Below are 72,089 nucleotides of genomic sequence, written 5' to 3'. Positions count from 1 at the left end.
ACAGTGTCCTCATTGTACAATTAAGATTGTTCCTGGTCTTTCCATTCATGTCTTGTATATTATTAATTATTCTATCAGTATAGGTCTGGCTTGGTATCACATGGGTTGCTTTTTTCGTTGTTGTCGAACTGCCGACTGTTTTAGTTTGTAGATACTGATAGTACCTGTTGTTCACTTTGTTGATTGCGCAATCCCATATTTTTTATTTTGTTCCCGCTCATTGTTGCGGTTGCTTTGTGGATATTGGTCCTATCTGTGCATGTATCATGCGTATTTTTTCGCATTCTTTTATTTGTTCTGCCCGCTCCTGCCAAAGGCCTTTTTTCAAAGGCTGGCAGTAAATCTGAAATTCATAACTAAATAAAAGGCTGTTTTATTAGAAAGTTTGTGTTTTTTGTAGTGCACCCAGCACTTGTCCGGCAGCAATGATGCCGTATTAAGGTAGAACTTAATCAATTTGGGGTAACATTTTGATGCTCCCGCCAAATCGTGTGTTTTCGGGACGTTAATAATGAAGTCATAAGCGCACGTGTTCAAACGAACTTCCACTGCGTCATTCGGCTCTGCAGCGTTTCTTGACGTCAGTCCTCGCAGATGGCGCTACCATACTCATCCGCGTACCGTTGACTGCCTTTGACCATATTTGCACTTAGGTTGTTTTTGCTGCTGTAGAAAGTAACCGTTTTGTGAAACGTGGAGTATGCTCGACAAACAGGGTCATGTAAGACAACTCCATAGCAGCCGACTGCTGTGCAGCTACAACAAGCTTAGTGGGCCCAGTACCAACAGCAGTGCTCATCGGTACTTCTATACTTATGTGTATTTTGTAACGTTCATTGTTCACCGCACCATTCGTACTGCTGTAAAATGAATATGCATTACATTTATGCGCAAATAGCCACATTTGGAAAGCTTACAAGCCGCGCTTAATTTGCGTTGGCTTTTGCCGGCCTCGGCCAATCGCACAGCTCGGCACATAAGACATCATAGTTTCTGTTGCGGGAAATGAGCTAGTGGGCTGCATGGCCATTCCTTTTTTCCGAATTATATAGCTTATTTGGGCTAAGTGCACATTCAAAGTGGTGTCACTATGATTCTAACGTGGCAATCTTTCAAATTTACCAAACTTGCGTTGTGTCTGCATGGCCCCTTTAGCTTAAAGTTTTACAAGCTGGCGTATACTTTTGGAGGAAAGTTTTATGAGTGTAATGTTATGCTCTGCCGTAATTTAAATGTGAAAAGCACCACTTTTTCAGCAAGGGGAGCATTCTTTTTACTGCTAAGCAGTCGGCGTCTCACGCCCCCGGTTTCATTAGAGTGAAGCCATTTTCTGGGTGCCGCTTGGTCTTGTCTTCCTTGCTATGCACACACACATAGGCGGTTGCCGGTTTACGTGTGCACATACTGGGAGCGGAGGAAGGAGGAGGGGGTAGTGCATACGAAACTATATGCTTACGCCTCTTACATGTGGGGTTTTACACATGGACGTCAAACAGCGAAATGCGACCTGTCTTGTGTCTTCACTGGTCGAGCAAATCGGGTTCTGTGCTACACACACAGTAAGGGAAACAGACAGCCCCATGCTTGTTCGCTACAATAAAGCTCGAGTCCGTCCAAGTATAATTCAGTGAAACTGCTAGTAAGTATGCTTCCTTGCAAGTTATGAACAAACGTGGTTTGTTCCGTGCACTTCGTCGACTGCGCCCGTCTTCGCAGCTCATCTATGTGGAGCCATTGTGTTTAGTTCTATGAAACGGCAGACGTTAAGGACACCGTATTGGTAGTCTAATTTTCAGTCTTTTTACGTTGTTTGTCATTGTCTTGCATCAAATGTATTGTTTCGTTCTAACGATGAGATCCCTACTGGCACTACCTGCAGATTAAGGGCTGCGAGCCAGGGGACATGCACAAGCGACACCTGCTGGTAGCGAGATGTCTAGCACGAGGGTGCGTGTATCTGCACCAATAAGAAGGAACATGGGCTTGTTTACCAATTTGGTTGCTTCAAACCTAGGCCAGTATCTCTACTGTTTTAAAGGGACCCTGCAGCAATTACCATCGACTACTCGGATTGTAGTTTGGGGTAAAGTCTATTGTCCGAGAAATCTCCTTCCCTAAGAATTAGGAAAAACCGTTTACTGTCTCTGAAACTACGCACGATCAGAAATCGCGCATAGTTGTTCCCTCTCAACACGACCGCGGACAACCGGACGAAAGCTGCGTTCTCTCTCCTGGAGAGGGGGGCGGCTTGCGGCGTTCTCTTCGGCTACCTTCGACATGTGATAGGCTGGGGAGTATTCTCCTTTTCTTTGCACCGCGGGGGGGGGGGGGGGGGGGAGGGGTCAATTTCTGGTTTGGTGCCACAAAAAAAGGCATGGCTGTCTACTTGCAAGCGCGCGCTCAGGCTGGTAGGGCGTTTTTGAAGGAATAAACGTTTGTTGTCGAGTTGTCTCGTTGAAAGGGGAGTATTGAGTTTCTCACTTAAACTCCGTGTGCACTCAAAACAAAAAACAAAAAAAACACCAAACTGCGCGTGCAGGTTCAGGCAAACAAGAGGTTGGTACACAGCGCCGACGATGGCGAATCGTCACAGGAAATGTGAGAAATGAGTTGCGAAGTGGACCTGCGACACCCAATTGGACAGCCATGGCGTCAATGACGTCGTTTAGGCCATGCCAGGAGTGCATAATGAGGACAATTGAAGACAGCGCGGTTGGTTTTTCTGCGTCTTTCACGGCGATTTGCGTGCTCATAGCTTCACATGGACGTGTAATATTTGGCTCAGGTATTCCTGGCGGTGTAATCTAACATCGCGCAGGTTTACTGGCACTGTTCAAAGAGTGTTGCAGGGTCCTTTTAATCGGAAATGGTCAGTTACTGAAATAGAGGAATTTTTGATTGTCTGCATTGATAGCTTGATTGTCTACATTGACACGGCAAATATGCGCCTCGGCTGAGAAGACTGCAGTTCGCGGTGCGCGCAAATTTTGCACTAGGGAGTATCGGCGTTTTTCTTTATGATTTGTTTTTAATTTTCTGAACTTTTATCGTTGTTTAACTTCACTTAGTTTGATGAGCTGGCTCATACTTTTGGGGGAAGTTTTGTGGACATGATGTGACGCTCTGTAGTAATTTAACTCTCGTTACCGCTGAGAAATTGACCGATTTTTAGGGGTCCTAGAAACTAGAAAACATTTTTCTTTCTGTAAAAATAATTTTAGGCACTATTTTTGGAACACAAAATGCAGAATATTTAATACCTTTTGCAGTAACACCATTTTTTAAAATGTTTTGACTCATCATAGTTGCAAAAAAAATATCAATCAAAAGTTTTGTCAAGTTGTCGAAGAAAATGATAAAAAATGAGTTGTGTACACCAAACCGCCGAGAGTAGAAAAAATGTCGAATATACATTTTGTAGGAAACTTTTAAAAAACACGTCCTAAAAAAATGTTGGCTTGCGTGGAAAAGTTTGCAGAGATACAAAAAATGTTAGCACGCGTGGTGCTTGTGTCTAGCGGTGAAGCCCGACCTGCGTTTCAAAATGTGCAATTTTGTGTGGTTCCTGTGAAGAAATCTGGCAATTTGACAATATCACAGGCCCCAATTTGTGCCCGCGTGACGTAAAAACATCTTGCCAATGAGTGACGTTGCATTTACAGCCAGCACGGTATTCGGGAGAAGCACGCGATGCGGGAAAATATGCATGGAGTTGAAAACAAAACTCCGTGGTTGATGCTTGTTGACGTTCACTGTCAGTTGTCTCTAAAAACATAAACTGGCTGTTTATTATCATCTTCTAACTCGCTATTGTAGCCTTACTTGCAGGAATGCGGTGCAATGCACTAAAATCGTGCCCTGCAAACTTTGGCCAAGTAGCTGTTGCACAATAAAAAACATCAGCACTACGAGCCTCCTGCATTGCAGCGCACCAAACATTTTTGAAATGAAACAGAACAAATCGTATTATAGACTCCGTCCGAATAGATATTTCAAATAAGGAGCAACACTGGACTTCTAGAGATAACCTCGTATAGAAAAGAAACTGTCAGGCGGACAACTGGCGGTGTGTAAAGCCGGTTTGAAGCGCTCTCCTCGTCGGAACTGATATCTGATGACTGGGTGTTATCTTCTGACTTCCATGGGAAGTTCTTATTTCAGAAAACGAGATAGCGTGGGGTGAAAGCAGTAGTGGCATGCTTTTTCTGAGGATCTGTAGCGGACGCTCAAGGCGCCATCGCAGGTAGGCGTGAAGTAGAGCAACGGCGTAGTAGCGCCAAATATTAATTTTGCGATGCAGATACCAAACGGAATCTGTTGTTAACTGTTTGAATGGTCCTGTGGTAAGTAGAACTACAATAAAACTTAGAACAACGTGTGCAAAGGCAATAAGACTGCCTAAAATCGTGAAGTAACTTTGCAAACGGGCATTGCTTGATATTTCCGCCCGATTTCAGGGATTATTACTGTCTTACTGCAAGCCTGACGTTTAAAAATTAGCTTCTGACTCACCCTTCATGCCCTGATAACAAAAACCAAACGCTGGTGCAGAGTAATTACGATTGGCATTCATTGTTCTTTAGTAGCAGTAACGCGCAATGACCACGCCCCTTTTCTGCACCCACGTGATGCAAACGCATGTCAAAAATCACGTTTATGTTGCAAAATGATAACAAAACTGATTTTGAGAGGGAATTTTCTGAGCTAAGTCCAAATAGCTTTGCTTGTTCCAGAAATGCCAGGAACGCTATGAAAAGGGGCTTGCAAGGTATCGTTTAAATTGAACGATTTTGAATGGGCACAGTAATGTGAAAAGCACTCTATTAGCATATAGAGAGCACGTCTTATTTCTCATCATGTGGAGACGTGTGTAGTTTTAAAAAACGGTGTAGGTTAAAGGGGCCATGAAGACAAAACACAAGTTTGGTTCATTCAAAAGATTGCCTCTTTAGAATCATACTGACACCACTTTTAAAGTAAACTTCACTCAAATAAGCTATATAATTAGGAAACAAGGGAATGGCCATGCGACCCACTAGCTCATTTCCCGCAACAGAACCTATGATGTAACATATGACAGCTCTGGGATTGGCGGAGGGCGGCAAAAGCAAACGCAAATTAGGCAGAGCTTACAAGATAGCCGAAAGAGCCATTTGCGCTTAAATTTAGGCAACATTATTTTCAAAGCCGTAAGAATGGTAGGACAAACAGTGGAAGTTACGAAAGCGCACGTAAACAGAAGTGCCGATGCGTACTGCTGTTGGTACTGCGTGCACTATGCTTGGTTTCTTAGCTGCACAGGACTTCGGGGCTTTGGGGTGGTCTGAGACTACACTTGCCGATTGACGCCAGGAACGGTGTCTTACGTGACCATATTTGTCAAGCGAGCACTATGTTTGACGAAACGATTATTTTCTTCGTGAACCAAAACAAGCCAGGTTTAAATACGGTAAAAAACAAGCCATACTTCACGGAGAACGAAATTCTTGCTCCGTGCCAAAGGCAGAAAACTGCTTGCTACGGTATGGTGGCGCCATCTAGGTTCACTAACGGCAAACAAGGCCTCCCAATCGGCTGCATAGCCATGGTCCCTAGAAAAATCTTTCTAGGGACCATAGCAGAGCAGCCGGTTGATGTGATGTCATTGCAGACCACAAAAACGCACGATGTAGCGGGAAAACAAAAAAATGATCTTGAATTAATTAATCTCTTTGTGAATAAAGCATCGTTTGCATCGGAACAAGCGCTGGGGGCACTACAAAACAACAAAACGTTCGAATAACACAAACTTGTATTTTGTCTTCAAGGCTCCTTTAAGGACACAGTATTAGCAGCATGTTTTTCAGTCTTTTTGTGCTGCTTGTCATTGTCTTGTATCAATCTTTTTTTTGTACTTGTTGTTCAATCGATGCAGATTCCTTCTGGCATTTACTCCAGGTGAAGTTCTGCGAGCCAGCCAAAATGCACAAGCGCCACAAGCATCTGGCTAGATATCTCGCGCAGAAGTGCGCTGATCTGCACTGATAAGAAGGTACATGGGCTTATTTGCAAATTTGGTTGGTGCGAACGTCAGCGCCAGTGTCTCAACCGTTTTAATCCTAAACAGTCATTGAGAGAAATGGCGGCATTTTTGATGGTTGATGTAATTTGCAATGTCGTTTTGTGCTTCACGAGGTGTGCATTGATAGTTTTTGTATGTTCCTGTGGCTTTCTGCAGCTATAATTAATTATTGGCAGCTTCAAGCGATTGCTGGTTTTTCACTGGGAATTTAGTATATTTACTATACACTTTTTGCAGCTTCAGACAACTTTCCAGCTTTAGAATCGCACGAATCATCCATAATGCTTGTAATTAGGGACAGTGCACTTCTGCCCTTCGGCAGCGCCGATTCTAAAGGTACTTGTACTTGTTTTTTCTAGCCTGGAGCTGCGTGTGCATGAAGGAAACTAAAACAAAATTTTTGTATTCTCTTCAGTTTGCCTGTGCATGGGCTCATGGCATATTTGGGCTGTCCTAACTGTTTACGTACAATGGACAGCCGGAATACAGTGCATGGCCGGATTCAAGACTCTTATTTACTGCAACAGAATTGTTATGAATGCATTGTGCGACAGGTCAGGACTGCAAGACGCGAGGAATACATAACACAGCATCAGGACTGCGACAAGACAGGCTTGATTCGCGCAGTAGAGCATCAGAACTGTGACATACTACAGGATTACGACAGGACTATGACATACTACAGGATTACTACAGGAGTATGACATACTACAGAATCACTACAGGACCACGACAGACGATAAAACAACAAAATTGCTGCAGGAATAAAACACACGACAAATGTAAGAATGACGACTGTACGACAAGACGACTGTACGAACGCAAAAATACGACAAACCACGTACTACAGAAATTTTGCTGCTGTCATTTTCGACTGGGCATATGTACAAACACGCCCAGTTGTTTATGGTAATAAAGTAGTACTCAGGATAAATGTAAATACATTGGATAGTAATTGTCCTGCTTAATTTGTTCTACCTGTCGGAACTAATCACCAACTACCCCAGCCAAAACTTCTACTTACATTTCAACCCCTGTAGTGGTTCAGTGGTTAAGCGTTGTGCTGCTGAGCCCAAAGACGCGAGTTCGACCGTGGGCGTGGTGGCCGCTTTTCTTGTGGAGGCGAAAAGCGAAAACGCCTATGTGTTCGAGAGTTCAGCGCAGGTTAAAGATCTTCAGGTGCTGGAAATTATTCCGTAACACCCCTGCACTACGGGCTGCATTGTAGCCCAGCTGAAGCTCCGGCGCGTTAACCCCAGATCAATAAATACTTGGTAACATATAATCTGGTGTGTCGAAACATTCCGCGAACATCATTTGCCCTGTCAACTTCGTTGTCGCCGTCCGTGTGTTGCTCGTTACGCTTCGTAACCACGGAAAAGATGCACCACTTGTCCCTTGCAGTACACAAACCCTTCTTTGATTTACACACTACGGCGGGGTGTCCCTCGGTAGAAGAAGCGGGAGAACTTCACAAGGTAGTGTAGTTGATCGCATCCGTACTGCTTTTTAGCCTCTACAGGCCCCAAGCGCTGGAGAGCGTGTTAGCGAAGCCTCACTGATTTGACGTCGCGAACGCTGCCTGGCGTTCACTGTTCGCAAAGATAGGGTTCATAGAACTTCTCAAAGCCAGCAGATAGATTCCCCTTCGCGTATATACAACTTCGCCGTGTTCTACCGATCGCGCCATCTACTGGAACCTTTTGTGGCTTCCGAATTCTGAACCCTTCCACGATTGGTCGCTGCGCGGGATTTTTGTATTTTGAGAACAAAAGCATTGTTTTCAGGGCGTATTTTGTGTATTTGTCATCACAAAATTGAAGCAGCCAAGCTTATTTAAAGAAGAAGACAATGTAAATGTTACATATGTGTTGATGTCTTGGCTATAATATGCCTAATGTGTTTTTTTGCCCTATTATATTTACAAATAAGAACATTGCCACCAGGTTTAGTAGTTCCGAAATGCTTTGCCTATATAAACATCTCCTACGGGAATTCTTCTGTGTTGCTGCCCGTGTGCTTGGCGCTGGCTTTACCCCTGGCTAGGCTACGTCCTCTCCACATCGCTGAGCCTATGTTTCTACGCTTCGTCCCATGACAGGCTCGAGCAATAACAGCTTCGCTGTTAGCAAAAGAGTTTCCGGTTGTGGTGAGCAAAACTTATTGTGTGTATGTCCCACACAGAACGAATTTATGAAGGACTGCTAACTGGATCACAAGTCGTGCAAATTATTTTCCCATCTTTAGTTAAATTCTGCTACTGGTCTGACCATTGTCCTTTCCTGTGCCCGAAGCAGGGGTAATGCACACCAGAACAGCTTTGCACAGTACGCCATACTTCACAGCGGCTCGCCCTAGCTCGCTCTGATCGTTAGACAAGTGCGTCTGAAGTGTGAGAAAAATTTTGGGCATAAATCAAATAATTGGTCTGGGCCACATAATAAATGTCCTCTGAATACAAAATACAAGTATAGTTCTTTGAAGAGATGTCTTCTTAAAAAGATTAAAAGCATGTCTATATAACAATAGTAACAACATTGTAGCACAATTTCGGCAGATAGTGAAGATATTAGGTATGCATATTGTCACGGAGACAAGGACGACGCAGTTGTCTTGCAGGAGAAACAAGTTTATTGGAGCGAACTTGTGCTCCCCTAACAACTCAAAAGAATACAGAGGCGGCGAAGCAGCGGTCAACAAAGTGACTTGCGTCAGCGAGCGTCGCAGAATCGAATGCCCCGGCGTCCGCACTGCAGGCTTTTTATCTTTCGGCGCGCGTGGTTCTCGAAACGTCGATTCACATCGAGAACATAGTAGATCCAAGAAGATTATTCTGGGCTGTTCACGTTAGATCGGAATGCTCTCCCTATCACGACAGATAACACATGCGGCACAGAAAGAAAGAATGGAACACGCGCTTCCCTTGGCGCAGAGATAACAAGACCGGCGCAGCCGGGCGGTAAAAGCAAAACACAAATAAACAAACCCAATGTATCGTTCGCGGCATTACCCCCCCTCTAAGAGTGCATCGACCCGATGCTAACATAAGCGACAGTCCGAAAAAATGAAAATAAAAGTTCATCATCGTCCGTAGAAAGGTTTTAGGCGAACCACGTGGACGACCTCAGGCCGCCTGCGCCGTCGTGATGTGCCGGAGTCACCATCAGGGACCACTTCGTAGGTAAGTTGGCCAACACGTCGTAGAATCTGGTAGGGTCCGAAATAGCGTCGCAGGAGCTTCTCACTGAGTCCGCGTCGTCGGATGGGAGTCCAAACCCACACACGATCCCCTGGTTGGTACTCGGCGTCTCGGCGTCGGAGGTTGTAGCGGCCCGCATCCACCAGCTGCTGGTCCGTTATACGAACTCGAGCGAGCTGGCGGGCCTCCTCCGCACGTTGAAGATATCCGTGGACGTCGGCGTTGAGGTCGTCGTCTTCTACGTGCGGAAGCATGGCGTCGAGCATCGTAGTTGGCCTTCTACCGTAGACAAGCTCGAACGGCGTCAGCTGCGTCGTCTCCTGGATAGCCGTGTTGTACGCAAACGTGACATACGGGAGCACTTCGTCCCAAGTCTTATGTTCAACGTCAACGTACATTGACAGCATATCTGCGATTGTCTTGTTCAGACGTTCTGTTAGTCCGTTCGTTTGGGGGTGGTACGCCGTCGTTCTTCGGTGATCCGTGTTGCTGTAGCGTAATACTCCTTGCATCAGCTCCGCAGTAAATGCCGTTCCGCGGTCGGTAATTAGGACTTCCGGGGCTCCATGTCGCAGCACAACTTGGCTTATAAAGAACTTTGCCACTTCTTGTGCAGTCCCCCTCGGAAGAGCGGCGGTCTCTGCGTAGCGCGTCATGTAGTCTGTCGCTACGACAATCCACTTGTTCTGTGATCGTGACGTAGGGAACGGGCCTAAAAGGTCCATTCCAATCTGTTGAAATGGTCTCGATGGGACGGCGATCGGTTGCAGAAGTCCGGTGGGTCTTGTCGGCGGTGTTTTTCGTCGCTGGCAGTCACGGCAGCTCCGGACGTAGTGGGTGACGTCAGAGGTAAGGCCGGGCCAGTAGTACCTCGCCTTGATTTTTCCAATAGTGCGGGCTGTGCCGAGATGTCCGGAAGACGGGTCGTCGTGGCACGCTTCCAAAATTTCGTCACGAAGGTCCGCGGGGATGACGAGAAGGTAATTCGCTCTTGTTCCGGGGCTGAAATTCTTCTTCACGAGGACGGAGTTTCTCAGGCTGAATGCTGGTAAGCTGCGTTTCAAGGTCCTAGGAACGGCAACGTTGCATCCCTCGAGGTACTTGATTATGACGCGTAAGTCGGGGTCGGCACGCTGCTGGGCGGCTAGGTCGCTCTCCGTCACGATCCCGAAGAACGCGCTGTCTTCATCAGAGTCTTCTGGTGGTGGGTCGACGGGGGCGCGGGACAGGCAGTCGGCGTCGGAGTGTTTCCTGCCGGATTTATAAACGACTGTAACGTCGAACTCCTGCAGGCGCAAGCTCCAGCGCCCAAGACGGCCAGAGGGGTCCTTCAAATTGGCGAGCCAACACAGCGCATGGTGGTCTGTTATAACCTTGAATGGCCTTCCATACACGTATGGGCGAAATTTTGAAATCGCCCATATAATAGCCAGGCACTCTTTCTCAGAAGCAGAATAGTTTTTCTCTTCCTTCGACAGACCACGGCTGGCATAGGCGATTACCCTTTCGCAGCCGTTTTGCTTTTGGACAAGGACGGCACCCAAGCCTATATCACTGGCGTCCGTGTGCATTTCCGTTTCGGCATTTTCGTCGAAATGAGCGAGCACGGGCGGGCTTTGCAGGCGTTTTTGCAGCTCGGAGAATGCTTTTTCTTGGTCGTTTTCCCAGCTGAAAGGGGTGCTCTCTTTCGTCAAGCGCGTGAGTGGCTCTGCAATGCGTGCGAAGTTTGCGACGAAGCGCCGGTAGTATGCGCACAGCCCCAGAAATCTTCGCACGCCCTTCTTGTCTTTCGGCCTAGGGAAGTTCGCGATAGCTGAAGTTTTTGCCGGGTCAGGTAGGACTCCCGCGGCGTTGACGACGTGGCCCAAGAACTTGAGTTCCTCGTATGCGAAACGGCACTTTTCAGGCTTCAGCGTCAACCCCGACGTACGAATGGCCTCGAGTACAGAGTCCAATCTTGCAAGGTGTTCGTCGAAAGTCCGGGCGAATACCACTACGTCGTCGAGGTATACGAGGCAGGTGTGCCACTTAAGGCCAGCTAGCACAGTGTCCATGACTCTTTGAAACGTCGCTGGTGCTGTGCACAGCCCAAACGGCATCACCTTGAACTCGTATAGGCCGTCTGGGGTTATAAATGCAGTCTTCTCTCGGTCTCTCTCGTCCACTTCAATTTGCCAGTAGCCGGTCTTCAGGTCCATCGATGAGAAGTACTTCGCGTGGCAGAGGTGGTCGAGGGCGTCGTCGATTCGGGGGAGGGGGTACACGTCCTTTTTCGTGATTTTGTTCAGTCGCCGGTAGTCAACACAAAACCTTAATGTGCCGTCTTTTTTCTTTACGAGTACGACGGGCGCAGCCCAGGGGCTTTTCGAGGGCTGTATAATGTCGTCGCTGAGCATGTCGTCGACCTGAGTCCGGATGGCTTCCCGCTCGTGTGAAGAGACGCGGTACGGTGACTGTCGGGTGGGTCGGGCTCCATCTTCGGTTATTATTCGGTGCTTCGCTAGAGGGGTCTGACGTAGTTTTGCGCTCGACGAAAAACATTCGCTATAGCGACGCAGCAAAGCCAATAACTTGTTCCGTTGTTCTTGCGGTAGCGCCGGATTCACGTCGAAAGGCTGCGGGAGCTTGAAGGTTTCTATGGGTGTGCGTTCAAAGTCGGCGACCGCGATCACGTCACTTGCTTCTTGCGCTTCTTCGAGGAATGCAATTGCCGCGCCCTTGTTTAAATGCTGGTACTCCTCGGTGAAATTCGTAACCAAAATGTGGGATTGGTGTTCCTTGAAGCGCGCAATGCCTCTTGCGACCGACACACCACGGTTGAGAAGCACCCTTTGATCGGTGTCTACGATAGCGTCGACGTCAGGAGCAGCATCTTCACAGTAGACTGCGACCATCAAGCTTGCGCGGGGTGGCAGGGTGACATGATCATCGGCAATCCTTACAGCAGCACGTCGTTCGGGGTTCGGTTCCGGCGTCATGGAGTGATTGGGGGAAAAAGTTATTGACTTGGTCTGCAGATCGATTATTGCACCGTTGTCCATCAAAAAGTCCATTCCAAGAATTACGTCGCGGGAGCAGTTAGGCAGAATGACGAACGCCGCAGGGTACGTTGTGCCGTCTATGGTGACGCGCGATGTGCACGTTCCACTTGGCGTCACGAGGTGGCCTCCTGCTGTGCGTATGTGCGGACCGTCCCATCTGGTCATAACTTTCTTAAGTTTAGACGCAAATGGTCCGCTCATTACCGAATAGTCAGCTCCCGTGTCTACGAGGGCGACTACATCAAAGCCGTCGATGGACACCTTGACGTCAGATGCAGTCTTCCTCGAGTTCCGGGTTCGTCGGGGCGTCGTATCTCTGCTTGTACGTGTTGACGGTCGGGCACTGTGCATCGTCGTTGTCGTCGTCTTCTCAACGGACGTCTGGGTCCAGTCGGGTGCGCGTCGCGGCGTATAGCTGTCGTCGTGTACGGGAGTCTCGTCAGGTCTGTGTCGGGTCGTCGGGATGAGGGCATGTTGTGAGTCACTGTCTTCCGCGAGTCGTTGCGTCGTTGGAGGGTTTTCATTTTTCCGCGATCGTGCAACTTTACCTCCAGAAGTTGCTGCTTTTAGTTTCCCCCGCGTGGGCTGGGGGACCTTCCACGTGAGAACTCAGCATTGCTACGGCGGTTCGGCGACTGGTATGGGTAGGGTGACGGCGAACGGTTGAAACGGGCTGGTCGACGGCTGGTGTTGGACAGGTACTCTTCGATCTCCGATGGGCGCTGGCCAGTTCGGGGGCGGGGTGCGTCGACGGAGAACCCTCGCAAACCGAGCCTCCTGTAGGGGCAGCGACGGTAGACGTGGTCGGCCTCTCCGCAGTGGTAGCACAGCGGACGATTGTCGGACGTTCGCCACACGTCGGTCTTCCTTGGGGCAGGGGGTTGCGCCGCAGGTGGTCGGGCCGGCGAGAGGGGACGACGGTACGGAGCCTCGTGACGATAGGGTGCAGGTGGGCGAGGGCGATGTACAGCAGCCGCGTAGGTCATGGCTTGCGGCTCGCGAGGTGCTACTGGCGTCGTTGAAGTTCCCAGCGCTTGCTGCACTTCTTCTCTAATGACGTCGGTAAGAGAAGCGACTTGTGGTTGCGGCGGCGTCGGGAGCAGTTTCCGCAGCTCCTCCCTCACTATTTCGCGGATAGTGTCGCGTAGTGAGTCGGAGTTGATAGCGCTGGCACCAAGCGTCTCCGAAACCAGCGCATTGATCGGGCGGTCGTACTGCCTCGTTCGGATTTCGAGCGTCTTCTCCATCGCGGCGGCCTCAGACGCGAATTCGGACACGGTCTTGGGGGGGTTGCGAACAAGGCACGCGAAGAGCTCTTGCTTCACACCTCGCATCAGAAACCGTAGTTTCTTTTCTTCCGTCATTCCAGGGTCCGCACGGCGGAAAAGTCGCTTCATTTCCTCGACGAAGATTACGACTCCTTCGTTCGGGTGTTGCGTTCGAGTTTCCAGTAAAATCGCAGCTCGTTCTTTTCTCACCACGGTCGTGAAGGTCTTAAGGAACTCGCTTTTGAATTGCGTCCAGTCGGTCAAGGCACTCTCGTGGTTTTCAAACCAAGTTCGGGCTGCATCCTCCAAGTAAAAGAAAACATGCCGGAAGGTTTCTTCATCGTCCCACCTGTTGAAGATCCGCACGCGCTCCAGCTTCTCCAACCATTCCTCTGGATCTTCAGCGGGGGCTCCCCGGAACGATGGCGGTTCCCGGGGCTGCTGCAGCATGATTGGCGACGTTGTTTCTTGTCCCATGGTGTTGGTTGCAGCGTTCCTTCTCTTTGGCCCTTCTGGCATCAAACCGAACTCGGGTGGTAAATGTTGCAGGCGGAGGCTGGCTCTTGTTGGACTGGCTTGGCGGCTTCCCGAGGCTGCAGTGGGCATGAAGGGTGCGTACCCAGCACCTCCACCAGATGTCACGGAGACAAGGACGACGCAGTTGTCTTGCAGGAGAAACAAGTTTATTGGAGCGAACTTGTGCTCCCCTAACAACTCAAAAGAATACAGAGGCGGCGAAGCAGCGGTCAACAAAGTGACTTGCGTCAGCGAGCGTCGCAGAATCGAATGCCCCGGCGTCCGCACTGCAGGCTTTTTATCTTTCGGCGCGCGTGGTTCTCGAAACGTCGATTCACATCGAGAACATAGTAGATCCAAGAAGATTATTCTGGGCTGTTCACGTTAGATCGGAATGCTCTCCCTATCACGACAGATAACACATGCGGCACAGAAAGAAAGAATGGAACACGCGCTTCCCTTGGCGCAGAGATAACAAGACCGGCGCAGCCGGGCGGTAAAAGCAAAACACAAATAAACAAACCCAATGTATGGTTCGCGGCATTATGAATCGGTAATCTAGACCCTTCCCGGCACGTAATCTATGACGTGCCAGATTCTTGTTATTGCAATTCGTGACCGCCAACAGAAGCCAGAGTCAAGAAACGTGACAGGGTGGTTGTAGTGGGGCCTCTAGTTCATTTGGGCCTTGTCTCTTGAACGCTCACGTGCAGTAAACACATTGGTAAGTATTGGCGCAGTATTGGCCATTGGCCACTCTTGGCCATAACACGTCACGGTAGCACGAAGCTCTGACGGTTTTTTAAGTATTTATGGCGGTGTTTTTGTTAAAAGACATCTTTCAGGGCTGGGATGTAACTGAGTGGCTTAGAAGCTCGGGCTAGTTCTTCCAAATAATTGTGTGTTCATGGGCCCTTCAAGTGACCCACTCCGCCGTGCATTTCGGTAAGGTTTCGTACTGCCAGGTTCCCTGTACAATGGTGCTCCACGTACAACGGTTCGCTCACCGACCTCCAAATTCCTCTCCTCTCCACAGCAACGCCAGGAGATGCACTGGTCGCTGTGAGAGAAATCTGGGACCACATCATTTCTTCCCAAATATTCTTCATGTCCTGTAACATGCTAACTAATCCCGGACAGTTTGGGTATGCTGCATAAAGAACATTCCAGTGGACGCAAACTTTAAACCCTCATGGTTTGTCTTGGTGACAGCGACCAGACAGTGCATTGCTAGTCGGATGCTTAGCTGTTCATATTTGCCTCCGTACAACGAATAATTCGTTGGGTCCACAAGCCAGGGCCTAAATGGATGTTATTGCTGCTTTCTCGCATCGTACAAAAACAAGAAGAAGACATTACGTAAATATAAGACGGGAAATTAGTACATAAGGAATATATACGGCATTCCTTTATTAAGAAAATTATGGATTCTTGGTTTTTCGATAGCAAATGGTATTATACACCTACTGCAGAAAACCGCCCCGGCTGTTGCCCGCGCGGCCTTCTGGCGGCATATGAAAAATCACGCGGCAACAGCAACGAAAGGTTCCACTACCTGGGTTCTACGTTCCGCTTGGAACGCACGTGGAGCACGGAAACGCGCTTCTATAAACGTTAACGTCAGCCGCCTCGATTCACGCGCGTCTCCACCGTACTGCATGGCTGGCATCGAGGAACCCAGCGTGCAGCAGTGGAACGCGGTAAATTCACATCGCCTTGAACAAACCTTTAGTGTGTTTACCTTGGGATGAGCGCGACAGAACAGGAACAGCATGAGAAGTGAGCGGGAAAGCAAAGGGATGCATTTCCTTGGCAAATGTCTACAAAAACTATCGTCTTTGGCGACACTTACAGCGAAAGGAGCAGATACGCGGCCATTTTTTCTTATGAATAAATATTTTTATGCGTCTAAAGCATATTCTTATTTTTGTGAAGCGTACGGTTCTCTGTCGAGCATTCATATTGTAGACTTGCTCACATTCGCACTACCTGCACTACTCGTACTATGGGTTTGAGGGTTTGTTTTCTGTAAGGTTGCAGCGATTCTGGAAATAGAGAGTAACTATCTCGGGCCGAAGATGGATACGTATTTAACGACAACACTTGCGGATGAAGGCTGTCTGTAATTATTTTATAGCTTAAATCTACTTCTTCTCGTACTTGACACGTGTGGACTACAGAAATGATCTTTCAACGTCTGTATTGCTCCTCGGTTCGCGGAATCTGTTGCGCGTCAAAGGATAGTACGTGCAATCCACATTGGCTTTTAAGTGCATCATGTGTTGTGCCCTTACCTCAGATGGCTGCGATCGTCCAAGTTAAAAGCACTGCAGGAAAGCCAAATTTACACAAACGGTTTCACAAAACAATGATGATGATGATATTAAAAGCCACATGAAGGGTCCCAAGAAAAAACAACGCTTCCTGTTATCGAAATCGAACCTCGGTTCCTCGCAGTCCGTAGTCGACGTATATCTGTTTGTGCCATTCTTACATGATTGAAGCAGTTTGGATTAGGGAGTTTACCTCAGCTTGCATGAGAGAAAGCTTCGCGTTTTAATCATCTTTCTTTTAAAAAGAAAACGGGTTTTAATTTTTTGTAGGCTAGGCTACACTGGCCGAAATTGAGCAGTTTCGCGTGGGCCTGGAAGGGCCATGCAGCGCAAGCGCGAGGAGCGTTGAATTGGATTGGGTTAGATTGGATTGAATTTGAATTGCGTTGGATTGGATAAAATTGGATTGTTTTGTATTTCGATTAGATTTGATTGGATTGGGTTAGATTAAATTAGATTGTATTGGATTGTACTGGAAATCGAATCGAATTGGAGTACAGGTGTGTAGAAATTTGGGTCTGCACATTCGCCGGTATGCGCATTCCAGAGGAGTGACGTCATAGCCGTGGCAGACGCACTGGCACCGGCGTGTGCCCAGCTGTGTACCTCCGTTGCGCAGTAGCCAATCTAAAGGTGCACTGTAGCCGCTTGATAGTCGTTTCGCGTGGCCCCTGGGGAGCTGTGCTGTGCATGCGCGGGGCGCAGTGACTGGACTGGATTGGATTGAATGGGATTGGAAATCGTTTGAGCAGCAGTAATCATGATAATCAGCTAATCCTAGACAACCAGGAAACCTACGAATAACAAGCTGAACGTCAGCTCACGCTACGTATATCCTGGCTTAGCCTAGATAAGCCACTGCTATTTCACTCACTGTATTTACGTTGTTTAAAACAAATGCCACTGCGATGGCTTCAACCTTGATACCGTTTTATGTATTTCACACATGGTATCTTATAGTAGTTACATGTATAAATGCGGTACCCAGAGCATTTGTTTGCATATTTTATACAGGATTCAATAACCTTTCTCCTTCTTTACCGTTTTATCAGAGCAAAGGTGTGGAAAAATGCACCAGGAGGGCCATTTTCCGAGGTTTGTTCAAGCACTAACATCTTTCAGAACACAAGCACATGTGCACGTCTTCCAAGAAAAGACCGTGGAGGCAAAAACGACGTCCCTGAAGCTTAACTCGCCCAACGAAATGGCCTTGATGTTCACAAAGCATGTTTCCTGTGATGCTGAAAGCCAGGAAACTCATTACCGACCAGACAAAGGTATGGCCCTGTGCCAACTGGAAAGAAAAAAAGGTCTGGGAGCAAATACTAGGGAACGTCCACGACGGCTCTGAATACGCCTTTATGGAGCTTCTAGAACCTACCCAAAGATAGTTTTGTTGCTGAATATATTCAGCTTGAGAAGCTGCGTCGATCAGGAGCGCCATTTCATGCACAGATAAAAAAGTTAACCGTTTTTAGTGTTTCTCTTAATCCAAAAACTTTTTAACCCGCACTCTTCACCTTTGTTACAATTTAGTATTTTACTGCAGGCAGTAATGAATGATATTTCTAAAGAATGTGGCTCTGCAACTGCGGGCCCCGTGTACAAAGATGCTCCGCATTTGCGTTTTTTGGCACTGTAGTAATGTTCGAGACTTTCCATTTCGTCGCTGGCACAGGAGAGTCTCTTCCTGCGAGGCACAAAGAATCAAATAAACACGCTACTAGGCTGCACATTGCACCTGAAGGTGTAGAATTTTTTAATTTAAGGAACCACAGTTAGTTACGAAAAACTGAGTGGTACTGTCGGTTCACAGCATTTTTAGAACAAAAACACTCTACGCGGAAAGAAAAAAATTGGCGGAGCTTGCACTACTGGCGCAGCAAGGAGAAACACCAGAGCTATCGGCCGATCTCCCTTCGTCCGAGACCCGGCTGGTGCACCTCACGTCGATTTTCTGAAATAGCCGCTAAAAGTACTCCATGACTGGCAACCCCGTGACGTTTTGTCCGCAGGCTTTCACATCTCTCCCAAAGTGGGCCGCATTAGCGCGCGCTAGAACCCGCAGCAACCATCTTAGCGAACTCGGCGTCTGTGCACTCCACTCCAGGCACGTACACTAGCTAGTGCAAGAGCACCCGAGAGATCACGCGGCGAACGCTGGGCAGAGTGGTCTCGAAGGTCGAGCTCGACGACACCAGGGCTCCTCACGAGGCGCACACTCACGTTCACTTTTCTTGGTATTTTTTGCGAGCTCCTCGCGTGGCACAAACCTATCAGCAAGCGTAAGCGACACAAGGCGCCCCTCGCGAGGCGCACGCTAATGTGTGCTCGGCTGGGCTGGGTTTTCTCGTAATTCTCGACGGCAGAACCAAATGCTGTCTCCTTTTTTAAAACACCACACGTACGATGACGGGGCTCGAACTGAGGCCGTTCAATAGGCACCAAAGACTACCTCAAATCCGTAAAGTTCGAACGGCGGGCCCTCTTCAGCTCTTGGTCGAAGGAATGTCGCATGACTTGAAAGCGACCCTATACGTACATGGATATTGAGGAGTAACGTGTGTAATATACGTCTATACGCCTCGAGCGCGGCCTGTAGGGGCGCCACTGAAATCCCCCTAGCGGTCCGTTTCGAAAGCAGGCGCGGGAGTCCCCGGCCCGCTCCCCTGTGTCGCCGTTGCTTTTGGGGCTCGTTCAAGACAGCGATTTACCGTTTGTCCGCGTTCGATATACCGAATAACGTGGAGCAGGCACTCTGTTTGCAAGCGTGGTATGTTCACAAGCGTATAAACGTTTATGACGCGATCTTAGTGAGATCTATATGAGCGCCGGGCGTGTGTCACAGGCCGGCGTCCCGAAGCCTGCATTTGCATGCAGCTGATTGCAATTCCGCTGCCCTGAAATTTAGTGACTGTGTCTCCGTAAGCAGTGTTTCCTCCGATGGTCGTGTTGCGGCCATACACACTATGATGTAAATCGACTTTGTACACTTACAAAATCTAGCGGAGCACTCATACCTGACAACACGCAAGTTACGCCTGCCAATATCACATATCAGATATTGATCAGTACCATCAACAAGCCAATGCGGCATAAATTTCACAAACATTGTAGCAAAGAAGTACGATGGATAATGCAAAATTACACTCTGGAGTCAGCACACGACGACAAATTTAATGCTGGGTCGTCTTGTCCCGAGGTGAGCGCTCGCAAAGATTCATCTGTTACATTTATCCTCCACGAGAAGCGCGAAGATGGGCTTATACAGTAATCCGCGTCCGTGACCAAACTCTTCTTCGAAACACCGTCATATGAGTCATGACACAGGGAGACTGCAGAATGTAGCATAAGCCGAAATCGGAGACCCGTATCAGATACGACACTCTTCCAAAGAGCCTGTGTGTACGAGATTTCGGCGCGCGTTAAGGCTCTATAGGTGGCCAAAATTAATCCGGAGCCTTCCACTACGGCGTGCCTCATCGTCTCCGTTGCGTCGGCGCGTTAAACCCTGCAATCAATCAATCAACTCTTCCAACGACACCTCGTATCGCTTGTGAACTGCCTACCCTGTATTCAAAAAATGAGTCCGCCGAGTGATCAGCCGTTTTTCAAGGCGAAAAACAAACGAAAAGTGAACACGCAGCTTGTGTGTGTGATTACTAAAACGTTCATTCGTTGATTTCGTTCCGCATTTGTAAACAACGATAGTTGAACGTCCTCCTCCGCCCCCCCCCCCCCCCCCCCCCGCATGTCTAGCGAAATATCAGTGCATTTCGCATCTAGTTGGTCTGGTGAATCCTACCTTGCTCAAACAAACGTCTTTAGCATTTCAGAAGCTGCACTCGTTTTTTTTTTCATTCCCGTACGACTATTCTATTTATTCCTTTCTTGCAGATCATTCATTTTCCCGTGGTTTCATTAACATATACCTTGGTTCTTACTATAAGGCATGAGTGGGCACATATCTGACTTCACATTTTCTTTTCTGTACTTAACATTTTCGCGTGGCTTATATTCCCATAAAAGGCACAAGTTTTTGTCAGCTATTGGGTTATCACGCCCCCGAAACATATTTTGCTACGACGTACATATTCGAAGCAAAGCCGCATTTGTTGTCTGCGCTGCAAAATGAACCAACCTCTTACAGTGCCAATATCAGGTCTAAACGAGGCGACAATAAATAGAATTCACTTGTGCTGACGTGTTCGATGCTGCTGCCATCGCAGACGCCCGCAAGAGCGGCCAAGAAGCGCGCAGAACCGCCTCCCCGGGTAGCTCTTGTTGGCGTTAGAGCGCTCTACCAAGACGCAGCTGTTTTTTTTAAGTGCCCTAAACGTGCAGTTAGCTTACAGACGTCACCATAACAAGTTGTTTAGAGCGCGGAAAGGCAAAGAGAAGCGAAAGAAAACCAAAACACTGCATGACCACCTATCAGCCACGCAGCGCTAATTCCGCAAACGCCGCGGAGAAGCGGCGGCAGGCGGCGCAGCGATCGCGAATCTCGAGGCGTATAGTGGTCAGCGCTCGCACAACCATTCAGTTACAATACTTTTACATGCATTAAATACCCTTCACTCGTACGACTTCATTCCTCTACATCCAGAACAAAATGCCTGCATTTCAACCAGATAATTTTGAACCTTAGTAATGTGCAGTTCACACACCAAGGAGAAAATGTTAGCTGGTTAGCTATCAAAACTGCCGATTGACTAGGTACCACTAGCAAGATTGAGTGAATTTCTCCCAGAACTCGTGCAGGACGTCAAAACAGATTTATAAAGTGATAGATTTGCGAAAGTCTCTGGACTGGCGTAATAGCTCTAGCCAAGGAGTGCTAATGTTCTCAGCTCTGCTCCCTTCCTGATAGCCTAACAACTTGTGAATACCATCTGGATGTCCACAAACTTGAGGCATCCAGAGGGAAGACTTTCTGGTGATCTCATGGATTCCCAGATTAGGGAACCACTCCAACTTCAGCAAGTTCTAATAAACGTTTCTTTCTCACTCACTCTATATCTTTCTGTCGCTCCTTCTCTCTCTCACCCCACTTTACGTTTTGTGATATAAAAGGCGTCAGCATCCGTTCGTCGCCCATAAAGACACAGCCCGCTAGAAAGCAGCTGCAGAGGGCAAAGTTAATGTTTCTGGTCCCTTGAGATACTCCTACTATCGTTCCGTAGGACCAGGGTCTTAGTACCATGGGCGTATACATTCAGCCTTTGAGGGCACAAAATAGCGTATAGCTACGTTGAACAAAGTGCGTTAGTCGTTTATTTTCTTTTTTCTTACCGTGCTTCTCTCTCAGACGCGTTTCCCGGGCGATCGCCGTTCCCTCTAAGTTCGTAAAATCCTCGTGCGTAAGTGCGTAAACTCCAACTTGTGGAGTTTTTTATTTTCCATTATTTTCTTCGTTTCGGAGTGTCTTGTTTATCTGTCGACCTCCCCTTTTTTTCTCTTCGTTTGCCTGTTTTCTTTGCTTGTTCTTTTTCAAATGTTTTGAAAACGTTTTCCCGCCCACTGTTGCTACAGGGTTGTTGTACGTGCAAGATGGTCAACACCGACTAGGCGAAACTAAGTGGAATAGTACGCAGCCACCTTTCCAAGTTTCTACACTTCGAGATCCCTCCCGCGGTTGATGTCTTCAGCTCCTCGAGTTTCATAGGCTTCTCCACGAACAAATTGTTCGACGCCCTTTAGCTCTTCTTAATATTACGGTGACATTTCTGGGTGTGAGCAAAGCTATTTATTGCTTTTATTACAGAGATGGCATAACGGGGACAGGTTTGTATTTAGCAAATGAAAATACATGACAATGCGAACGTCGACTGAAGCTCCCTAAAGTTATTTTGGAAATGCTTCGTGCCCCGTGAGTAAACAAAACGCGGCGTTCCGAGCAGCTGATTGTGACAATAACGCGTCTACCGTCTTGGAAATAATAATAAACCCGGGGCACAGGCGGTGACTATTCTAAACATACTGACCACTTAACACAACTTCGAAATACTGCTATAAATGTAAACCAAAGGATCACAAGACGAGAATATACTTTTTAGGGGTGCTAAAGGCCGCGTACGTGCATTGAATGCTAAAGTATTATGGCCTTGCCTGTCGATGCTTTCGAGTTATATCACGATTGCGTCGTGATGGTTCTACGAAGCTAACATACTACCGCGTAGCATGCCCCTGTTTTGTTTGCTTATGTGTTTTGCATACAGTGGCTGACCTTTCCCGGTGGTGTTATCGGTGTTCGAATCGGAATGCGTGTTGTGTTTTATTTCTTTCGTATGTCGCTCAGGCTATCTCATTTTCTTATTTTTTTATTTGTGAATACCCTCAGTTTGAATACATTGAAGAGGGCCGTGGGGTACGAAATGCAACAATAACAGAAACTAGCAGCGTAAGTACAAAATATGTAACAATATACATTGTACAGTGGCTCAATGTGCACGTACATGGGATAATAACAGCAAAAGGTGTTTATCCAACGCACGTGGCTTTGTTGAAAATAAGGTTGCACAACGGCATTATGAAGAGCAGCATTAAACATCTTGGAATGAACGATTGCTGCAATGTCGCGGGGAAGGTGGTTCCAGATAACGATATTGGCTCGCCCTGTCGTCGCTAGAACAGAATAGTGCAACTCTTCCTAATTTCGACTGCTCGCAGGGCGAACGCTTCGCCATTCGAATCGATGACACTCGCCTGCACGCGTCACTTTGTTGACTGCTCGTTCGACGCTTGTGTATTCTTTGTGGTCTTAGCGGATCACAAATAAAGATTGTTACTTGAAGAAACCCCTCATCCTAGCCTGAGTCACAATACAGCGTATTCCGAGCTTCTCAGCACATCGGTCTGGTGATCAATGACAACGAAAAAGTAAAACAAAGAAAGGAAAGGAGTCGAATAGGAGTGTGAAAGTGCAGAAGTGCTGGGAATTTCCAAAGCCAGAAACATATGCATCAGTCAAGCATCAAGTGCTTTATCGCCAAGACTGACTGCGCATTTGGAAACCCGTGGCTCGAAAAGGATGTGATACAACATGTAGTGGTATATCAAATTTGTTTTTTCTTGTTTTGTTTTTGTCGCTTGGTTTGCTTGCGTTTACTTAGCTCGATATTGTAACGTGGTGGCAGAAGTGATGATGCGAGCCATGGATAAGGGTGATGAACGATCTATTTACACACCGTCTATGTACAAGGTGGCCATGGGTGAGACCAAGCCAGGCAACATGCCCCACTCAGCTTTGTCGCCGTCGTAGATGCTCGTGCGATACGCTACATGCCACTAGGCAGTTTTAGAATGGGGGGCCCCAACGCTCTGGGACCCCCAAGCGTCTTGGGGCGTCGTACTGCGTATGCGCAGAAACCAAGCCGTCCTTAGGGTTTTGGGTTTGCGTGTAGCGCGCACGCTATTTTGCTGAAATAGCGGGCGCCCCAAAGCTGGAGTTCGCGTTCTTGCGTCGCTCTCGCAGCCAGCGAGACTACGCGTGACCATGGCTGAAGCAAAACCTGCGGCTCGTTCCTCGACTCACCCGGTTAACTACGACGATCGCTGAGCTGAATTTGTAGATTCCGCGCGTCGTTCGCTAGAAATGGATAAAGCCGTTAATCGTGAAGCGTTTTCTGCCTTCAGAAACAGTCCGCGCACACGCCGGCCGCGCCTGCCTGCTCCGCACACTCAGCGGCTCGAACCGGTGCAGACCACGGTAGCAACCGCTTGTCGCTGCTCCTCCGAATCAATCTGATCGCTAAAAAGAAGCTCACATGCGAGAAAGTAGGGGTTAGTGTGATGAAAAATTGTGCTAGGAATTGTTGTCAGGGGTTATTTCAAAAGCGGCGATCAGATATCTGCCGCGATGCTAAGCCTACGCTGACCGGCCGCGGACGTTCGGCGATCCGACCAATCACCGCGGCGCGCGGTGCACCCAGCGGCCCAGAGATGGCGCTACCTGCGCGGAAGCATCGAAACTGGATACGCAGATGTCGTGGTCACCGATCGCTCGAACGGCAGTTATAGCTGAAATAAAGTTCCACATGCGAGAAAGGGGATGATAGTGTGGTGAAAAGTTGTATTACGGATTGTCATTCGCAGTTGCACAGATAGCGGTGATCAAATATCCGCCACGGTGCTAAGCCTAAAGTTCCCATCACCCGAGCCGACCTGAGCCACGCAAGCCGGTTGCGGGCTGCTGGGAGCTCCCCTATTCTAAAACTCGCCGCGCGCGAGCGCCTTGCGTTTGGGTTCCCCTAACTTCTTGGGGTCCCCAAACGCCGGCTTCCCCTATTCTAAAACTGCCTACTGTCGTCTTCCTCGTGTTTGGTGGCGTAACATCGCCTTTTCCTCGAAGACGACCGTCCCGGTCGACGCCACGGTAGGATTATGAGTTCGGTGAAGATGAATGATGTGATGAGAATATACAGGGAAGAAACTCTTGCCACCTCGCATGTAAGTGATGGGTTTGGTGAAATCCGGCCAGCAGCAGGGACATCCCCAAAAGAGTGACAAACCGGTGAGAGCTTGCTACAACGTCGGACGACAGGGCTGGGGACACGTCGTCATCGTCGCCTGGTCAAACGTCGTCGGGTCTTGGCGGCTCTGGATCGACTCGTCACGGGCTGGGGACACGGGGCGGGGGGGACGATATCGAGTTCTTGTAGCCGCGGGGCTGGGGTTTCCCGACGCGGTTCACGCACCCTCGAAGATTACGCCGATAGGGATGAGGTGCGAAGCTGGGGCCACGACGCGGATGTACCAAGCACGCTCCACCAAATGTAACGTCGTTGCAGAGGTGACGAGGCGAGCCATGGCTAAGGGTGATGAACGATCTATTTACACACCGTCTACGTACAAGGTGGCCATGGGTGAGACCAAGCAAGGCAACATGCCCCACCCAGCTTCGTCGTCGTCGCAGATGCTCGTGCGGGACGCTACAGGCCGCTGTCGTCTTCCTCGTCTTTGGTGGCGTACAATATTATAATAAGTGCGTTCTTTAAACCAGTAGTATTTGAAATTTAGCGCTTTGTCCTTGTGCATTCTTACTGTCCTCCGTCTTTTGTTGGGCTGTACATACCCGCAAGATGGAGAAGAAGGAGTATTTAGTGATTGTAAGGTTTAACGCGTCGACGCTACAGAGGCGATGAGCCTCGTCGTAGTGGAGGGCTGCGGATTAATTTTGACCACCTGGGGATATTTATAAAGGGCTGAAATAGCGAGTACACGGCAGTTTTCGCTTTGCGCCTCCAACAGAAAAGCGGCGGCTGCGGCCGGGAATCGAACCCTTGTTCTCGTTCTCAGCAGTACAACGCTTGAGCCACTCAGCCACCACGACGGGTGACAAGGAGGAGTAAACGTTTTCAAAAATGCGGATTTGGTGCAAGATGTCAGGGGAACCAGTCCTGTAGGGACGTTCTCAATCCGGGATTGCTTGGTCGTGGTTGGCCCCCCGGAATCAAGCCACAACTTCTTGTTGCACCGCAAGGTCCACGCTGGTCAAAAACGTGTCAGGGGATGGACACTGGGCAGGCATGATGTAGTGTTGGGTAGGGTAGAGTTCGTTAAGGAAATGAAAGCACCAGGTCGGAATCTGTTCTACATGCAGGCCTAGTTATAAATATTTGCGTTTCACGCTTTTCTGTGCGTGTGATATAACGCATTGTAATCACTTGCGCACGCGCTGCATCATTGTTTAGCCCCGAGTAACGAAGCAATCAGAGGAATCGGAGCAGGGGGCCAGGGTGTAGACCCCGCTTTCATGTAGTGAAATTTAGCGGACGGCCGGAGCCCGGGTTAACATTGTTTGACTTGATCGCATCAGAGCGTTCAGCATCCCTTTGAACGAATAAAGATCGGCATCATTCGTTAGGGAATTTAAATTAAAACACTACTATGTTCTGTAAAGGGCCACCGCTCCTCTAATGGTGGGTATGCAGTCGAAGCGTTTGTGGCATTGCACCGAATTGTGCCAATTCACCATACTACATTACACGTAGAAACTTCGCCTTTCCATTTCTGACCCTTGATCGCTGCCTGGAGTCAAGTCAAGGGTAGTCCTCTCTGTTGTTTTTTGTTTTCAATAGACATGTGCTCATTAAGTCATATTTTTCTTTAGAGAGAGTTATTTCAAACAGAACGCCTTCTCACTGGTAGCCCATCGAAGAGAATGAGATTGAATAAAAACGAACGCAAAAAAAGAGGGGGATACCCGACAGAATGGTGATTAACAACTGAAATTTTATGGAAGGAAACACAGATATACACATACAAAAATACGAAAACTATAAAACTTTTTCAGGCGGTGCAGTGATATGATTAGCGAAGGTCGCTGCGCAGAAACACTTTTTCGGTTCATGGCAGGGCCACAGATGGCACACTGCCGCAGCTATCACCAGCTTCGTCTAACGCTAATGCTTCGACTATTTCTCGTCCGATCCTGCTTCTATTCCCACTGACAACAGCGATTTCATACAAGTAGGCTTCGCAGTGGCAGTCTCTAACACGGCTAGCAAGGTGGCCCGGATGGGGTTGCTTGGAGCGAAGCAGCATGCTCTTGGGCCCTGTCGTTCAGGCAACTGTTGGTTTGTCCGATGTAGATGGACCGGCCCCTCAGGGGACTTTTGTACACCACATTTTTGCAGCAATCTGCCTATCTTGTGCAGTGTTTTTTGTCGCCAACTGGCCTCTCCGCGCACCTGTTGACCTGACGGAACATGCCGTATAGGTTTTGTTGGGAGCGGAAAATACGACCTCGATGCCATGTTTCTTTCCCACTTTTCTACGGCATGGGATAACCGATGTACGTACGGCAAAAGTGCATAGGTCTTCTGTCCTCTTAAGTGAGTTGACAAAGGCGTGTCTTCTATTTACCCTTTATCCTCTGCAATAGCGTTTCGCAGATAGGCCTCAGCAAGCTTTTCGTGAAGCCGGCATTCTGTAGGCGACTTGCCTGTTTATTGAAGCCGGTGGCTATAGGTTGCGGACAGGATTTCTTGAGTGCCTACAGCAAGGCTGTAGTGGCCACTGCTCTCTTCATATCATACTCTTAGAGTGTGCAGACACGAGGGGAACAAAGGCCTTGGACGAACGTGGCTCTTACCTGATTCAGCGTCTAAAGGTCCAACAAGACGAAAGATACAACGAGCCGAATTGTCCAACAGTGGATATTCCATATCGGTGGCCCTTTTATATCGTTGGACATTCAGGCTCGATTGAACCTTCTGACTCGGTGGATCTTTCGTCGTCATTGGGCATTCATGCTCGATTAGACCTTCCGAATCGGTTAATCTTCCGCCTCGTTGGGCATTCAAGCTCCATTGGACCTTTCGTCTCATCGGATCTTTCGTCTCGTTGGATATTCAGGCTCAATTGGACCTTCCGTTTCGGTGGATCTTTCGTCTCGTTGGACATTTAGGCTGTTACTAGTAAATGAATATCTGGAGCACTCTAAAGTTACCTTGAATGTCCTCTACCGCAACACAGTTGCGGGACCTTCTGCATTTTAACATGCAATAACGTTTACGCGATAATTTGAAGGTAAATGTACTCCTGGCAGGTCGTAATATCTGAGTCTGCCTTCAACGCAATTGACGAAAGCAAGTTTGGTCGCGAGTACATAGCTGAGAGCGCCTAAATAAGACAAGTTGTTTCAATCGGACCTGTTATATCATTCGGGCCAAGTGTAAGGTTTTTTTCACAGAGAAAAAAGTATTTGAGGAGAGGAATCAGCTGGGATGGGCGAAGACAGAGAGAGAAAGTGGTTATTGAACTGAAAATATTTACAAGGCGAAGGTTTGCCTCTCGACAGTGGGCACAGGATTCGCCGGGTGAAAAAAGAGCATTGGAGAAAAAAAGGGGGGGCAGTGAAAGGGCAATGGAAAATAAATATAACAGGCTATTAAAAGGCTATGTACAGACTATATACATACACACGCACGTTAAATACAGACTATTTACATACACACGCACTCACAAATACACACACGAACACAAAAGGGATAACGGGGTGACAGGTGGGTGGGGTCTTGCTTCGACAGTTCATGGGTCGGTGTTGAGGCCAGACTCGTGGGCTGGGGCAGCATGGCCGGCCGGCGCGTAATTGCCACGGTCTTGCGAGGAGGAAATGCAGATGCGGAGCAGCACAACAGATGGCGCTTCAATCTCGCTGCCACAGCTTACATATTTTAGGGACGCGCCGCACAAAAATCGTAGTATCATATTATCATCGAATATAATGGGCAAATTGCCAGATTTCTTTCTGTACAATCAATAAATTGAAGTGCTGGACATTTTAGCAGCAGTTATAATAAATACTGCCCTGGTTACAAGCCATACCGCGCTTGATACAAAGGAGTAGAGGGAATCCCAGAGCAGACTACGTCTGCCGAGCCGCCTTCCCACCACCACTAATTCGCTATCGCCGCTTGCGCCTCTCGCGGCGGCTTCTCATTGATTTGATTGAACAACTTTTAATGAGCTTCAAATAAACAATTGTGTGCGCAGGTACCAGATGGGGTGATTCCCTATTCGCGGGACCCATATGTGTTCATTAATTCTTCTCCTGGAGCCAGCAGCTGTTGCTGAATGGCGAGGTCAGAGCTGGACTGTAAGGTCTCCCATCGCTCGAGCGGGTTGATATTGGGGGAGAGGGGAGGGGGGTAGGGGCGTGTCTTGAGTTTTTTGCACTCCCCAATAATTTGCGCGAGAGTGCCGTCTCCCGGGCAGAACGGACATGTGTTCTCGTATTCTGCAAGGTATATTTTGTGCAGTGGCGCCGGGTGTGCGAGCAGCCCTGCCTGTAAGCGGCACAATATCGTCTGCTGCCGTCTGCTTAGTAGCTTGTGCGGCTTCGGAAGTCTCGTTCTACTTTCTTTGTATAGGTGGACGATCTCCTTAAGGCTCATGACAGGGTGCGGTTGCTCTTCCTCGGCCCGGATGGCTAGTTCTCGGGCATAGTGGTCGGCGGTGACGTTGCCTTCCACGAGCGAGTGAGCCGGGACCTACACGAGCTCGGTGACTCGTCCCGGTGTTGTGGGATGTTTCTCGAGTATAGTTGCTGCCGCGGAGGAGACGATCCCCTTCCGATAGCTTGCGTAAGCTTTTTTTGAGTCGGTAACCACTGTAATGACCTCCGGCATGGCTGGGGCCATCGCTATGGCTGCTTCTTCTGCCACGGTCGGGTCTGTGGTCTTCACCGACGCGCAGGTCTTCAGCTCGTCGATGTCCGTTACGGCCGCCATGGCCTTTGTTCCGTGTTTTGTGAGTGAGGCATCGACGTACCGGACCTAGGGGTCCTCCTCCAGCTGCCGGGCAAGGGCTTCGGCCCGCGCCGTCCGCCTGCCTTCGTGCCGTTCCGCTGTCATGTTGCGCGGTAACGGTTTGGTTGTGATGGAATCATGCCATCCCTTAGATAGTGGTGCCTCTTCCGTCTGTGGTTCAACCTGCCATCCCATCTTGTGTAGGAGGGCTCTTCCGTGTTCTGTCCTGCTCAGACGAACTCTCTGGTTGGACAAGTGTGCTTCGATGAGTTCGTCCGCGGCGTTGTGGGTGCCCATGTCCATCAATCTTTTCGTTGACGAGTACATTGGCAGACCCTTGGCTATCTTGGTGGCTTTGCGCATCGCTGTGTCCAGCGCTTCCCTGTCCGCCTTCGTTAGCCGGAGGTGCGGAGCGGAGTAGGTTACGCGGGACACGACGAGCGCCTGCACTAGCAGCAGGGCGTCTTCTTCTTTCAGTCCGCGTTTGCGGTTCGCAACTCTACATATCATGCTTGCGATCTGTTCCGTCGAGTGCTTGATCTTGGGGATGGTGGCCGAGGCTTTTAGATGCAGAGCATTTCAGTAACTCAGGATGTCACCCGCGTTGGTGTCCGTGGTCCGCATCGCTCCCCCTACACTATGTAAAAAAATAATACTTACCGGCGCCAGGTTTCGAACCAACGACTCTGCGGCCGGAACGCAAGGTACATGGTACTCTACCCACTGCACCACAAATCCCACACAGAATGGAAGGTTACGAACACGCCTTATATCCTTGACTCATTCAACCGTCGGCCACAGGTGCGCCCTCTCCCCCGCGTCCTCCTCGCCTTCTCTCCGCTCGCAACGCCCTCTCTCGCCGCGTTGGGTTCGCGCTGATCAACAGTCGGTTCGCGCGCAAGAACAGGTGGGGGCGCTCGCGTCGCGCTCTCTCGCCGCGGTCGGTTCGCGCTTAAACCACATATGTCGTTCGCGCGCGCTCCGGTCGCTAACATCTCTGGCGTGATCGTGACGTCAACATCACGCGTTCGTGTGGTGGCGCGATTTTGGCGCTATAACACTCTCTGGCGAGGGGCATTGGATAGGATACGATTGAATTGGCTTGAATTGGCTTGGCTTGGCTTGGCTTGGCTTGGATTGGATTGGTTTGGATTTGGATTGGATTGGTTTAAAGTGGATTGTGTTGGATTGTGTTGCGTCATAGCCGCGCCACGTTGCGTCATAGCCACTCCACGTTGCGTCATAGCCGCGGCAGGGGGTTCACGGCACGTTTCACGTTTCACCAGCGACTTCATCGACAATGTCTACGCTGGAAGACAACAATTACAACAACAACCAATACGTAATCCATACGACTTGCAGGCGCGCCCCCCGCGGAAATGCTCTGCATTTGATCGTGCCCCTCGCGAGGGGGATGTTTTTTAAATGCGAATGCATTTATTAGTCGGGGGTTGTCTTGCGTCCATCGAGCGGCGTGCGCCTGCATTCCTCCAGCGCGAGCGCACGTGAGCGCGCGCCTCGTAGTTCTGCCGTCGTCGTCGTCGTCGTCGTCGTAAATGCGAATGCATTTCTTAGTCGGGGGTTGTCGTGCTCCGTCGGCGTGCGCCCGCAGGTGTCATCTCTCCGTGCTCAATGCCGAACGCATGCGCTTGAAGCGAGCTGTACTAGTTTGCTCGAAGCGGCAAGGACGGCGAGTACTGCGGTGTTAGTCTCGTGTCTAACGTGTATGGGAACTTGATATCGCACGCCGTTGCAACGACTCCCGTTCGAGACATGTCTCCGTACAAGGACTTGTACACCCTTGCCTACACCGGAGACGGAGTCTTTGTGGTGACCGTGTACCTCGCGCCCAACTTCGCTCGAGACGCCGTTGCCGCGCAGCTGGACGCGGCTATGGAAAGTGTGCGCTTGCGCTCCAAACCATCTGACCCCATAGTCTTGGTTGGCGACTTCAACGTTGACGTGCGCAAAAAGAGTGGCGAGCGGCTGGTCGAGTACATGCAGACCAGGCACTCTATGCATTGTCTCTCTGCCGGCTTCGACACGTGCCACACCACCATTCACGGGAGTTGCATTGATCTGGTCTTTACGCGAAACTGTGACGCGCGTATGCTTCTCAAAGACCCTTTGACCGTGCACTTTAGCGATCACAAGGCAGTGATTGTGGCCGTCAGGTACAACGATAACACAAACAGGTGCTGATGAATAAATGATTACGTTCACACTCTCGTCATTAATTACGCCATTACTCGCAACACACTCATCGGTGCACCCAATGCATTCGCATTTCTGCACGATTCCCTTCGGGGAGGTGCGGGGGAATTTTTTTGTAAGCGCCACCCCTGCTTCTCTTTGTGGCCGCCGGCCTAGTTCTGAAGAGCCCGGCTCCCGTCTTCAGATGCGCCGAAGGGGCGCGGCCAGTTAGGACAGTAAATATCATTCCTCGCTCCCATTGTATTTCGTCTCCCCTGAGCAACAGGCCCAGGCTCCGGATCTGTTCTGTCGGTATGATTTGCGTGTCGTCGATGGTTACGGTTACGCTCGGGGGTGCTTGCTTCTTTGGCCTGCCCGGTTGGACGATGAGCAGTTCCGACTTCTGCGGGGCGCAGCTCAGGCCGCAGTGCTTGGCGTATCCGTGGACAGTCTCCGCCGCTCTCTGCACCACTCCTTCCATGCAATCGTCAGAGGCCGCGCGGTTGGTCCACACCGTGATGTCATCGGCGTATAATGCGTGGCTCACCCTGTCTATTCGTTCGAGTAACGAGGGTAGGGGAAGGAGTGCCAGTTTAAACAGCAGAGGCGACAGGACAGACCCCTGAGGGGTGTCCCTGTCCCCGAGCTCCACGGCTTCTGACTTCTTCTCGCCCATCCTGATCATTGCCGTTCTTTTGGTCCGGAAGTCTTTGATGTAGCCGAACGTACGCCGGCCGCATCCCGTCGTTCCTAGATTTTCCAGCACGGCCGCGTGCGACACGTTATCGAACGCCCCTTTCAGATCTAGGGCCAGTATCGCTCGTGGTGCTGTCTTCGTTGCCTCCTTGACCACCAGTTCACTGAGCTGGGTCATCACGTCTTGCGTGCTTAGGTGTTGCTGAAGCCGTACATCGTGGCCGGCATCTGTCCCGTCTTATCTAGATGAGCTTGCAGCCTCTTGAAGACCATGCGCTGGACCACCTTCCCCATTCAGGAGGTCAGCGATATCGGGGCATGTTTTCGATCTTGAGCGGTTTGCCGGGCTTCGGTATGAACCTGACCCGGCCGTTTTTGTTCGGGCGGTAGCCGCGACTTCTCCCAGGCCTCGTTAATGTGACCCAGCAGTTCTCTCGCCGCCACAATGCTCATGTTTCCGAGCACTCTGTAGGTAATCGTATCCGTACCGGGAGCACTCCTCTTGTTACTTTCGTCTATTGTGGACCAAAGCTCAGCCGTGGTGAAAGGTTCGTAGAAGTCCGGGTTCTCCGGCACCGGATACTCGTCACGGATCGGATACTGGCCTTTCTCTATTTTTAAGTACGTCCGTTTGAGGTCGTTGAGCAGGCGCTGTCCGTCCCTGTCGTAGTCGTTCAATGTCTTGATTAAATTGCGATTGCCGGCTATCTTGCTGCTCAGCGGGTCGATGAGATGTCTCAGGAGACACCACGTCTTCCGCGCCGACAGCTATCCCGGGAGGCCATCACACACGCTAAGCCAGTTTTCGCGGCATATCTTGCTCGCGTACTCTGCCATTTCCTTATTCAGCCTCGCTATTCTTTTGACTAACTTGTTATTGTGACGCTGCCGTTTCCACCTTCGCGTGAGCGAGTGGCGCGCAGCCCAGATGTGCGCGAGGCGGGCGTCCACGAAGGTATTTGCGCAGTCGTCACAATTTCCTTAGGGAACTTGTCCAGCGTTGTCTTTTGCTCGTGGGCCCACTCAGCGTACGTTTGGTTGCTTCTTTCGTCCCGGATTTCTTCGGTGTCCGAGTCTTCTTCTTCATTTGCTTTCTCTTCGGTGTGCTTTCACGTCTGGTCCCAGTCTGTTACCCTGGCCTTGCCCAGCGTTGCCCGGTAACTCGGGCCTTGAATTTTAATGTCGATGAGGGAGTGGTCGGACCCGGAGTATTGGTCCTCGCACTGCCATGCCACCGGTGCCGTTCCCCAGAGCCAGGATAGGTCCGGCGTGGTGTCTCGGCAGGCGCTGTTGCCTCTGTGGGTGACCGTCCCCGGCTCGTTCAGGAGAACCGTGTCTTGGTCTTCCATTACTTGCACTAATTTTGTCCCTCTCTTGGTCTGATGCTTGTAGCCCCATTTCGGGTGAGGAGCGTTAAAGTCGCCGAGTATCAGGAACGTCTTGTTCCCAGCAATCTTTTTCGCTTCCCGCACCATCTTGTCGAAATCGTACTGTTTTTGTGAGGGTCTGCAGTACGCGCTCATAATAAACATGTTTCCGGCATTGCCAATCGTTCTAGAATATACCTCTACCAGCGTGTGCTCGCAGCCGCTCTGGGCAGTTGCATGCTGCGTAGTGGCCACGTTGTTTCGTACAAGCACCGCCATGCCGCGCTCCGTCGCTTCCGTGTAGGTCCCGTACCCCGGCCGGCGTGGTTTGGCGTGCGTTTCTTGCAACGTAATCACGTCTGGTTTCTGGTCTAGGCTTTCATTGGGAAGTAATAGTTCGCTGTCTTTGTTGCGACTTCCTCTGCAGTTCCATTAGTACATTATCGTCGTGTCCCCCCCCCCCCCGACCCGAACCTTCTTTCCTTTATTTGTTCTCTTCATCTTCTTCGGTGCTTCGGTGCGACCGATGCTTTGAGTCTTTCGCTTCGTTTCTTGCGTAGAGCGGCGAGCCTTCCCTGCGCTGTGTTGTTGGCGGCCATGGCGTTCGCGTGAGCCGTCAATCGTTCGTGCTTTACGGATAGTGCTTCAAACTTTACTTCGAGGTTGCTACCCTGACGCTAACTTGGTTGACTGCTGCGAGGATCGCTCCGAGTTTCTCCTCGATCATCTTGCACCAACTTGGGTTCTGTACCTCCCGATCTGGGGCTGCGGCTTTGCCGGCCTCGATGGCTGGGGTCGTATCGTCGTCCATCGCCTCTTGGCTACCCGATGCTTCCTCTGCGGTCTTCGACGCCCCTTCCCGCACTATGCGGGCCTGCAGCGTCTCCCTCCTCGGCATCTCTCTCTGCTTCTCCGTGGGGTCTGCGGCTGCTGCGCTCGCTGTTTGCTGAGCAACCACTCTGGTCGCTGTATGTTCGCTAGCCAGTTTCGCGATCTTGTCCATCAGCGACTTAATCTGCGCGTTCCGTTCTATGATTTTTCTGAGTTCGGCACTCTCGTCTTTCGGCTTTGCAGCCGATGCTACTTGGTTGGAAGTTTGGGGTTGGTGAGGGGGGATTTGGGGAGTCACCGCGCTAGGTACGAGCGGCGGAAATTCTTCCTCTCGAGCTACGGGAGATCCATCTGTCCAGCCCACCTTCTTCTCGGCGAGCAGGATCCCATGGCGCGTGCTCGGCCCGGTCCTCGATCTGGAACTCGCCCAGTAGCTGTCCCGGAAACTCGAACTGGTGCGGCGGTTGCCGGCGGCGCCTCCCGCTCCACCGAGCCTGGTTGATGGTGTGCGGCCGCGGGAGCAGGAGCGCGGCTGACGGCGGCGGTGGCGGTGGCTTTGGTGTCTGCTCCCGCCCCGACGGGCCGGCGTGCGCGATCGGCTCCGTGAAGCGGAGCTTCGTTGGGGTCGCCTGGCATCACCTCTCTTCATTTGGTCTCTTTCGTTGGACTCTTCCTCCGCGCGCTGGCGTTCCCAACGGCGGCGTCTGTCCACGTAGGGCGTCTTGTACTTTACATCGGCGGTCGCCCGTCATGCGCTTACCGCTGCATACTGCGCACTTGGGATCGTACCCGAGTTCTGCTTCCGGGTTGCTCCGTCCGCAGCCCCGAGAGATACGATCTTGCCCGTTCGGGCACACATCCATTCGGTGGCCCACTCTTCCACATTGATGGCAAACATCGATTTGTTTCCGATGTAACGTGCATTCCATCAAGACGTCGCTGTACTTCACGTAATTCGGGACCTTGCGTCCCTGAAACGCGATCACGACGGTCTTCGTCTTGCCGATGCGATTGGCTTGAAGTGCAGTCAGATTGTATTTGTGCACTATGAGGTCTTGGATCTCTTCGGCCGTATAACACCCTTGACGGTGCCTCGGGGAGCCGACTCGTAGGCGCTGACCACGTGCGCCGTGCCTCGAACATCGATGTACTCCACGGTCACGTACTTGTCTGCCGTGTCCCGCGATGGCGTAGTTATGGTGATTATATTTTGTTGGTTGTTCAAGCAAATCACGCCTTCTCTTGCTTCCATTGCGCCGATCTGAGCCGCCGCCGTTACTGCTCTGCTGGCTTCTGCCCGCGACACTTGGCTCACACTAAGCCCTCCGCGCGGCCGCATAATGACCTTTGTGTCGTCGCGCGGCAGCTCAGGCAGCCGCGCGGCCTTTAGCAAGTTGCCTTTGTCTATCTTCTGCGTCCTTTGCTGACGTAGAACGCCGCCCGTGGCGCCGTCGAGGTCGGCGGCCTGTCCATTGACGTTAGTATTGACATCCGACTTGGCCTTGGCGACATCTCGGATCCCTTTCTTTCTGCGCGGTAGGCTAAGGTCCATCGCGCTGCTCTACTTGATTTTTTTCCCCAGCGGTTTTCCATCCGTGGGCTTTGGTCACTTGCTCTGGAGAAATCTCAACGCCATCAACTTCTAGACTCAGTGCCGTAGCCATTTTGTGTCAAAAAAGGATGCCTGGTCTCCAAAATCAGAAAAGTTGGCCTCGGTTCGACGGGGCCCGAGAGTTAGGCCTACAGATTCCCTCGGCAGAGCCGAATTCGACGTTAGGCCTAATTACGGGCGCTCCTCGCGGGGCACAAAATCGTCTCTAAATTTTAGAAATGTCCCCCTACCTCGAATTCGGGTGTCCAGAGAATCTCCGTAGGTATGCATATGCGGTCAATGCAATTTCGCAATAGTTTTGGCTAATTAACCGGCACAATTAGCACAAAACTGCAAGGAGAGACAAGCGCGGCCGGCCAAACGCGTCTTCGTCCTCTTCCACCGCCCTCCGGCTTCTCAGGTTTGCGCGCTTTTTCATGTTGCACAAGCAGGGCGGCGAAGTTAGGACACTACCTATTAACTAATAGCATAAAGGATGAGAACCATCAATAACTGGAACTAACCATACTTAGAGTCTCAACCATATGTTTTTTATTGTAAGTTTCGCGTCCTAAAAAAATCGAAGCACTTTCGTCTTGCGACAACGATGTTTGAAACGCGAACATTCCTTGCACCGCAAACCGACTCCAACGAAAGTCCAGTTGCGCGAGGGATTCGTCTCCGTCGTCTGTCCAGGACGGCAGCCGGCTATGCCCTGACTGACCTTGAATCGGCCAGCCTTTTCTCTTTGGCACCTCGCGACAGAAATGCGCGTCGGTGCCGTTCCCGGCGCCGTGACTTTATCGCGCCGCCTGAGCAAGCCCTCTTTCTCCTGCTCATTAAATCTGCACCGTGGATTTTTTTCAGTTTTTGGGGGTGCACTAATATCAGCGGAAAATAATGCTCCCGAGCTTCATGCGCATGGCAGGCACGTGAGCGCTAAGCAAACAAGGAAACAGTTGCGCGCTCTTTCAAGCAAAAAAGGAGGGTGCTACGACAGTCGCCTGACACTCACGGCGTACGCGCGTGAGTGTCCGTCAACTGCTCGCAGCCCGAAAGAAGCGGTCGATGCGGAAGAGGGTTGTATATTCACAGTTCGGTCTCATCAAGGCGTCAGTTTGACGTGTCATTTGTCATCCAGGGTTTCATATATTAATGAGTTATTGAGATAAAAAATTCAACTTATCATTTCTTCTGATATTTCGTTTAAATATCGCGCCCACTTATAAAAACGACGTTATTGTGCTTCACGCTGTCAGAAGAGCAAGCGCAAACAAAAACTTCAAGCCTTGGAATGATCATAGTATTCACATTTCAAATATGGAACCATTTCAAAAACCGCCTTTGATTCCCTTTCCCCATCTGTCCGCCACACTAGAAAAATTTCCCCGCATTTCCCCGAGGGGAAGAATGTGAAAGTGCGAATGCACGAGTTGAATTTGCGCGGTTCGGTAATGTTCGCGAAAGAGAGATCACACACACACACACAACTACAAAGAAAGAAAGATGCATTTATTCACAGACACCTATTTGTGTTGTCGTTGTACTTGATTGCTAGAGCGGATCTCAGCTTTGAAATTTCGTGTCAGTACTCCTTTAAGCGGGTGCATTAGCCCTTCTCACGCCCGATTCCTGGCCAATCCCCCACGTGGGTATGTGCCATGTCAGCGGCCAGGGAGCGCGCGCCCATCTCCCCCCGTTGCCAAGGAAGACGAGGAGATTCCTGGCCAATCCCCCACGTGGGTATGTGATGCGGACATCGCCGGTGGACGCAGGTTCAGGGTCGCTTAAGAAGTGCATTACACTTAAAATATGCGATGCCCTCAGCAGCGTAGACTCAGCACTAGGACATAAAGGGTGTTACATCGATAAATGAAACGCTTTAAAAAATTTTCCTAAGTGTATCGTTGCTCCGTTCGCGCTCAAAATTCAGACGGAGGTCGCATTTTGTGGTCTATTTTGTGTGGCACTGTGAACGAAGACAGTAGATACCTGTTTATTCTGCAAATACATAATATCGATTCTCGACTATGGCAAAATGGCGGCCAATATGGACGGGCAAGCTGATCTTGGATGGGTGGTGCCACCTGGGATATGCAAAATAAAAACGAGCGATGACGATTCACGGTAGGAAGGAGCCGAATGAGGTAGGAGACGATCAGAAAACCTCTTTTGTCGATAGCTTAGGATGTTTTCAAAAAATTACATAGCAACTAGTACAAATCATAATGCTGTATTGCTGCGGTTCATGGTTGTCGATACCAGCCATGTCGTTTCAGATCAGCTGTCGTCTGCTGTGCCAGGTTACCCCACTGTCCCAAATAAGGCTTATGATTCTTTGTTCACGTTTGTTGCTTTGTTCTCGTTTTACTTCTATTATTATTCTTTGCGGTCGTGTCTCTTTGTGATATGGCGTCATACGAAAAGGCATATCCGAAAAGGCATACGAAAAGGCATATCCTGTTCACCTGCAGTGAATGATATCATGGCGTCATGTCAGAAGCACAAAATGTTTGCCGTGCGGCTGGCTTGAGAGACAGGTAAGGTGTGCCGTACATAACTTGCCTTATCAGAAACGCTTAAGTTGGATGACGTCTGGTTCCTTCACTCTTGCCCATTTGTACTTCATGCGGTGAATGAATTTGGTTAGCTTAATCATGGTGAGTTGAAGTTGTACCACTGTGTAGCCTTTTTTCGTGTTTCTGTTGCATAAACTGAGTTGAAGTTCTAGCGTGTGTTTCTTCGCCTCTTTACCTTTGCCTCTGTTTAGTGTTCGCTAGTACGATGATTTCCTTAGTTAGTAACCAACACGCCCATCTTACCGCCTAGTTGTTTGGGGCATATTTTTTGCAGCGAGGATTACTAACGCGCACTTCATATTCCATTTCCTAAATACAGTGCTCAACCCTATTAGAGAAACAGGACAAAAATATCTTCGCATTGCCATCACATACAATTTATTTAGTGTTGTGAGCGGTCTCAGTGCACAAGTCCTTAAGTATTTTTATTGATTACTTCGTTTTTTATACCTCAGTAACGGTGCTTGTCCTTTTTTATTTTGGTGTATTGTTTTTGTCAGTGGTGTCCGCATTTCCAACGTTTATTCCTGTCCGGTGAAAAATGTCTGGGTGGGTGCGTACCAACTAAGCAAAGGTGAAGAAAAAGTTTCGATTTCTGAATAATTTTAATATCCTTTTCTTTCCTCCTGCTCTTCCTTCTCCCACTCCTCCTCCTCCTCCTCCTCCTCCTCCTCCTCCTCCTCCGTCTCCTCCTTCTTTTTCTTCTTCTTTTTGCTCTTCTTCTTCTCCTCTTCCTCCTCCTTCTTCTTCTGCTTCTTCTTCTTCTTCTTCTTCTTCTTCTTCTTCTTCTTCTTCTTCTTCTTCTTCTTCCTCTTCTTCTTTCTTTATTTATTTTTTTTTCGCTTTAATTTAATATTGACTAATTTCCAAACTCAATTCCTCAAACACAAGAAGAAAAAACTCCCAAATTTTTCTAATTTTCCTCGAATCATCCACCTAGACAGTTATCTCTTTCGGTTTCACGACTGATGTTTGGCCAATCACTTGATTGGGTATGCGCCAATAATTTTAAGGAACACCACCAACACCACCACCACCTCTGCGCAGATTACCACCCAACCGACCAATATTTCTGGGTTACGTAAAAAGTTATGTTAGTAATGTGACTGAAGAGTATGTTCCGATGACCGATCGCTTTCATTCATGAGGATTGCAGAAATATCGAGGTAGTCAGGATTGAGGTAGTCAGTGCGCTTCTTCTCGCTGAGCGCCCAAAATAAAGTCCTTTCCAATCCAATCCATCTCGCTGATCCAATCCAGTCCATCTCCTTTCCAATCCAATCCATTTGCTCCTCCAGCGGGAACGTATTGCACGATTTAGGACGGGCCAATCCCCGTTGCGGATACCTGCTAAACAAGTCAAGGGCATGATCATCATCATCATCATATCTGAGTATCGTGGCCAGCCAGCAATGGGCTATCAGCGGTTCCAGGAAATGTCAGGTAAGAATCCCCTGAAATTCTCTTCAGGAAAAGAAACTGGGAGATCACTTGTGAGCGGTTTGAACGGATTTATTGCTATAATCAGGCGCCGCATCCTGGCGTCGACAGCAAGGGACCGACGCATCATTCGTGAGGCATTCTAAATAGGTCAAGCCTAACAGCTTCATTGGCATAACGGGTGCCTCGAATGCGTATGTTATTCATGCCTACGGGGGAGACTGATGCGAATGAGGCAAACGTAACGGGGTTTTACGCGGTGCTTTTCGCGACATTTCGTTTTGAGCCAGCGCAGGCTGGCCGCTTCCAGTAAGAAGGTCGCCGTTCGTAAACATGCAAAGATGTGCTTAATCACAATACCTACAAAAATATTGCGCAGAACTGATCATAGCGAACATTTTTGAACGAAAAAAGTACACCAGATTCTCTGAATTCGCGTCACGTACGTTGATGTTAACCGCGATGCTGCCTGGCGTTTAGACTCAGCTTTATAGATCTCACAATCAGCATATCGATTCCCCTTGGCGCGCAAACTCCTGCTAGCGCTCCCCATGGGCGGCTCTTTCTGCCATACGGCGCACGACTTCACCCAATTTCTGAACATTCGAGAGACGACTGCCAGGTGCACTCGAAATAATGCAAACTCCCCTGAAGCGCCTGTAGATGCAGTGTTTTTCAATTAGCCGACTCCTATCCTGCTCTCCAACCACATGCGCTCACCGCGGGCTCTTACCCGCGCCCTGGCGACGCCACGCTCTAGGATACAGTGGTTGATCAGCCATCTCGTTCCGGCAGGGTATCAAGGTGGTTGCGAAGGTCTTAAACCCAATCGATTAGGTGACGCGCCGTGTAAAAGGGAGGTCCTGGCCTCCACTGAGTTGGGTCCGTAATGTCACGTGCTTGCCTCAGTCAGCCGACGTGACAGTTGGTAAGATTGCGAGGTGGCAAAACATTTTTATGCATTTCTTGTTTTCTCAGCATTTTAAAGCGAAAAATGCACGAGAAACATACAAGGGTTGCGGAGTAAAGGGCAGGATAATCAGGTAAAAACTTGCTATCAGTGGCATTTTCGTCTTTCAAGAAAAGCCGGAATAAAAGGTTTAGTATCAACTTCTCTCAATCATGCATACTCGGATTGAGACATGCCAGCACTAGGCGAACGAGGCCGACGGTGCCGATTATTATGGTAAATGTGTTGAAGGCGTTTTTTATCACCCTCCTCGGAAATATGGAATCTTACATGTCCAAAACATAGCGATGTCATATTTTTAAAGCAAAGGTGTATACCTCTGCCTCCGATGGTTTCATCACCATTTGCAAAACGATTTCCGTGTCCAAAAACGCCCAGGCGGCAAGGAATGCGACTCCGAGCGCATGCGTCAGGATAATCAGGCATAGAGCATGGAACTCAGAGTTCGTTTAATGAGACCACAAAACAAACATCGAAATCACATTAAGTATGAAAAGGCGCCCGTGAGCAATGAAACCCCCACCATGTGTTCTGGTAAAGATTCGTTTCTAGTGTCAGTAATCTTGCTCAACACGCCGAGCCCGTGCGTCAGGCTATGCCGGACCCAGTATTTGCCAGCAGAGAAGCCGAGCGTAGTGTCAGTAGATAAACTCTTAGAGTACCGCAACTGAGGCACGCAAGAAGGCAACGCCGGCTATTTCGTGGTTTATCAGTGTTGCAAGATTTCCGCATCTACGCCCCCGCCGTTAACTGTGACCGAGTCCTTTGTTCAAAACACTACCGAAGCTGCAGCAAACCGGCATCTTTGGACATTCTTCTGCACCTGAGGTGCTGGTACATGCGTCATCTTTGATTCACATTGGGATCGACGTCAGTAGCGTGCAGCAGAGCAGCAGGGAGAACGAGCTAAGCCTGCAAGAGTTGACCGACTAAAATCATAAACAACAAAATGGCAGCGCCCATGAACCGTCGCAGGGTTAACAAATGTTCGCATTACGTGAGATCGCATTACGTGAGTTCGCACTCACGTAATGCGAACTCACCAATGGTCACGGTGCCTTCGGGGAGGAGGAGGAAAGATAACTTTATTTTACACAGGTTAGGAAAATATGTGGCTTGTTCGTGAGCAGAAGAGCGGGAGCCCTATACAAGGGCCCCACTAGCTCTGGCTGCACTCGTGGTTCGTGGTACCAGCTCTAGCTGACCTTCCGGGTCAGCGCTGAGCAGCGCAGCTGTCCACTGCTCAAGAGCTATGTTGGATATTCATGACATGTTCGGAATGTCGGGGCAGGCCAAGGAGATTGTATAAAAGCTTCTGGAGTGGGGATGGCGCCCGAAAACGGACGCCGACGGCCGCCATCTTGCCTTCAACAAAAACAACCTCTTTCGTAGCAACCGCACTGCATCCGTCGCGTTCTGCCGGCTCTTAGCTGCACGTCTGGCGGTTGCACGCTTGCAAACGTGCGTTTATGACTTAGTTTATCGTGAAAATAGTCTCGACGCTGCAAAGGTGTAGAAATCAGCTATGGTGTGCTCGTGCATCACATTTGGCGGTGCTAGTCGCGGGAAGAAGACGCCAAGGATCATCTTTTGTTCTGTTCGTTTTGGATCTCGAGGGTATTTTTCCCACTATTTGCGCAGGCTGGTACCAATAGTGCACTTCGAGGGAAACTTGCCGTAGCAGCAGTTAACCACCTACTTGTTCACGCACTTGTTTTCGCAGATTTGCAAATGTTTTAAGTTTTAGTGGCCATGGTCACATTAGTCGTTTCACTATGCGAAATAACGTTTGTATAACATGTGTACCGCAATTTGTCCTTCCTCACAAATTTAAATGCAGAGTGTTTGCTCAGATAGTAACCAGCATAAATCAAGGCAGTTACGTCTAATATACCATTTGCGCGCAGGTGGCCCTACGTGAGCATGTTCGCTCTTTTGATTAGCGTTTAATGACAAAGGCGAGGCTAGTAGAGCCAATTCGCTTAGCTTTGTACATGCCTTTGATGCAATGGCTTCTTATGTTCTACATTCTGGTGGTTTTATTATCAACGGCACGCTACTCGCTTGCAAACATACGGGGTTAGCAAGGTTATAAACACGATTAGAATCCTCAGGGCATTTTTTAAGTGCAATGCACTTCTTAAGCGACCCTGAACCAGCGTCCACCGGCGATGTCCGCATCACATACCCACGTGGGGGATTGGCCAGGAATCTCCTCGTCTTCCTTGGCAACGGGGGGAGATGGGCGCGCACTGCCTGGCCGCTGACATGGCACATACCCACGTGGCGGATTGGCCAGGAATCGGGCGTGAGAAGGGCTAATGCACCCGCTTAAATGCATCTTTCTTTCTTTGTAGTTGTGTGTGTGTGTGTGATCTCTCTTTCGCGAACATTACCGAACCGCGCAAATTCAACTCGTGCATTCGCACTTTCACATTCTTCCCCTCGGGGAAATGCGGGGAATTTTCTTTAAATAGCAGGCTAGTGGCGTGAATATATGCACGATACATGCTGTGAATGGAATATAGAAACCTTCTGCGCGCAGTTTTGTTACAATAGCAGGCGACCCTTGTGCAAATGTGCACGATTAGTGACGTGGTGAATGCAATAGAGTAACCTCCTGCGCGCAATTTTCAATAGCAGGCTACTCGCGGGCGAACGTGTGCGGATCACGTTGTTGAGAATGCAATTCAATAACATAGTGAAAAAGTGAAAAGAAATGGGGCGAGTAGGATGCCGGCACGAAATTAACATGACAAATCCCGGAAGCACTTCGCTTTTGTGTTTACGGGTGACTTAAGAACATTTGACCTCGCACTGGTTTCCTGAAAACGAAGCGCTTCGTTCTGCGTGCCAACTTGCTGTTAGGCAGGATAAGTGAAAGTTGAGGGACGGCGACCGACTGTGTTTAATTCACTTTTAAGCGAAATTCCTTACATTTCTCTCATGCTTTCTTTGAAGAGCATGAAGTATTTGATTGCGTATCCTGAATAATGAGCTCCAGACGTGCACATCTTGAGAAATCAAGGAAAAGCTAGAAATACAGAGATGAACTGAAACAGGTCATCGTAAAATTTGGGCGGCATTGTAACTCGGCATGCTACATAGTTTGGACTTATGCATATGCACTCAGTGGGGAGGTTGTATAAACCTGTAGATATTGCATGAGAAAAACATACAAACCCTGCAATATCCTCAGTACTTGCAGCACTGCCTAAAGATAAGTCTACTTTTCAGCGCAAAATGCGGGGATTCGTAGCCGCATTTATGCGGCATTTCTTGCCACGGAATGCAACATGACGTAGTCTTACTGCTAGAGACGCGGCCTATAGCCTCATAGACACTGGATAAACGTTTATTGATATAAATGCAGGAGTGTTGTGTTCAGCCCAGCAATAGGCATTTTCCCTCGGTGGGGGCTCTCTTCACTACCCAGAAATTTGCAAATACCAAATTCGAACTCGCTGCTCGAATCATATCTTAAGTCAATAGCTTACGCGTAAGGCGACAATCAGGCTGCCCTCAAGTATTGTCATCGACAAAGCCACCATGGCTATCGTTTTCGTCCTCGCGAACCCGAAAAACACGAAAGTACTGCATCGTGCCAGCCAGCTCAACGGCACTTCTGCCCAGGGCAATATGGCCGACGACCGGTTTCCCCGGCTTCACCTCCTTGCATGAATAAGGGAGTCCTGCGCTCCAAAGTTTTATACAACCCCCTTAGGGAAGGCCCACGTATTGTGTTACAGCTTAGCGTACTCATTTGTGCAGAAAAAGAAATTTTTGGAATGGTGAATTGTAGGGTGCATGGCCTGGGGCCTTCCCGGGTGCGGGAAGGTGTTGGTTTATAGGTGACGGCTGAATTTCGCCTCTTCTCTCGTTGAAGATTTGTGCGGAGGGAGAAGGCTTGTCGTGTTAGTCGGTGATGGTGTACGAATCACTGAACCAACATAAAAAAATCTGTGCAAAGGGTAGAACGATATGAAGTTGATGGACGCAATCCGTAATTCGAAAATGAATGTATACGCATAGCATCCCCCCCAAATTGTATTTATTAGCATTCTCCCAATTATTTATCTCGGTACGCCTCGAACTCGCGATCGCTGCGCCGCCTGCCACCGCTTCTCCGCGGCTTTTACGGGATGACCGCTGCTCAACTGATAGCGGCTTATGCAGTGTTTTGGTTCTATTTAGCTTCTCTTTGCCCTTCCGGGTCCTAAAGAACTTGTTATGGTTATGTCTCTGAGCAAATAGTACGTTTAGTGCACTTCCAAAAAACAGCTGCGTCCTGATAATGCTCGAACACCAACAAGAGCTATCCGGTAAGGTGGTACTGCGCGCTTCTTCGCCGCTCTTACGGGCACCTATGACGGCAGCAGCATATCACCACTGTCCCCTCCGAATATGACAGGCACAAGTGCATTCTGTTGTCGCCTCCTTTAGACCTTATGCTGACACAGTAAGAGGTTGGTTTTGGTTTGCAGCGCGGACAACGAATGCGGTTTTGCTTGGAATATATACGTCGCAGAAAAATATAATTCGCGGATGTGATTACCAAATACCTTACAATAACTTGTGCCTTTTATAGGAATGGAGGCCACGCGAAAATGATAAGCATATTCGTAGGCTGCGGTTTGTTAAATATATGTGGCCACTCCCGCCTGATAACAAGAACGAAGGAGAGTTAATGAATCCACCGAAAAATAAGTGGTCTGCTAAATCCGGAAGCAATATAATTGCTCGAACAGGAATGAAGAAAAGCCCAGTGCAGATTCGGAGATGCTAGATACGTTCGTCTTAACTTAAGCAAGGTAGTACTCACTAGAGCAGCTAGATGCGAAATGCGCAGATGTTTTCCAAGGTAGGGGGGTGCTTAACTATAACTGTTTAGAAATGCGGAGTGAAATGAAAAAAAACACCGTTTTGGTAATCACACACACAAGCTGCGCGTTCACAATTATTTTGTTTTTCTACTTTAACAAACTGCTGATCACTCCGCGAACACACTTTTAAAATATACATTTAGTATGCTCACAAGGGATAAAAGGTGACGTTGGAAGTGTTTGGTAACTGATAAGGCCCTCTCATTTCACTCTTGTGCTGGATTCTGCAGACTCCCTATGTCATATGACGATGTTTCGATGAAGCGTTTAGTCCCGGAGGTGGATATAAGCGGATTATATATGTAGCAAAAGACTGTTCGCCAGGGCTTACCTCACGACAAGACGACCCAGCCGTAAATTCTTTGTGCTGACTCCCGCGTGTTATTTTGCACTATTCCTCGTACTTATTGCGTAGAATGTCCGTAAAATGTATGTAACATTGGTTGGTTCACGGTAGCAAGCAATATGAGATATGAAGCGTAACTGGCGTGCTGTCAGGTATGAGGGCTCCACTAGATATTGTAAGCACACGAAACCTACTTACATCGTAGTGTATAGCAGCAGCATGGTCATCTGAAGGAACGCTGCTTACAGAGATGCTGTTAGTAAATTTTAGGGCAAAAGGAATTACAATCAGCTCGACGCATACGCCGGTTTCGCTAAACCGGCTAGTGACACGCGCCTAGCGCGAATATGAACCGAACGTACCGCCCAAACGTCGCGTCAGAAACGCTTGCACTCGTCAATACACCACTTTGGTGAAGAGAGTGACTGCTCCACATGTTTTTTGAACGCATATAAACAGTGAATATCGAACGTTGACGTTCCGCAAAAGCAACGACGACAGTGAGGAGCGGTACCGAAACTCCCGCAACTGCTTTGAAGACCGGCCGCGAGGGTATCTCAGTGACGCCTCTAAAGGCAGCTCGAGCCGTACAGCTGAATTTTTCACAATCGAAGAGTACCAGCCTACATCAATATCAACTGAGCATACCTCTGACTATTTTTCTGTTGCAGGACTCAAGCTTTCGTGTCTTCGCGGCGCCCCACTGTTTCTAATGATATTCGCGGCACTCACGTGTTTCACCTACAAACACTTGTCACCTAAGCAGCACTGGCAACCCCAGGAAAACATAACCCTGAACTGGAGCGAGCCTCTTCAACTTCCTCGGCTTGATGGTATGTACCTTGCCAAGAAGTCTGCGGGACAAGTGCATAGGATATTGGGTTGTTGGGGTACGTTTATCTCGACAGATTTTAGATATGTGGTTATGTGTCAGCAAAATATTATAAAAGATCAGCCTCGGCGAGAAATGAGATTGTTCTTGTAAGGTAGTTCTGGCACACTATTGCTGTTAATCAAAGAGCGCTAAAATACTGACCGACAAAGTCGAGCAACAAGCATGATTGTTCTACAATAAAGAATTTTTTCATTGTGCGTATAATTACATGATGTTGCTATCCAACATCATGTGACTGTAATCTGATGAAGGCAAGTCTTATTGCCGCTACGTCAGGACACCGTCTTTGTTATTGTTCTTGCTGCGTATCCAATTGTTTACTTATACAAACATGCATATATATATATATATATATATATATATATATATATATATATATATATATATATATATATATATATATATATATATATATATATATATATATATATATATATATATATATATATATAGGGTTTGGAAATGAGGGGCCCGTTAGGAAATACAGAAAGAAATGCCGGCAGTCTACAACGCCAAAGTAGGCATAGGGGAATGGTTAGAACATTTTGTACCGTTACTGACGTTCCATTATTATTTTTTTTTATTATTAATAATATTAATTACATGAGAAAGAAAGAAAGAAAAACACGCGCCCAGAGTGGGGACCGAACCCACGCCTTTCGATTAGATCTCGAATGCCTTACCAATTCGGCTATCTGGGCGACTGTGTTCTCCTTCGCTTTCTGGGGTATTTATATTTACTACAACTGTATCTGACGCTTGAGGGTGGTAGCCAGCGCCACTCACACTACACGGGGGGAAGGGGACCTTCTTTTCAACCCCCGGGGCGTGACGCGAACGTCTACAGCCTGTCATAAGCGGGCAACTGGCGGGAAACCCTCTTATGCTACCTTGGCATCAAGGCTGCCAGAACCGAGGCCCTCGCTAAGCTTTCGCACGATAGTAGGGTTTGGAAATGAGGGGCTCGTTAGGAAATACAGAAAGAAATGCCGGCAGTCTACAACGCCAAAGTAGGCATAGGGGAATGGTTAGAACATTTTGTACCGTTACTGACGTTCCATTATTATTTTTTTTTATTATTAATAATATTAATTACATGAGAAAGAAAGAAAGAAAAACACGCGCCCAGAGTGGGGACCGAACCCACGCCTTTCGATTAGATCTCGAATGCCTTACCAATTCGGCTATCTGGGCGACTGTGTTCTCCTTCGCTTTCTGGGGTATTTATATTTACTACAACTGTATCTGACGCTTGAGGGTGGTAGCCAGCGCCACTCAGACTACACGGGGAGAAGGGGACCTTCTTTTCAACCCCCGGGGCGTGACGCGAACGTCTACAGCCTGTCATAAGCGGGCAACTGGCGGGAAACCCTCTTATGCTACCTTGGCATCAAGGCTGCCAGAACCGAGGCCCTCGCTAAGCTTTCGCACGATAATAGGGTTTGGAAATGAGGGGCTCGTTAGGAAATACAGAAAGAAATGCCGGCAGTCTACAACGCCAAAGTAGGCATAGGGGAATGGTTAGAACATTTTGTACCGTTACTGACGTTCCATTATTATTTTTTTTTATTATTAATAATATTAATTACATGAGAAAGAAAGAAAGAAAAACACGAGCCCAGAGTGGGGACCGAACCCACGCCTTTCGATTAGTTCTCGAATGCCTTACCAATTCGGCTATCTGGGCGACTGTGTTCTCCTCCGCTTTCTGGGGTATTTATATTTACTACAACTGTACCTGACGCTTGAGGGTGGTAGCCAGCGCCACTCAGACTACACGGGGAGAAGGGGACCTTCTTTTCAACCCCCGGGGCGTGACGCGAACGTCTACAGCCTGTCATAACCGGGCAACTGGCGGGAAACCCTCTTATGCTACCTTGGCATCAAGGCTGCCAGAACCGAGGCCCTCGCTAAGCTTTCGCACGATAATAGGGTTTGGAAATGAGGGGCTCGTTAGGAAATACAGAAAGAAATGCCGGCAGTCTACAACGCCAAAGTAGGCATAGGGGAATGGTTAGAACATTTTGTACCGTTACTGACGTTCCATTATTATTTTTTTTATTATTAATAATATTAATTACATGAGAAAGAAAGAAAGAAAAACACGCGCCCAGAGTGGGGACCGAACCCACGCCTTTCGATTAGATCTCGAATGCCTTACCAATTCGGCTATCTGGGCGACTGTGTTCTCCTTCGCTTTCTGGGGTATTTATATTTACTACAACTGTACCTGACGCTTGAGGGTGGTAGCCAGCGCCACTCAGACTACAGGGGGGGAAGGGGACCTTCTTTTCAACTCCCGGGGCGTGACGCGAACGTCTGCAGCCTGTCATAAGCGGGCAACTGGCGGGAAACCCTCTTATGCTACCTTGGCATCAAGGCTGCCAGAACCGAGGCCCTCGCTAAGCTTTCGCACGATAATAGGGTTTGGAAATGAGGGGCTCGTTAGGAAATACAGAAAGAAATGCCGGCAGTCTACAACGCCAAAGTAGGCATAGGGGAATGGTTAGAACATTTTGTACCGTTACTGACGTTCCATTATTATTTTTTTTATTATTAATAATATTAATTACATGAGAAAGAAAGAAAGAAAAACACGCGCCCAGAGTGGGGACCGAACCCACGCCTTTCGATTAGATCTCGAATGCCTTACCAATTCGGCTATCTGGGCGACTGTGTTCTCCTTCGCTTTCTGGGGTATTTATATTTACTACAACTGTATCTGACGCTTGAGGGTGGTAGCCAGCGCCACTCAGACTACACGGGGAGAAGGGGACCTTCTTTTCAACCCCCGGGGCGTGACGCGAACGTCTACAGCCTGTCATAAGCGGGCAACTGGCGGGAAACCCTCTTATGCTACCTTGGCATCAAGGCTGCCAGAACTTCGGTTAGCGAGGGCCTCGGTTCTGGCAGCCTTGATGCCATATATATATATATATACATATATAAATATATATATAAATATATATATATATATATATATATATATATATATATATATATATATATATATATATATATATATAGTACGTCAAGATAAAGAATTTGGAAAACAAGAAAGTGGAGAAAAAATGCCCGCCAGGTGGGATCCGAACCCACGACCTCCAGAATACCGGTCTGGTGCGATGGTGCGATAACCATAACGCTACCGGCGGGGCTACTTTAGCTTCCACTTTCTGGGGTATTTATGTTCACGTGTTTTTTTGTTTCCTACGCTTGGGCGTGGTAGCCAGCGCCACTCGGACTACTCGGGGTGAAGGGGACCTTCTTTTTAACCCCCGGGCCGTGACTCGAGCATCTACGACAGGTCGAGAGTGGTCGACCAGCGTTGAACCCTCTTAAGCTAACCTTGGTACCAAGACTGCCAGAACAGAGGCCCTCGCTATGCATGTAGCGAATCAGAATAGGAAATGAGGGGCTCGTTGAAATAAGACAGAAATAAGAATTGGCAGTCAAGACAACCTCGGAAAATAAAGGGGAGGACGTAGTACGTCAAGATAAAGAATTTGGAAAATAGAAAGTGGAGAAAAAATGCCCGCCAGGTGGGATCCGAGCCCACGACCTCCAGAATACCGGTCTGGTGCGATAACCACTACGCTACCGGCGGGGCTACTTTAGCTTCCACTTTATGGGGTATTTATGTTCACGTGTTTTTTCGTTTCCTACGCTTGGGGGTGGTAGCCAGCGCCAACATCCTCCCCTTTGCTTTCCGAGGTTGTCTTGACTTTTTTTTTTTTTGGTGGAATACAGAAGCGCTCAAAAAACAAGGACGAAGAAGAAGTAGACAGCACGGCGCTTACTCGCAACTACTCGTTTATTGAAAAACATACAAATATATACCATCCATAGTACACGTGGTCGGATTCCCTCCCCCATTATACACACCATTACAAGACTTAACAGCGGTCGAGGCACATGCGGCAGAAAAAAAAAATATAAGATACAACACACGCCAACTTATAGTACGCAAACCCTGAAAACAGCGCCACAACCTTAGATAGACCAAAGCATTAGTTCCGCAACGTGTGACACAGATAGGAGTATTCCTTGTCGGTCAAATTGAGGGAGGGGGCGCTGACACAGCGTTTCCCACACCTTTTAATGTGGAATGCTTCTATAACTTCCCTCGTGGTTCTGTCCCGAAATTTTGATAAGACTGAAGCCTCGCAAAAAATCACTTACTCTGGATGGTATATATTTGTATGTTTTTCAATAAACGAGTAGTTGCGAGTAAGCGCCGTGCTGTCTACTTCTTCCTTCGTCCTTGTTTTTGGAGCGCTTCTGTATTCCACCAAAATGAACACATACCAACTAGCCCAACTTTCCGTTCTTCTGTTGTCTTGACTGCCAATTCTTATTTCTGTCTTATTTAAACGAGCCCCTCATTTCCTATTTTGATTCGCTACATGCAGAGCGAGGGCCTCTGTTCTGGCAGTCTTGGTGCCAAGGTTAGCTTAAGAGGGTTCAACGCTGGTCGACCACTCTCGACCTGTCGTAGATGCTCGAGTCACGGCCCGGGGGTTATAAAGAAGGTCCCCTTCGCTTATTATTGAAGATACAAACACGAAAACTGTGCCAAAAGTCCATAATGTCAAAACTCAGATAGTTCCCCTGTTTGTGAAGCTGATATCTACTTTGATTACGCTTGTGGGTGTAACAGTTCGCATCAACACGTATTCCCATAATTTCGTATATACGGAATCTTTCAGTAGGGCCCTATCAAAGTAGATTACTCGTGCGGCATAAGGAATGCAACGCTCGCTTTACTTGACCCAATCTGTCACCATGGCGGAAAAACAGAAGTTACGCTTCTTAATGCGCGGTGTGAAGGAGGAACTGTTTCCAGGCCATGTCCGCAATCCGCCCACACTGGCCGCCGAATTCACGGCCGAAGCCAGCACGATTAAGAAGGCCCTCGAAGTGCGTGCTTGGCAGTATGACCGCAACTTTGTTGGCGCGGCCAATGCGAACTTCGTCGACAGCACGCATATTCCCGTAGATAGCCGACGCCAGACTATCCGCGCAGTAGTCAGCTAGGAGCTGCTGAAACTTCTGCTGAAGCCCCAAGTGGTGAGGTGCGGCGAGCCGCAAGCCATGTCCTACGCGGCTGCTGTCCGTTGGCGTCGTCACTAGGCTCCGCACCGTCGTCTCTTATCAGCGGCCTGACCACCTGCCATGCAACCCCCCGCCCCAAAAAAGAACGACGTGTGTAGAATGTCCGATAATCGTCCGCTGTGCTACCACTGAAGAGAGGCCGACCACATCTACCCTCGCTGCCCCGGCAATAGGCGCGGTTTGCGAGGGTTTTCCTTGGTAGCACCTTGCCCCGACCCGGCCAGCGCCCTACTGAGATCGAAGACCAGCTGTCCAACACCAACCGTGGTCTAGCGCGCTTTAACCGTTTGGTATCACCTTACCCATACCGGACGCCATGCGGTGGAACGAACCCAGACTTCGCGCGTGGGAGGTCTCCTAGACCACTCAGGGGAAACTAAACGCAGCAACTTCTGGAGGTAAAGTTGCACGACTGCGGAAAAATGAAAACCCTCCAATGACGCAATGACTCGCCGACAACCATGATTCAACACATTCCTTCAGCCTGACGACGCGAGCTAACCCGGACGTGACTCCAGGACACTACGACAATGATACGCCACGAAACGTACCCGACGTGACCATGCTTGCCGCTGAGAAGACGACAATATAACGATGACGCATAGTGCCCAACCGTCAAAACGCACATGCCGATATGCGACACTCTGACGCACCGGGAACTTGAGGAAGGCGGCGTCCGACGTGCAGTTGTACATCGACGGCTTCGATGTAGTCGCCCTCATACACAGGAATAACCCGGATAACCTTGGCCCACGTATAACGCATATAACACAGCCAGACGCAGCCGTTCGGCAAAAACAGAATGTAAACAAAGCAAAGGTATGTTTCGCGGCATTATGTATGTGTGTTTGTGTGTGCGTGTGTGTGCGCCTGCATACGTGTGTATGTGTGCGTGTGAGTGCGCGAGTGCGTGTGCATGCGTGTGCGTGCGTGTGCGTGCGCGCGCGTGTGTTCGTGTGCGGGTGAGCGCGCGTATGTGCGTGTACGTGTATGTGTGCGTGTGTGTGTGCGTGTGTTTGCGTGTGCGTGTGCATGTCTGTGTGTGTGCGCGGGTGTGTGTGTGTGTGTGTGGGCGTGTGTGCGTGCGTGTGTGCGCGCGCGTATTCGGTGGTCCATAAAACACACCCCATTAGACACCATTCCTAACCAATCATACATGGTCTACGATAAAAACAACAATTCGCGGACATTGTGTTTAATGTAATTGTCTACATAAAAAAAAACATGGGCGAGATATTCGCGTTGGCGCCTTGGCTCGCTAACAATCTCTGCTACTGCCGGAATCAGGCGGCGCAGCGAGATAATGGACCCAAGTAGAGCCTCCTGTACCGGCGTCAGGGAGTCACCCAAAGGCTTTCAATACCATGCGGTTTGAATAGTCATAACCATTCAAACCTCGTGAGCGGCTGACGCTTGTCATACATCTCGCCGTTGTTTAGCGCAAAGAGAACTGCTGGTAGATATTTCAGGCAAAACCTGCATATAAGCCGCAGCACACGCATTCCTTTAGTTAGGAACGCTCGTTGGGTTGGTTTTTGCGATAGTTAGCGAAAAAAGCGGCCGCGAAAGAAAGAAATGGCACATTCCAAATAACGCATACCGCCTCCAGCCGCGCAAGACAAAAATGGCGCGCTTGAAATGCCGAAGAAAGGCTCCAGCCGCACAATAAGAAAAACATTACGAGTTCGAAATGCCGCATAACAGCTCCAGCCGCACGTGAACAAAACTACGCATCCGAAATGACGCAAAGCAACTTCAGCATACAAAATTAAAGCAGTCCTATTTGTGTTATTGCTGTAACATAGAACCCACGTAGGGCCAAAGCTAACGGGAACCGGTTTTGTTTTGGCAGGCCCGTGCCCGAGCAAGAATGAGCTGTTGGTGCGGAAGTACATCGCGCGCTGGGACGACCGACTGGCAGCTGGACTCCGGTCTTTGCCCCACGTTCTCAAGACGGAAGTGGCATCATGGAACACAGTGTCAAGACATGTGCACGTCTATACGGCGTACTTTGACCCAGTGCGAGGTTTGCACGTGCATGTCATAGCCCTCGTGCTTTGTGCAAACAAAAGTGACTGTCCTGAAACTGCTCCTCCCCTCAAGTGCACTTACAGAACAGCATCGAGCGGTATACTGGGCACCTTTCCGGCTCAAATCAGGGTTCTTGTAAGGGTGGACATTATAGGGATGTTTGAGCCCGCTTTCGTTCTTTGCCCATTGAGGAGTAGGTGGGCAAATCTCTCTGCTTCCGAAAGCCTCCAAGTTGCTGTTCGGCTTCGCTCCAGTAAAGAAGAACCGAAATTCTGGATCAGTGTTACAGACACATCCATGCCAAGCCCCAGCAAATGCTGTGCAGTGTGCGTAAGGCCAGTGTTCGGAAACAAGTCAATGGTTCACCAGGTGGCAGAATTCATCGCACACTACCGAACCATTGGGGCAAGACATTTCTATTTTTACGACCTGGAGATGTCGGACGATCTACGGGCACTCATCGCTCGCATCCAGTGGGCTGGAGTTGACGTCAGGGTAATGCCGTTCAAACTGCCTGTGCCCAAAGAGCAGGTTTACCAAAACGGGCAGCGCGAGGCCCTCCACGAGTGCATTTTAAGATCAGTGCTCACATCGGAGTGGTTCTTGAATGTGGACTTGGATGAACTGATGCTACCCATCACATCCACGAATCTCCAGGCCCAGATCGAAACAGTTCAACCTAAAAAAAATGACTGCAGTGTAGACGTAATTTTGGTTCTTAATCGACGCTTTTGCTTTGATTACGGAGCCAGAGCTTCATCCATAAGGAAAGGTGACCTGCCGTTGATGACAAGACTTTACTCTCACTACGCCGGAACCGCGAATTCTGGGGCGTGGGCAAAGTATATGGCCAGAGGTAGAAGTGTGATGAAGGCAGATATTCACTTCCTGTGGGAGACTGGTTCCAACTCGGAAGTTATCGAGAAGAAGCCGGAAGAAATCGTAGTAAATCATTACACCTTTTGCTGCCACCTCAGCCGGAGTTTTGATTATGGAGTGGTGCCTTGGAGAGAGGACCTTCTTTTTACTGACCGCAGAATAAGGCGGTACAGTAAAATGGCTGAAAAGGACATCGCTTTAGCTACCCTGGAGCATGTCGTTTAATCGTTTCTTTTAGTTTAGCAGCACGTTGTGCCTTCTGAAAGGCCCGAAACATTGAACGCGGATCGTTTTAAACATTGGTGACCTGAATAAACGTTCCCCATAAAATACGCTGTTTGATCATCACGTGCGTGGAGAATGACGTCTTTGTGTCGTGCACTTTTGGGGGCCTGAAATCTATTTTAATGTATTAAGTAATCATCCCACGGATATAAGCACTACTAATCCAGAGAGTGTAATCCACGCAAATGAGAGTTCCTTAAATCACCGTAACAGTAAGAACGGCAATGTAATTATGGTTTATTGAAGTGCACGAACACGCACCAAATTTTCAGATGTAGCGTATCCCGCTACCATTTCTGGGCTAGGCACTTTCTATGAGCAAAGGTAATGTAAATCCTCGCTCACACCGTCAGGAAATGTTGGGTTTTATCGGCAGCCTAAGGAAAATAAACGTAGAGCGAAAAGTACAATTGCTACTGCTAATATAGTATTTATGTCAACAGTCCGTAACGGTGATAAGTGCTTGCTGCCACGTAGGCGCACAATCCTCCTTCGTTCCTATCAATTCTTCCACCTCGATAAGCAAAGAAACGCTCTTCGTATTCAGGCTTTCTTAATAAACAAAGGAAACGACCTCTGCTAGCAGCACAAGGTATCACCTTTAATCTTTTGAGGGTAAGTTGCGCTTGTTAAGAACACTGAGACGGACACAGGAAAAAAACGTAGCCTTTCACAAAAAGACGGCGCTAGCCTTTCACGAAAAGACGGTGTCCGTCTCAGTGTTCTTAACAAGCGCAACTTTCCCTCAAAAGAATGATACACCAACTGCCCGACATCAAGCTTTACTGAACATCACCTTTAAACTGTGAAGTTTTTATGATATTTGGAAATACGCTCAAAAATATTGTGAAATTCTGTTCAGGTGAGCAGGTACTGAGTAAATGTACATGCTTACCACCAGCATAGGCGCCCTAAGTGAATAATACTCGTATATAGCAATTGCGAGATTAAGTGTTAAAACATTGCTCACGGAAGACAAGAGCTAAAAAAAGAAATAAAACTGCTTTCAGCCAACCACAGCTGGGGGAACAGGAAGGACTACGGCTTCTTTAATTTCATTTGTAAGAGAACTCCATTGACATCTTGGGTGCTGTTCTTGGCATAAGGTCATCTACACTATGGTGACTTTAAGGTCTCAACCAGGAGAAATAATTTTGCTTTGCACATAAGATGTCTTCGCAACATCAATTAAATATTTATTCCAATAATCCAACTCAGTAGAATATGTCACCCGTGTTTTGATTAATAACTAGACGTAATTTTCTTAATCATTTTTCTAGCGCTATTTCGGTCTTTCTTGCCTTTTCAGTAGCGGCCTTTGGGGTATTTGTACTGGTCAGAATATGAACATTACTGAGATGAAGTGATTATCACTAGTTAGGCTTAATGCGCGAGCACGCTCCCCAGTTTTTCTACCTGTCTATCACCGACATTTGAAGTGTGAGATGGGGGATTCTACGGGTGTTCACGCTGTCCAAAGAGTGACCGTATGAACCAGACATGACTGTTTCATTTGGTTTAATGACTGCTTCAGGATTGATTTGAGATGCTGTTATTCACAACTTCTGCAGCGAGTATTGCTATTGCACCGAAATAAAATATACACAAGCCACACTTACATCGGAGTCTCATATCTCGAAGACAGTAGCCACAATGTATGTAGCCTGGTTTCAGCTGACTAGTATTCACAAACAGCGCCATGATCATTGCAGTTGCACCACCATAAAACGTGCGAGAACCACACTTAGATTGTAGAATATGTTTACTGCAATACAAACAGTGTAGGACACCGGGTTCCAGCTGACTAGTACTCACAAGTTGTGCATAGGCCTTTCAGTAGCACTTAAATGAAACATACAAGAACAACACTGGGATAGTAATCAAAAACTTCTAGAAACTGAATATGACCGGGTTTTATCTGAGGAGTTCTCAGAGGTTGCGGTGTTGCGGTAGCCTCTAGATGAAATTGTAAAAGCCACACCTGTATTCTAATTGTAGTCATATCTGCAAAAATCAATACACACAATTAATGCGACTTTGTTTAAGATGCTGCTATTCAGAAATACTGCAATAAATATTATTGAACAACCGAGATAAAACATACACGGGGCCACACCTTGATCGTATTTGGATATATCGAAGGCAATCGACACAATATATTCATCCTGGGTTTAGGTGATTTGTATTCACAAGAAGTGCCATGAGTATTGCTGTTACACCAATACAAAACGTAGAGGAGCTTTTGTACAAAACGTACAAAACGTACTTGGATTGTAGAATACGTTTCAGGCAATACACACGGTAAGGCACCGGGTTCCGGCTGACCAGTATTCATAATTTGTGCCTTGAGTATTGCAGTTGCAGCAATATTAGACAAAGAATACCAACACTTACAATGTAGTCATATATATAGATTTAAAGAGTAAATGTTACTAGGATTGAGATGCTGTTATTCACGAACATTGCTGTAAGTATAACTGTAGCTCCGGTGTAATAAATACACGAACCACATTTTGATCGCGGTCTAATATCTCGAAGCCGATAGAAACAGTGTATGTATAAAAAAAATTAAATAGAGCGCAAAAACCCAGGACAGAGAAACACATTATACCGGAAGAGTGCTCGTCTAGTCTACTGGGTTTCTCTATCATCGTCCTTTGCGCTCTTTCCGATTTTTTTGAAGCCATAAGCCAACTCGCCAAGGAAGCATTTTATTGACAGTGTAGGTAACCTGGTTTCAGCTGGCTAGCACTCAGAAGCAGCGGCATGAGTGTTGCAGTTCCACCAACACAAAAATACAAGAGCCACACTCGGATTCTAGAAAATGTTTCAGGCAATACACACAGGGTATGGCACCGGGTTCCAGCTGACTAGTATTCACAAGTTGTGCAATGGTTGTATTATTCGCACACAGATGAAACATACAAGAACAACACTGGGCTCTCAATATAAAGTTTTATAGGGAATACACTGTATATAACTTAGTTTATGCTGTTGGGTAAACAGAGACAGTGCGATGAGTATTTTAGCAAGTAGATGAAACAAATACCGACACTATATAGCAGACATATATATACACTGCAATATACACGTTCTATGCAAATTGGTTTGATATTCGGTTATAAAGAAACACTGCAATGAGTATTCCTGCAGGACCGAAATAAAACGTACAGGAGCGATACATTAATCGTAGTCTAATATGTCCACGGCATCAGGCAAAGTGTGTGTATACTAATTTCAGGCGCCCAGCATTTACAAACAGTGCCATGAGTATTCCAGTTGCATTAACAATAAACATAGTATAGGTACACTTATATTGTAGACACGTATGTACACGCCAATTAACACATTATGTGTAACTCGGTTTGAGATGTTGTTATTCACACTCCAATAAGTAGTATTGATGTAGCACCGAAGTAAAATATAAACGAGCCACATGTGAATCGTAGACGTTTATCTCGAAGACAATAGAAACAATGCATGTAACCTGGTTTCAGCCGACTAGCATTCACAAGCAGCACCGTGAGTGTTGCAGTTGCACCAAAACAAAAACGTGCGAGAACCACACCTGGATTGTAGAATATGTATCATGCAATACACACAGGGTGTGGCACTAGGTTCCCGCTTATTAGTTTTCACAAGTTGTGATATGGCTGTGACAATCACACAAAGAATAAACATGCAGGAACGGCCTTCGCTCCTAATCAAAACCTTAAAAGGAATACACTACATAACCTGGTTTCAGCTGAGGAGTAACCAGGGACAGTGCAATGAGAATTCTTTAGCACGTTAATAAAAAATATCCACACAGTATTTAAGGCTTATATATATTGATGCGGATCTGGTAGCGTGACCGGTGATGGCGTTCGTTGATCCGGAGTTGGGGCAAACATTCTGGCTGCGTAGGGCGAAGAAAGAAACTTTATATACAGATATTTAAATGGTGTTTGACTTAGTGAACAGGGTTCTGCGCTCCGGCGCGCACGAGATTAAATAACCAGGGTGGGTCCGCCCCCCTTTTCCCCCTTTTCTCGGCTGACGTCAGGACGCACCAATCCGGGGCTCTGACACAGATGTCCACGCACTCACAAAGAGAAGGCACTTTCCCTCTCACAGGTCAGTCGGTTGGCTTCGGTGGTGCAACCTTCCTTGAACAGCACGTCTCGGATCCACAACAAAGCGGCCCCACGATGTTCGGCTCGCCGCTGAAGATTGCTGCTGGGAGGAGCAACGCAGCACGCCATTATTCATCCCTCCCTGCACCATTATCGCGCATTGTAACTTGCCTTGCCGGAGGGCGCTTGGGTTCCCGTGAAGCCGCGGAAAACGGCTTGTGTCCAGTAGCAGAATTAGTCGCCCCGCGTCCTAGCGCACGAAGCCTGGTCGCTCCCCGTCAATGAGGGGGGAGGGAGGAACCGGTGAAAACCAGATGACGGGAGGGTTGGGTGATTGAATCCGATAATATTGCAGACGGTCGTGGCAATTGCCAATACGCCGATCGAAACAGCATCTCCAGCCGGCGGGAAGCTCCCGACGACATTGGTTTCCAGCTCTTGTAGGGGGGAGTCTTGTCCCAGGTAGAGACTTTGGGCCGGCACACAAACACCTCAATCAGTCCTTCCAGAGGGTTACTCATTGTTTTAACACGACGAAACGGTGAGAATCATGGCCCAGACACTTGCAGGAACACTTCTGGCTTTCCATGTCGCGGAGGGCTTCATGGCGCTCTCACGTGCACTCGCAGGTCCAGAAAAACACAAAAAACACAGCTACAAAGCAAGCGGGGGCAAGGACAATCCCCTGAAAGACCACCAGGCTGCCTCTAAAGTCAAACAGACATACTGACTAAAACCCATGTAATGTGGCAACACTCAACACGAGAATACGAACTGAATAAAAACAAATCTGGTACGCAAAACGCATCAGCAAAGGAACTCACAATCACACCAACCGCAGAACTCCATATTGGTAATTAAAACATAGTTCAAGATAAAAAACGAAACCATATTCCTCGAGGCCATCTGTACACTAAGGGCAGTGGTTTAGGCCGTCTGCGTTGCCATTGAGCTTTCCCTTTTTGTAACAGACCTCAAATGAGTACTACTGCAAAGCGAGGCTACAGCGCAGGAGGCGGCCCTTCTTAGCGGACATTGTCTGCAACCACGTGAGGGGACAGTGGTCAGTTTCAATAACAAAATGCGAGCCGGCGATGTACAACCTAGCTTTTGAACTGCCCACACGAGGCACGCGCATTCCTTTTCTGAGGTGCTGTATGCTTCCTCGCGCACTGTCAGCTTCCGACTGGGGTAAAGCACGGGGTGCTCGTCACCCGTCTCCCCTTTCTGACACAATACCACCCCCATGCCTCGATCACTAGCGTCGCACTGAATGACAAATTGTTTGTTGTAGTCACGGGCTGCAACCACCGGCTAAATAATAGGGTGCATTCTTCAACCCTAAGCTCACGACTTTCGGTCGGAACCTTCCCAGAGGAAATATGAATGCAGCATACCTGCTAGCTTCCTCTGCCAAAGGCACCTGCCAATAGCCCATAACTAAGTCTAAGGTTGAAATGAACTGGGCCCCGCTCACCCTATCGATCCGTTCCTCAATGTGATGTATCGGGTACGTGTGATCACTGGTGATTAGGTTGAGTTTCTGGTAGTCTATTCAACGTCGGGGGTCCTTGCCGGGAACTTCCACCAAAATCAACGGTGAAGTGTAATCACTCTCGCATGCCTCCATTATGCAAGCTCAAGCATGCGCTTTATTTATGCTTCCACGATACTCTGCTGAGGCGGCGACACACGGTAAGGCTTAGAGCGAACGGGTTGGGCCGAGGTCAGCCCTATATCGTGAACCACGAATGAGGTTCTTCCGGGTTTCTTCGGAAAACCGGTCCTCAAATTCCGGAAGAAGTTGTGTCAAGTTACACTTGTGGTTAGGCTCCAGGTCAGCCTTTTCGACCGTTTCTTCGATGACCCGGGAGGGGTCCTCGCCGCGGCCTTCCCACGACTCGCGTAGAATGCGGAGCGGTGATCGCAACGACCAGCGGCAAACTAGCTCGGCGGGAGCGAATCCCGTCACGTCGTGAGGCACTGTCCTTAGTGCGAACATTGTTGCAGGCAAGCACCTATCTCAGTCGGTCTTTCTTTCCCAACACAACGCCCGTAGGAGGCGCTTTATCACGCAGTGAAGTTTTTCACAGAATTGGATTGTGGGTGGTATACACTGAACTGTGAAGCAATCTGATCCCACATTTCTCTAGAAAGGTGGTGGTTAGTGCGCTGATAAACACTGTAGCTTGGTCACACTGTATTTCGGCGGGAAAGCCCACTCGCATGAAGATGGCCAGCAACACGTTTACAATTCCCGCCGAGCTCAGCTCTTTGAACGGAACCGCCTCAGGGAATATCGCAGCGGGGCAAAGGACTGTGAGGATGTGACGATTGCAGGAATCGGTTGCCGGAAGGGGGCCTAACGTGTCAATAACGAGGCGTCTGAATGGCGCGGAGAATATGGGCACCAGTTTCATAGGATCCCGCTCCTTATCGCCCGGCTCACGCAGCCGCTGGCACGTGTCACACGTTCGAACAAACTCCTCAGCGTCGCGGAAGCACCCTGGCCAGTAGTATTCCTTTAGTAGCCGGTCCTTAGTTTTTATTACACCTAAGTGCCCGGACCACGCACTGCCATGAACCAAGTGCAAGGTGTTCTTGCGATAAGCTTCTGGCACAACCAACTGATCAAACTGCACTCCCTTCTTATCCCTGTACCTACGGTACAGTATACCACCCCTTTCCTGATAAAGAACATTTTTCTTTGCAACTCCTTCGCTTCCGCCTAACTTAATGTTCTGAACAGATGCGCCAAGTTTTTGTTCAGCTATCAGGGCAGCTTTGTTTACTCCTAACAACTCTTGCAGACTCTTGGAAGTGGGTGGGACAAATACCTCACCTAAGAAATCGGAAACTTCATCCCCTCGTCTCCCGGTTGTTTCTCTAGTTTAGAGCCTTGTGATTTCACCACAACTACCGTGGCAGGCAGGGGCGCCTTTATGCTTAGAGTGCTGCTCTCACCCATGCACTCACTGCTGTTTGCCACCTCGTTTGAACTGGACGCTATCTCCGCCAACTCCCGACCTGATGAGCGGGTCAGCGCGTGGACGACTACCCCAAATTCCATAACCTTTTGTCGCAACAATTTATCAGACCGGTGGGAAAACACGTACGGATATTCGGGCGGCAAACTAGGCGGCACCGCGGCCTCGGTGTCAAGTATCCCAAAGGGGCCCTAGAAATGCTCTGGGGTTACGTAAAATGGATGTACTACATCCATCGTCGCCGCGGAATCTCGGAGTACCCGGCAGCATTTGCCGTTCACCGTTATCTCCCGAATGTACGGTTCCAGCAGCTTCATATTTACATCGCCTTGACCTGCCGACAGAAAAGCTACCCTGAGATTGCTACACCCGGCGGCCACGTGGCCCGGCTGGTGACAGTTGAAGCAAGTCAGTGGTTGTCTCTTTTCTAAAACCTTTTTCTCATGCTTTGCCTGGTCCTCTTTTGTTTGCGCTTTCTCACCGTCACGGTGCTTCAAATCTTTGTCGCGAGCGCCCTCGGCATCTCGTGAGACGCTGCCTTTTTGCCATTTGGGTTTGAACTCCCGCTTCGGATCCTCCCTCATTTCACTAGCATGTCGCGACAAGAACTCGTCAGCGAGCTCGGCGGCTCTTGTGACAGTTGTGGCATCTCATTTGTCCATTACCTAGCTACGCATGCTTGCGGTAAGCAGGCGGTAGAACTGCTCCAAACCTAGGCGTTGCACCACTTTATCGTGGTCGCCAAACGCGCCCTCCTCCTTTAAACACTCCTGGAAATTCGCCATCAATTTATACGCGAACTCTGAGTACGACTCATTTCTCCCTCTTTCGCCTTCCCGGAACCGCTGCCTGTAGGCCTCCGCTGACAACCTGTACTTCTTTAGAAGACACGCTTTTACTTTGCTGTAATCTTCTGCCTCTTGTCTAGTCAAGCGGGCTACCACATCGGCGGCTTCACACGGTAACAGTCGGTAGGGGTTGTGGCCAAGTGTTTCTAGGGAAATCCACTTGTTCCCATGTGCGTTGAAAATTTACCAAAAATAAACCCATTTCCTCTCCAACCTTAAACGGTTGCATAAGGTCCTTCATTTTGAACGACAGCTTTACTTCTCCTCCACTAGAGGCCTCGCCAACACCTGTACCACCTCGGGCTTTCAGTATTTGAAGTCCGAGCCGCTTCAACTCTAGCTCATCTGCACGACGCGGTGCTTCCGCTTCCACTTTCTTTCTCTCTAGCCCCTCTGCTTTCTTTTTCTCATCTTGCTCCCCTTCTTTCATGAGCTCCAGGCACCCTGAGGGCTCATCGTCGTCTGCCCCCACTGCTTCGATAGCCTCGATGATTTCTGGCTTTTTTTTCTCTTCGCCCAACACTTAACCCCAACATTTTTGCCAACTCTAGGAGTTGCGGCTTTCGTAGCGACTTCAGGTTCATGTCTGTATCGAGTGCTGCCAACTGTTACTACAGAAATTCTTTTACCCCGACGCACCAAAGACACCTCGGGTCAAAAGAGTAATACACACAAAAAATCCTTTACTCCGACGCACCAAACAAACCTCGCGTCAAAAGAGTAACGCACTTTACCTCACTCGCTACACTTTGTAAGCAGTGCCTGGTAATCCCTCAAACATAATGGCCTCGCACTCACCAAACTTTGCAGTCATGCCTCCGTGAAGTCGGTTCCGATGCTCTGGAGTCGACCCATGCCTCATGGAGACGATCCCGTCCGCAGTGGAGACGATCTCGCCGTGGTGGAGACGATCCCACTTGCTGCCAACCAGTGTTATGGATCTGGTAGCGTGACCGGTGATGGCGTTCGTTGATCCGGAGTTGGGGCAAACATTGTGGCCGCGTAGGGCGAAGAAAGAAACTTTATATACAGATATTTAAATGGCGTTTGACTGAGTGAACAGGGTTCTGCGCTCCTGCGCGCACGAGAATAAATAACCAGGGTGGGTCTGCCCCTTTTCCCCCTTTTCTCCGCTGACGTCATGACGCACCAATCCGGGGCACAGAAACGATGGCCACACACTCACAAAGAGAAGGCACTTTCCCTCTCACAGGTCAGTCGGTTGGCTTCGGTGGTGCAACCTTCCTTGAACAGCACGTCTCGGATCCACAACAAAGCGGCCCCACGATGCCCGGCTCGCAGCTGAAGATTGCCGCCGGAGGAGCAACGCAGCCCGCCACTATTCATCCCTCCCTGCACCATTATCGCGCATTGTGACTTGCCTTGCCGGCGGGCGCTTCGGTTCCCGTGAAGTCGCGGAAAGCGGCTTGTGTCCAGTAGCAGAATTAGTCGCCCCGCGTCCTTGCGCACAAAGCCTGGTCGCTCCCCGTCGATGAGGGGGGGGGGGTAGGGAACTGGCGAAAACCAGACGACGGGAGGGTTGGGTGATTGAACCCAATAATACAGCGGACGGTCGTGGCAATTGCCAATACGCCGATCGAAACAATATACAGTAATAAACACAGTGAATGTAACTTTTTGATATGCTGTTATTCACAAACAGTGTAATAAGTGTTGCCGTAGCACCGAGATAAAACATACAGGAAATATATTGGTATGGTAGTCTGCTATGTCTAAGGCAATAGAGTCGATGTATTAAAGCTGGTTTAAGCTGACTAGCATTCACCAGCAATACCGCGAGCAATACCACGAGAGCTACCACATATATAGATTTCTGTAGTGTCTGGTCTTTTATTTCACCCGTATTGCGTCAGAGCTCGCACCTCAAATGTAAGCCACACACACGCAAAAAAGTATACAAATGTATAAACAAGAAATAGCAAGAGTAAAAATATAAAGAGCACAACACAAGTTGTAAACCGCCGCCTCGCCTACTACAACGCTTCGTATCGAACAACATACCTTTCGCCCCGTTTCTCGACCTTTTGGACAATCCCGGTTGTGTTGGTACACCCGCTCTACGTGTCCATGAAGGCGTTGACTGCTACTCCGTCAGGCAGGTTCGCGCGGAACACAGACTCATGATTTGTTGACGCGAGGTCCTCTCTGACGACCTCGAACGGCTGCTCGTGCTTATCAACGAAGCAGAAGTTATAAGCTTCGTGACCATCGCGTGAATGCGCGGGGGAAGCGCGTGGCGCACACAATTATGAGAGCGGACCTTGTGATGGGCAACGCTACGGCAATTGCTATTTCCTCAGCTTCCTCTGGGCTTGGTGTGATGACTGAGGCACACGTGATGAGCTCGTCCCTTCCTCTTATTGCAATCGTTGCTGTCATTGAGTGTTTGGGAAGTGAGGCGTCGGTGTACGTAACTCCTGTTTCTTTAATTAGAGACTCGTTTAGGGTCTTCGCTCTAGCCTGTCGTCTTCCTTCGTTTCTGTACGGCTTCATGTTTTGAGGTAACGGTTTGCTATCCACCGTTTCGGCCCATGCGCGCGGTATAGGGCCTTTGTTTTGACGATAAGCTTCTTGCCATCCTATTTTATCTAGGACGGCTCTTCCCGCTTTTGTTTGCGCCTAAACGGCTCTAGCACGCTCAATAAAGTTTGTTCTCTCTCTCTCTCTCTTGTGATGGGCAGTTCTGCGCGAGTGCGAGGCACAGACGAGTATGGCGAATAACACGCTCGCTGATGTTCGCAGTAGACGAGCGACCGACGTACGCGTGTGCTTTCGACCGAATGAGAGCAAACGTTCTGTGCTTCGGTAGGGAGTCCAAGGGACCACCCAAGTCCAAAAAAAAAAAAACATTTTTGCCTTCACTTTATTGGGAGTGCTTGATTTCCGGAACGTAAACAATAACTACATATGTACGTGCAAAAGCATCCATCCGCGCGCGCACTTTGAACAATGCGCCGAGCGCTAGCTTAACTAGGAACCGCATGGGAGACGAGCGACTGACGGCACACAAGAGAGCGCGGAGAGCGAGCTTCATCTTCCCAGCGCGTACGCCAGGCTTGCGCTCGGAGCGAAACTATCGGCCGCCGCGAAGCAGCGCGATCACAAAAGATCAAACCAAATTCTTGTCTTCATTTTTATTAGAGTGTTTGCTTTCCGGAACGTGTATAATTGCCACATGTACGTGAAACCGTCCATCCTCGAGCGTGCACTTCGAGCACCGAGCCGAGCGCTTATCTAGGAATACGATAGGAGGTCAGCGTCAACTTGCAGGCGCGCAAGAAAAGCGCGGAGAGTTCAGGGGCTCAGGTACAAAATGTTAACTTCTACCACATGTGCGTCAGCTTCCCCAGCGCCGCAGGCCAGCCCCACCCACGGAGCAAAACCATCGGCCGGCCGCAAAGCAGCCGAAACGAGGGGAGGGGGCAAAAAGTAAAAATCTATCTCGCATGAAGTCGCGAACACAGAGGAAGTGACGTCAAGGTGCTGCGTCCAAGAAGGTTAAAAAAATGGCAATTTGTTAATCTCATTGGGTGCGTCGCTACTTAGGGGGTGGGGTCGACCTGGGCCCCTACTGGATATGGTTTGGGAATACGCAGCCGGGCAGCTTTTCCTCTAGAGTTTAAAGAGACACTGAAGTGAATTTGTCAAGCTCCTGTTTTTGCTTGCACTGCGTAGACTGGCTCAAATTCGAACACTTTCATCGTTTATCTGGTTGACAAATCGGTAAATATTTTACAAAACGGGAAAGAAGAAAAGCCACCATGCGCGGTTTGCGGCGGCCACACCAACTAAAGGCTGTGACGTCGCGAGGAGAGGGCACCGTGATTGGACGATGCCCAAGGTTAGCAAACAAACAGGTTTAGGTTTCGGTTTTGGTTCTGTAAAACAACATGCTTGACATCCGATGGCATCGTTAGATGGGCATTCTCAATATCTGAGTAATCGTTGTACCGCGCTTCTGCCATGTTGTCAGCTGCAAAATCCATAAGATAAGCCTCCCACGACGGCTTCGAATCGTAGCATTCACTAGCCGAGGCCTACGCAGTGCATCAACGCCCTGCGCGTCCTCGCATACGCTCAAATGCCATGCGCTTTTCCCCCGTATTTGGAGCTTGCCTCACTCTTGCCTGTATCGTAAAAAGGTGTTCGCACCAGGCCAACGGTCTGTTGATTCTGGCCTTTGGCCACTGCCCGCAAGCAGTCGGTGCTTATGGCAACAGCACGCCAACGAGAACTCGCTAGCGCGCCAGTGGCAGCCTGCGCGCGTTCTGTGAACTAGTTCGTGGAGCAATGAACGTTGCGGCCCGAAAAAAGGTGAACTCGGTATATAAAACATCGGCAGAAAACGAAAAAGTTGACTTATTAAAAAAAAGCATCTACCCGCGGGGATTCGAACTCGTGACTGCAAAAAACTTGCGATGACATCTCTAGCACTCCAGACCACTCGGCCACGGGCGGGCGCCGCTGACCTTGGAAATATAAGGTATGTAATGTATGACCAGTTTATACTTTTATTTAGTTTTATCATTTATTGCAGCTTATTTGACTATTTGTTGTATTGCGCTTGTGCAGTAAGCGTCCCCGAAGTTTCCACAAAATCTCATGTCTAGCAATCGCATTTCTTAGACGGAAAAGCGTTCGCAGATGCTTAGTCGTGCTGCTGACCGCTGTGCTTGTTTGCCCAGCGTAAAAAAGTGCTTCCCGCACCCTAGTTTTACGCTGTACGGTAAAAATATCAGTTGATTTTATTTCCTTAGTACCTATATTGACTTCGCTGACTCTTCTCCTGCCTTCAAGAAGCCTTATATTTTCCTAATGGCTTACCAGTCAGCGAAGCGTCGCATGTGCGCTTGTGCAGCGCTTGTGTGAAGCGACCTTGACATGGAGCTAGATACAGTGTACAAACTAACGGAGTAAAGAAAGGCACAATCTTCTATTTACAAACTTACTTATAAAACAGCGCTATAAACAGGACTACAGAAAGGGCACACGGACAGGGCGCTGACTAACAACGGAGTTTATTGTCACTGAACGGGCAATAAATACGGAAAGAAAGTGACACGTGAGGAAAGAAAGTGACACGTAGTCCTGTTTATAGCGCTGTTTTATAAGTTAGTTATGTACCAACTGGCCCGCCTTCAATCTGTGTTGCATTCTATTTACAAACGTGTCCTGGCTTCGTCTCAACTGAGCAAACGAATTGCGACGACCCGTCGGCGGCCGGTGGACGAAACGCTGGGCCGACTGACTCTGTCTGAAGGCCGGGGAGCCGTGGAGTGGCGCAGCCAATTGCCAGCTCATCTCCTCTTGACGTCACACGAAAACGCTATAGAAATTGGGCGACGGTGCAGAGAGGAGGACAGCATTTTTGAATTGAATTTTCTACTAAATAAATTTGCGTGAACGCACTCAGAGTGGTCGAAACAGGGCCTAGGGACTCCGGACAACAATTTGCGCTCGTAATCCCGCAATTTTTACAAATCATTTCAGTGTCCCTTTAACTCTCTGGTCCCGCCGCAAGAAAGGGATCGGACAGGGGCGCTACGCGTGGTTGTGTCGATTTCCTTTAACAGCACGGTCAGAACCCACACGGGTCTGACCGTAATCACTAATTTTTGTAAGCGTGCGTGTGCGGTTAACCAGAGCGCATGACACAAATTTGCTGCACCTGGCGACGCGCCAACGGTGGGCCCGATTCGCGCCTCGGTCAAACAGCCCGCGGCAGACGTGCCGCAACTTGGCAGCACACGGCGCCGCCGAGTCTACTCTCCTTTTCCCATGGAGACAGCCGCACCAAATCATGCCTAGGACATCCGGCCCGAAAAAGACACGCAGCGAGTAGACCCTGGAGACGGCGCCACTGCCCAGGCGGCACAGAAAGTGTGTCCCAAGACCGGCCCGTGTATGGCCGCTTTCTGGCATGTCCGGCCAGCATCCAGGTTCTGGCAGCCACTGATCATACGATGAACGGCCAACATTCGGCAACCAGCACTTCGGTATTTCTCCGGCCGCCCGTGTTCAGACGCACAACGGCAGCTGCCCGGCTGCCAGATATTCAGTTGCCTTTCGGCTGCCGATGTTGAGAAAGAAATCGGCCGGAGTACGACTTTAGGGCATCCGTTTTTCCTTGGGGAAGCGGTGTTCAGCCGAAGCACGGCAAGCGACCGGCAACAGGATATCCGTATTCTTGTGGCAGTTGGTGTTCGAAAGGAGACTGGCCGTAGCGCGGCTGCCGCGCATCCGCTCTTTCAACGGTGAACCGCGCATCCGGCGGCAGAATATTCGTTTTCTTCGGGCAGCCGGTGTTATAACGGAGACCGGCCGACTTACGCCCTAAGAATGTACGTTTTTCATTTGGTTAGCGGTCCTCGGCCGAATTACGGCAAGCGAACTGCCGCAGAACTTTCGGCAACCGGTGTTCAAGAGGAGACCGGCCTTCGTAAGGTATCAGGTTATACGTCATTATGCGAACAACGGCGCGCGTCTGGGCGCCAAGAATTCATGCACAGACGTGCTTGAAAGAAGACCCGCCGATGTAGGACCCGTTTATCTCTAGGTGAAGAAAGAGCCGTTAGGGAGTCGAATGGCGCAGACACGTTTTTCATCCGCTCGGTGTTTCTGCGTTTTAAATGAACGAACTACGTTTGTCAAACAGTAATGAGTGTTCTAGGTGAACGGGCAAGGTGCAACGACTCACTGGACATTATCAGGGAAGCCTTTAGGCCATCGAAATGCCATTTATTGCCACAAGAAGACTGTGCCACACCGACGGGTGAGCAAAGCCTCGCCAGTCATAGCCGCTACAGCGCCGCGCCCGTCGGCTTCGTCGACGCATCAGCTCGAGGCTATTCGCCCCCTCAAGAAATGGAGACCATTGGAGACATCGACCCGGCAGCGATGCCCGACCCGAGATGGCGGTGGTTCACCAAAATAAGTGGCCTTAAAGGGTGTCGAGCAAGCGGCCACCACGCAGGAGCTCAATCAGCGCCATGTCAAGAACTACCCACCAAAGAAAGGCAAGGGCGCGCAAAAGCGCAAGTTTCCGGCTATTCTTCTCACAATAATACTGCGAAAAACAATGTGCAGTATATTGCCGCGAACCATTTACGGGTTTGTTTATTTATTGTTTGTTTTTAATGCCCGGCCGCGCCCGGCTCTGTTATCTGTGTCCTATGCGAAGCGCGTGTTCCATTCGTTATTTTTATGCCCCACGGGCTATCTCATTCAGATAAGCAGAGTGTTTCGCGCTAACGCCGCTAGCCCAGAATAATCTTCTGTGATCTACAATGTTCTTGATGCGAATCGACGGTTCCAGAAACTCTCGCGCCGAAAGGTAAAAGCCTGCACGGCAGACCCCGCGGCATTCGATTCTGCGATGTTCGTCGACGCACGTCACTTTGTTGACCGCTGTTTCGCCGCCTCTGTATTCTTTTGAGTTTTTAGGGGAGCACAAGTTCGCTCCAATAAACTTGTTTTTTTTCCAAAACAACTGCGTCGTCCCTGGCTTTGTGACAATATTGTTTGTGACAAACGTAGAAGAGGCCAAGCTTGTGCATTGGTAGGCTCAACTTCGTGCTCTGGGCTATGTTACTTGATGGGATTTTATGACTGCCTATTTAGAAACAAGTGTTATTTTGAATTTGCCATAACAACAGAGCCTAGTGAATGACGAAGCCGGGATGTTAATTTAGTTGCGGTGTTTGAAATTGAGATTACCTACACTTGGAATATGACTCATTTAGTTAAACATAATCGGCAGCATCCTAGCAAACACGGATTTCATCGGGTATTTTGCTCAACGCAGTTTGTTGATATCACGCACGATTTCGCTTTAGCAATAGATAAGCTTAAAGTAGATGAATATTTCCTTGTACGGCAGAAAAAGCATTTGACGGTGTTTCATATCACTTTCTTGTTAGTACATTGCGGGCAATAAACTGAATGAATTGGTTATTGCATAGATAGCCGAGTATATATCTCTAAGACAGCAGTTGGTCGCTCTCAATGCTTGTTCGTCCGGATATGTTCCCGCAACCTCAGGAATTCCCCAAGGCTCAGTTGCGGGCCCTCTTTTGTTTGTGTGGCCTCAAATCTTTGTTAAAAATGTTCGCGAATGACTGTGTAATTTACAAGACTATAGCAAATGAACGTGATTCCGAATACTTGCAGCGTGATCTAAATTAATAACATCCTGGTGTGCTGATTCAGAAAACTTGTTGAATCTTAAAAAGTGTGTTAACATCAACTTTACAAGAAAACCTTCATCCCAATTGAATGCGTATGCAGTAAATTACACTGCTTTAAGAACGGCAGGGAATATTAATAACGAGGAGTTTATTTAACGAG

General features: G+C 48.9%; 1 protein-coding gene and 1 non-coding gene across 2 annotated transcripts; both read right to left on the bottom strand.

The window, feature by feature from the left end:
* Positions 1 to 29,698: 29,698 nt before the first annotated feature.
* Positions 29,699 to 32,738, bottom strand: LOC144161570 (uncharacterized). The gene is made up of 2 exons (XM_077692220.1): positions 32,153 to 32,738; positions 29,699 to 30,231 (listed from the first exon to the last, which is right to left on the bottom strand). The coding sequence occupies exons 1-2, from the start codon at positions 32,736 to 32,738 to the stop codon at positions 29,699 to 29,701; spliced, it is 1,119 nt and encodes a 372-aa protein (XP_077548346.1).
* A 16,339-nt stretch (positions 32,739 to 49,077) lies between these two features.
* On the bottom strand, positions 49,078 to 49,149 carry Trnas-acu (transfer RNA serine (anticodon ACU)). The gene has a single exon. It is a non-coding gene; the product is annotated as a tRNA-Ser (tRNA).
* Positions 49,150 to 72,089: the final 22,940 nt, after the last annotated feature.

The sequence above is a fragment of the Haemaphysalis longicornis genome, unplaced genomic scaffold (assembly GCF_048455015.1).
Source record: "Haemaphysalis longicornis isolate Haplotype H1 unplaced genomic scaffold, Haemaphysalis longicornis Haplotype H1 scaffold_12, whole genome shotgun sequence".
Lineage (NCBI taxonomy): Eukaryota > Metazoa > Arthropoda > Arachnida > Ixodida > Ixodidae > Haemaphysalis > Haemaphysalis longicornis.
The sequence above is the reverse complement of the archived record's forward strand: the minus strand, read 5'-3'. Positions and strand labels throughout refer to the sequence as shown.

Excerpts from the sequence above, each read along its gene's own strand:
- LOC144161570 (XM_077692220.1), bottom strand. The coding sequence starts at position 32,738 with ATGACCCAGCTCAGTGAACTGGTGGTCAAGGAGGCAACGAAGACAGCA. Across the intron at positions 30,232-32,152 it reads AGAACAGATCCGGAGCCTGG|CCTCGGCCACCATCCCCAAG; the intron begins GCCTGTTGCTCA and ends TGCATCTAAAAG.